At 27.5% G+C, this 62516-nt stretch overlaps 4 protein-coding genes and 1 long non-coding RNA gene across 19 annotated transcripts; 2 read left to right on the top strand and 3 right to left on the bottom strand.

Annotated features, from left to right (window-relative positions):
* Positions 1-2855: 2855 nt before the first annotated feature.
* LOC145186767 (unconventional myosin-IXb-like) lies at positions 2856-21318 on the bottom strand. Of its 6 annotated transcripts, XM_090094909.1 has the most exons (43): positions 20351-21318; positions 19942-20036; positions 19296-19458; positions 18722-18822; positions 18519-18573; positions 18304-18375; positions 18099-18188; positions 17932-18000; positions 17810-17857; positions 17574-17708; positions 17044-17165; positions 16820-16961; positions 16493-16583; positions 15920-16021; positions 15804-15841; positions 15693-15718; positions 15343-15432; positions 15151-15181; positions 12630-12746; positions 12372-12452; positions 12080-12190; positions 11126-11254; positions 10894-11043; positions 10602-10792; positions 10217-10261; positions 9765-9881; positions 8494-8978; positions 8116-8207; positions 7882-8001; positions 7576-7733; positions 7193-7214; positions 6405-6455; positions 6211-6310; positions 6022-6110; positions 5831-5921; positions 5366-5446; positions 5099-5227; positions 4809-4914; positions 4600-4731; positions 4354-4474; positions 4170-4264; positions 3935-4056; positions 2856-3215 (listed from the first exon to the last, which is right to left on the bottom strand). In XM_090094909.1, exons 1-43 carry the CDS (start codon positions 21263-21265, stop codon positions 2908-2910), a joined length of 5628 nt encoding a protein of 1875 aa, XP_089951035.1. In that variant the 5' UTR covers positions 21266-21318; the 3' UTR covers positions 2856-2907. The 6 variants fall into 6 exon arrangements, 5 of the variants coding, with proteins under 5 accessions (XP_089951035.1, XP_089951036.1, XP_089951040.1 ...); XM_090094910.1 differs by lacking the exon at positions 9765-9881; XR_016454714.1 differs by lacking the exons at positions 7193-7214; positions 9765-9881 and having other exon boundaries at positions 6405-6470.
* Positions 21319-25132: 3814 nt separating this feature from the next.
* On the bottom strand, positions 25133-28968 carry LOC145187076 (uncharacterized). 2 transcript variants are annotated; one of them, XM_080063388.2, is made up of 9 exons: positions 28779-28968; positions 28002-28061; positions 27642-27860; positions 27392-27561; positions 27138-27214; positions 26767-26998; positions 26426-26623; positions 25958-26056; positions 25133-25825 (listed from the first exon to the last, which is right to left on the bottom strand). In XM_080063388.2, exons 3-9 carry the CDS (start codon positions 27781-27783, stop codon positions 25559-25561), a joined length of 1185 nt encoding a protein of 394 aa, XP_079919514.2. In that variant the 5' UTR covers positions 27784-27860; positions 28002-28061; positions 28779-28968; the 3' UTR covers positions 25133-25558. The 2 variants fall into 2 exon arrangements, with proteins under 2 accessions (XP_079919514.2, XP_079919513.2); XM_080063387.2 differs by lacking the exon at positions 28779-28968 and adding an exon at positions 28170-28316.
* Positions 28969-29559: 591 nt separating this feature from the next.
* LOC149884548 (uncharacterized) lies at positions 29560-31313 on the top strand. The gene is made up of 2 exons (XR_016454856.1): positions 29560-29640; positions 29814-31313. It is a non-coding gene; the product is annotated as an uncharacterized LOC149884548 (long non-coding RNA).
* Positions 31314-32905: 1592 nt separating this feature from the next.
* Positions 32906-48742, top strand: LOC145186507 (endothelin-converting enzyme homolog). 9 transcript variants are annotated; one of them, XM_090095459.1, is made up of 19 exons: positions 34212-34318; positions 42230-42335; positions 42535-43564; positions 43657-43722; positions 43833-43946; positions 44174-44260; positions 44552-44685; positions 45240-45462; positions 45559-45657; positions 45802-45879; positions 46168-46271; positions 46356-46414; positions 46783-46834; positions 47188-47255; positions 47541-47665; positions 47777-47842; positions 48119-48211; positions 48358-48431; positions 48521-48742. In XM_090095459.1, the coding sequence occupies exons 3-19, from the start codon at positions 42632-42634 to the stop codon at positions 48618-48620; spliced, it is 2475 nt and encodes an 824-aa protein (XP_089951585.1). In that variant the 5' UTR covers positions 34212-34318; positions 42230-42335; positions 42535-42631; the 3' UTR covers positions 48621-48742. The 9 variants fall into 9 exon arrangements, with proteins under 9 accessions (XP_089951587.1, XP_089951589.1, XP_089951586.1 ...); XM_090095461.1 differs by lacking the exons at positions 34212-34318; positions 42230-42335 and adding an exon at positions 32906-33008; XM_090095463.1 differs by lacking the exons at positions 34212-34318; positions 42230-42335 and adding an exon at positions 34122-34180.
* LOC145186508 (pre-mRNA-splicing factor SYF2-like) lies at positions 48686-58193 on the bottom strand. Its single transcript, XM_090095467.1, has 6 exons — positions 57834-58193; positions 57561-57686; positions 55240-55360; positions 52098-52188; positions 51892-51993; positions 48686-49175 (listed from the first exon to the last, which is right to left on the bottom strand). The coding sequence occupies exons 1-6, from the start codon at positions 58125-58127 to the stop codon at positions 49010-49012; spliced, it is 900 nt and encodes a 299-aa protein (XP_089951593.1). The 5' UTR covers positions 58128-58193; the 3' UTR covers positions 48686-49009.
* Positions 58194-62516: the final 4323 nt, after the last annotated feature.

Consider the following 62516-nt stretch of genomic DNA (forward strand, 5'->3'; position numbering starts at 1 on the left):
TGGATAGTGAAAACATATATATCATATGGGTTGTGAAAAAAGAAAAAGAACTCATCATTGTAAAAAGGTAAAAACTCTTTCAATGCCTTTTTAATAATTACACATTTACAAAATGGTATCAGCGTTAAATGATAAGAATTACAATGATGCTTTTATATAACTATTACAATTGTACAAGCATTAAATGATAACTATTTCCTTAACTGTAAGATATAAAAATTCAAATCTTGATTCAGAAGGTACAGCCCATGGTTTGCATACAAAAATAAACACAAACTAGAAATATAATTTTGGTGTTAAGTTTGAAGTATTTTTTAACATTGGTACCTCTAATAGTTATGCTGAACAGCCATTGTAAAACCTGCATCAGTTTCTCTAGATCTCAGAAAAATAAAACATTTTAAACTCGTTCAAAAACAACTTGGTTCCCAGAGAGATTAGAGCTGATTTAACAAAATTGTTGTTCTCCAAAGTGGTGCAATTGTCAAATTATGATTAGAGTGTAGGTTAGCAGTATAGAGTTAAAAATAAAGTGTCCATGATGCTTTGCAAATTTTTAAAAACCCATATTTCTTCGAAAGTTGAGGAAGTCATAATAATTTGAGGTTTATAGTTATTAAAAACATAGTTTAAAAAGTTTTTAAAAATTTTTTAGTAAATTTGTTAAAAAAACTTAATATTCATAAGTTCATAAAAATTATTCTGTAACACTTAAATTTTGTATGATCTATTCAAGGATTTCACTTTATCGCTATTAAAATGACTGGTAATAAAGTGAATCCAGTAAAGTGAGCTTTATCCTACTCAATACCTGCAGAACTGGCTAGAGAATTAAAGTTTATGAAAAGTGTCTATCACAAATTTCTTTTTTAAACTTAATGAATTGTTTAAGTTTTGCTGCCTCATTTCCATAATATTCTTTGAGTTTCTCTTTCTTGCCTCCAAGATCATTTTAAGATCCTTTATTACTGACCATCTCACTTTGCCTTCCAGAATCATCTATCACATAGTGAATCAATATTGGGCGTCGCATGCATGTAAAACTATGTTCTGGCATTTAGTTATAAAATAAAAACAGCACCATTTTCATATGTAACACTAGCACAGAAAATTCCTTCAATTTTCTAAACTATTTTTCTATTTTGTTCCACTAGTCTACAAGTTTATACCTCTTCATCCAGCTAAGTTATTCATTCTTTGTTTAGTAGCACTAAATCTTTAACATCTATGCATCACTGTTAGGACTTACATTGATTGCTTTCCTATACCCTTTACTGGAAGTACTCGGTATCATTGACACTTTCTAGATTTACTGCTAATCCTTTCTCTACGATGAATGCACTACAGGCGAATGTAAAACATACATTCAACTAGACTAGAGATTATTGGAAAAAAAGATAATTGCAGAGTACCACTGTTTTAAAGCGCAATAATCTTTTAGATTGTTGTTAGAGACTTTCTTCATGTAAATATCATGAAATACGATATTTAGAGACAAAAATTCTAGCTATTTTCAAAGATATTGAAAATTAAACTTGCAAAAAGCAGATGTGATGGAGAAAGCCTTTTTCTTAAGAAAAAAATTAAAAAAAAGAAAAAAAGAAAACGGCTTCATCTATATCACGTTATATAACTTTTGCAAATATTTATAATAGTTGTAGATTTGGAGTGGAGTAATTAAGCCATAAAACTCGTTCTTTTTTATTTAATTTCAAAAAATCGAACTTTTAAAAACCCCCTTTCATGAATTCCATCGTGACGGAATCACCGATTTGAGCTTATTTTCCACATTTATGTTATAAAAATAAAAAAACTGTAATGTGCATATTGTTATTCTATATTCATATATTCATATAGAATAACAATACAATAACAATAACAATATTCTATATTCATATATTCATATATGAATATAGAATAACAATATGCACATTACAGTTTTTTTATTTTTATAACATAAATGTGGAAAATAAGCTCAAATCGGTGATTCCGTCACGATGGAATTCATGCTTTGTTGCGTCTTCATTCCCCCCCCCCCCCCCCCGAAAAAAAGGTACTTTTTCACTTCTGGCACAACGAAATGAAATGCGCAACGTATTCTAACTCCCAATAAAAAAAAAGTTCAACTCATCAAGGATAAAAAGTAACTTTTTGATACAGAAAGAAAAAAAAAAAAACGATTTTATTTACAAGTGGATAACAGATCACTTTTTTAATATTCACTTTTTCAAGTGATAAAAATTTGACTGAGAAAAATGAACTTTTGATTGTTTTATAAACAGCAAACAAACAAAGGATATAGAAAAATGTAGAAAATCAGTGACGCTAATTTAAAATATTCCTTTAAAGAAAAATCGCGCGATAAAAGTATCAGCTTTTTTTTATAAAAATATGATACTACATTTGATTAAAAATAACATGTTGGTACATTACGTTAAAATTGTTTCGATCACAACTGTGAGAAGATTTAATTTTTTCTTCGTCTCAAAACGACGCTGCGCAAAAATTTAAAGTAGGCCTATGAAAATGAATAAATTACATTAAAAACTCGCCTTCTGATATTGACGCCTCTAATATAAAAAAATTCGTCATAAAATAACTGTGACGATAAAGATCTCACGCGCGGAAACTTCGAATGAAGCACATGCGAAAAAAAGTGGAAAAAAAAAAAAAGAATGCTGGAAATAAAAAACCGTTCGCTGCAATAAACGATGACGTAAAGAAAAAAGAAAAAAAGAGATGTTCAAAGCATGCTTCATTTCGATTAAAATTAAAATTTTTAAGTTGACTTGATCGCGCTAAACCAAGATGGTAACTACAATAAGATTTGCAGCACTGAAGAATTAAAATACCGGTACATTACCTCTGTGATATTCACACGTGTACGAAAAATTACACAAAAATAACTTAATCATTTTCAAAAACAAAATCCTCTGCGTCTCCCTTACTAAAGTAATCTCTTCTATTTTTCGATTTTGTCTTTATTTTGCTAGACGATCGTTTTAGTTCATTTATCGATGCGGGAAATCCTTTGTTACTGTCGCTTTCACTAGCTCTAGATTCGGTTTCTTTTCTATATTCTTTTTCATTGTATGAGCTACGTTTGCTAACTGAAGATTTCTCCGATGACAAATCATCGAATGATGAATCATAATCTACTCCAGTGATGAATTTTGAACGAAGCAAACTGCTCCTTTTTTTTTGATTTGACGAAGCTTAAAAAAAAAACAAAACAAGAAAAGCAAGATAAAAACTAAACAAACAGAATATCTTAACGCTGGTAACCAAACAAATATATATATATATATATATATATATATATATATATATATATATATATATATATATATATATATATATATATATATATATATATATATATATATATATATATATATATTTTTAAATGACGACATCTTGTATGAGAGTTGAATAAATTTAATATATGAACTTCAATAAATACGAATTCTCTCAATACTAATTTTTTATTTAATTAGTATTGAGAGAATTCGTATTTATTGAAGTTCATATATTAAATATATATATATATATATATATATATATATATATATATATATATATATAAAATACATAATCCATAATGATTATGAAAATCATAATACATAATGATTATGTATTTTGGCTGATGATTGCCAGTATGAAACTTTAAGTAGCAACAAAGTTGTCATCCTTCGCTGTATTTTCAATATGTATATATATTGAATACAATATGTATGTATATGTATATATATTGTTTAGCTAATTTAACAATATAACTATACATTAATATTACTACATATAATATAATTTTATATATTAACATTATAACTATAAAACTGGCAATCATTGACGAATATAAAATAAATAACCTTAATAAAAAAAATTTCAATAAAAATGTTAAATTTCTATATAAATTAAACATCAGCTCTCTTACTTGATGAAATATCCTCTAAACTGTCGCCCAAAACTTCAAAATCAGATTCTAAATCGTCGAGAGAGTTCAGCGATTGGGATTTATTTGGCTCCATATTTGCCAGATTGTTTGTTAACCTTCGTCTAAGATTTTTTTTAAATGGAAAAAAATATATATATATAAATATTTTTTTGAGAACTTTTACATAAAAAAGGTAGAACTGATTTATCTTTGGAATCCAATTTTAGTATTGTACCTTTCAGCATCCATGGAAGAAATTTCGATCTCTAGCATTGTAAGTTCTTCATTGTTTATTTGAAGTCTACCGTCCGTAGCTTCATCATTTAATTGCTGAACCAAAAGAAAAAATGACATAATGCAATATTTTAAAGAGAAAAAAAAATGAACAAAATGTAAAAATCACATTTAATTTCTCTTACATTTTCCTTGATTTCTTCAAGCCTCCTCTCTGCAGAACTTGTGGCTCGATGTAATACACTAATGTCATTCAACATGACACGTCTTGTACTTACCTGAACATCAATCAGTATTTCAATACACCTAAAAACACATGTATTTAATAAGTAGAGTTGTGGTTAAAAATAAAGTTTCTACAAGTGAAAATTACAATAAAACTAGAATTTCTTCTTCTGTGCACAACATGAAACACAATATGTATAAGTTACTTTGTTTGTTTTGGAAGATGCTTCAGTGTTTCAAGGGGATCACAATTTTGAGGAGGACGCATTAAACATGGAGCCCAAATTATAGCTAAAGCATTCGGTGACATCTTGTTAATATCTTCATACATTGCAACTCTAAATTTAAAGTATGTTTATCAACACTATTACTAAAAGATGTGTTAATACAAAATCAATTCATTTATGAACAGCACCTTGATAAGTGAATAATAATTCTTTCAAAAAGCTCTTTATTTGCCTTTGGGAACCTTTGTATCAACTCATACAAAGTTGCTTGAGTTTCTTTAGCTTTTTTCAAATCTATAAAAAAACATTCGTACCATTTAGACTTTTACATTTTTTTAATCAAATCTCCACAACTCTATCCTATAATAGTTTATTCTCAAAATAAATAAACAAATATTCTTTTTAAAAAAATTAAACAGAACTGTTCAATTGCAAAAAAGAAACTGGTAGAAAAAAAAAATCTTTAACTTAATGTTACCTGTTGATCGCAAGAAATCTTCGTAAAATTCTTCACAAACTACTGGTCTTGGTAACTGTCGGAAAAAGAGTTTTAAAAGTGAAGCTAGCGTATGTGGCTTCTCATCTTCAAAGATCAAATCTTCAGCATCTTAAAATAAGAAAAAGTAAAATAAATAAACTTTAATTTTTTCTCTAAAATATGGCAGAAATTATTATAGCTCACATACTTAAAATAATGGACTTAGTAAGTGGATCATTCTGAAAAAAAAATTAAAAACTGATTTACCCTTAGTAGTTAGAACACTTTTTAAACTGTTGATAGCTGCTTGAAGGCCAGGCTTTCTATACAGCCCTTCCACATATAAACCTAAAGAACATAACATATAAAAGAATGCAATGAACCTTAAGAATGATATAAGAAATTAAAGTAAATTATTTAAAAAAAAAAAAAATTTAAATTAGATTTAAAGATTGCTCAGATTTTAAGGAACTTTTTTGACATTGTGGTGATCATTCCTACAAAAAAGACTTTCAATTTTTGAAAAGGAAAAGCTCCATTTACTACTGGTTCAGAAATTTTATCAGATTCACTGATAGAATATGCAAAAACCTGCTTTTTCCTATAATGTCAATCTTTAATATTAATATAAAAATGTTGATTTAACAGTTTACAATCAAAAAAAAAAAAAAAAAAGAAATAAAACTACAAACAAACATTTTATGACATTTTATAATTAAAACAAATAACAACCTTTTTTCTCCACTTCTTGTATGAGTTTTATAATTGCTTCAGGTATTGGATTGTTATTACTAGTAATTTCAGAAAGATCTGTTCCAAAAAGCTAAATACAGAAAAAAAAAAAAAAAATTTTCCTAATAAACTTCAAATAAAAATTTGAACTCACAAAGCTGTTGATTAAACTTGTTGAAAGAAAAACTCACAGAGGATGGTCCACAAACTGAAGGCCGCCTGCCTTTGCATGGTTTTGTATACTTGGTATAACACTTTTTATGGCATGTAAATGAGCATGCTAAACAACAAAAATGCAACAAAAATAAAACTTTGACAACCAGCCTGTGTTAAAAAGTATAAAACAAGCTATAACCTTCACAAAAGAATATAATATTTACCTTGACAGAGTAAACCTCTTTCATAAATAAAAGAATTACAGAATTCACAATAAGTTTGTATATTGAAATTTTGCCATGAATAAAGGTGGCCATTATGATCCTATGTTAAGTATAGAAATATTAACATAATAAAATATTTCTTAAGGTGAAATTTATTTTTAATAAACATGCCAAACAGTTAAAGTTCAACTTACAAAAAATTCAGAAGTTTTTCTCCGTTTCCTTTTTACTGGTTTGCGTTGCTTCTAAAAAACAATTTTCTACATAGTTTTTTACCAACAACTTATTTCTTATAATATATTTTTCAAGATATTTTCAAGAATTTACAAAATATTCTGAAATATATGTAATAAGTATTGTACTACTCCCTAACAGGTAGAAACATTTTTCAATACTCAAATTAAGTTAAAATCTAAAATAATCTTTTCTTTAACTGGTTTAGCCATGATTTAAAATTGATAATAATAATTTTAAAAATCAAATTTCATCAAATTAATAATAGTAATTAATAATGATACTAGTAATAATTACTAATAGTAATAATAACAACAATAATAATAATGATAATAGTAATAATAATAATAATAATAATAATAATAATAATAATAATAATAATAATAATAATAATAATAATAATAATAATAATAATAATAATAATAATAACAATAACAATAATAATAATAATAATAATAATAATAATAATAATAATAATAATAATAATAATATAATAATAATAATAACAATAATAATAATAATAATAATAATAATAATAATAATAATAATAATAATAATAATAATATAATAATAATAATAATAATAACAATAATAATAATAATAATAATAATAATAATAATAATAATAATAATAATAATAATAATAATAATAATAATAATAATAATAATAACATTAATAATAAAAATAGCAGTAATAATAGCAGTAATAATAACAACAACAACAACAACAATAATAAAAATAATAATACCTTTTTTAACAACAACTTTTCTCTAAAAATAAAATTGAATAAAGTACAGCAAAATGTAATAAAAAGCAATAAAGTTTGTACAAAAAATAAATATTTTCTTTAAATTACAATAAGCTATCTTAAAATAAAGTTATAAAACCCAGCAAAAACAACTTATAATAAAGAATAAAGGAAAAAAACAGTTATATAAAGAAATAATAAATAAAAAAGAAAAAAAACAGTTCAACATTTGAAACAAATACTGTTGTGTAACATAAGAGCATGATCAATAAAAGTAGAACAGAAAACTTGAACTTATAAACATAAAGTCAGGATTATTCTTGTAAACATATAAAATATAGAGAGCATTATTTGTATAAAAAACACACACAAAACAAATTTACTTCTGCTTGACAAACTCTTCAATAATTCCCTGGAACAGATTGCGTCCCATGACAGAAAATTCTTTAGAAACTTTCACATCCTGGTTAACGATTTGGTCAAGAACATGTTGAAACTTACTAACCAATTCATGGTCATTCAAAGAAAAATCCTCCTTCGACTACAAAGCAAAAACAATCCAAATGTAAATCAAACAAAAAGATTTCTTTGTACCTTCTTCTTATATATTATTGTTTTGTCTATATTCTAATTGTATATTAAGAAGGTAACAAATAATAATAACAAAAAAAAAATAAATTAAAATGAACCTGTATGGCATGTGCAAAGGTAAACAACAATTGGCCATGGTATTTATGCAAGGCATTTTTGAAAACAGTGTCCACTTCAGAATCACTCTTACCGTTATCAGATCTATTCATAGCAGTTACCTTTGTGTAAAAAATTAACTTTAAAAAAATCTGAATATGGCTACATATAATTAATTGAGAAAACCCCTATCATATTTTTTAACTATGAAATTGATAACAAGAAATCTATTAAACCTTTTTCATCAAGAATTCACTGAAAACCTCTAACTCAGCTTCACCTTTTACCACATACTCATTTTCTAAGTTAACTGAGCGACGGTTTTTTTCTAAATTTATAGTTGTTTACTTTAAACAAAAAATAGCTGATCATAATCCTTTCATGCCAAAATAATTAAAACATTTTTTAAAATGTGCAAAATGTTTTACATCATTAGTACATTAGTTATAAAAGTAACAGTAACAAAATGGCTGAAAATATTTTTGGCTAATGTTCAAAAAGTATATACTACAGAACACTTTTTTGTAAATTGCAATTGCATTAATCCATCACACAGATGGTAAAATAATATCAAAGGCAAATTACTAAAAATGTTGATTATCATTATTAACTACCTTTTGCAGTTGAATCTCGCTTTGATCCTCTCCTCTGAAGTGTATTCAAAAATACACTAAATGTTGTCTTGGAAACAGCAGGAGAATGAACTTTCTTTGTAGGTTCTAACAAATCAAGCACAGGAACTGTTATAATTTCGAAACCATGGTCTCCATCTTCTTTCACTATCTTAGGGGTTACTTTTAATTTTTCCTTTGCTGAGAATGATAAACGACGGAAAATCTTCTGCTTAAAGTTATGATCTAAGTCTCTATTATCATGCCGTAATTTTACAGGGGTCATTTTTGTTTTAGAAGCTGGTAAATTTTGATTATTAATTACTTCTGTTGGCTTGACTACATCAAAATCCTCTTTGTGAAAGGTTTCAACAGGCTTATCATTAAAGTTAAATCTTTCAGGATCATCAGAATCTTTATCAGCAGCTGAATTATCAGTAAATATGGTATCCTTAAAGACTTCTTTCATAAAGTTCTCAGATTTCTCACTTAAAGGGAAAAAATAGAAAAAAAGCTCTAGTTAATCTCATGAAAATAATCCAATTACTAAAGCAAAACTACTAAAGCAAAAAAATAGGTGTGTTAGTAATGAGTGCTTAAAAGAAGTGTGATAAGTTTGTAAGTTTGATGTGTGCATTAATATAAAGAAGCAAAATTTTAAGCCAGTTTATTTTTTAAACTCATTAAACTCTGAACAATTTTTTTATATCTGTACATTCAATAAGAATTACTTAAGAACTTAATTTTTTAAAGGTTTAAACCATTTATTAGCAAATAAATCAAAACACAGAACATATCTAGCAACAAGATCAAACTAGGCTTTATTCACTGATTTTTATTCCAAAGCAACTTATGCACTTTAATTTAAAAATTGATGAAAAAGTGGACTGGGATTGGGACTAAGCTAAGGTTGTTTATGTGAATTTTTTTTCTTTTGAAGTTGAAATATTTAATTTTTAAAATATTTTAAATCTTATTTTGTTAAATCAGTTTTAACACCATAGAATTGATAAAACAAAAAACTCAAATTTTTTTTAGTTTAGCATTGTTTTACATGTATTAAACATTTCTGCATTTGCCGTAAATTTTATAAGATTTTAAGCTTTTAGTTAATTTTTCTTTAATAAAACATGCAAATTAAATTATGTATCTTAAGTTAACTAGATACTCACTAGTTAATTATATAAAACCTCAGAATTTAGCAAATAGGCACAGAAATATAAACTTATCAAAAAATTTGACTTAATATTTGCTTCTTTATGGTTGTTACATACTGCAATTTATTCATCCTATGTGAAGAGTAGGGCAAACCGTCACAGTGTTTAGGTAAAACTGGTTCTTGTATAATCACTTCAGGCGGTGATGGTAGCAATGATGGTGCAAAAACATTGCTGCAAAGGAACAAAATGTCATTAGTATTGTTAATAAGTTAACATGAAATGGGGATGGAGTTGCTGAGATAAAAGTCATCATTCAACTTTTTTAGATTGAACTTACATTGTCATATAGTTAAATTTACAAAATCAGAAACATATTCTGTAAATTCCATAAATTCAGGTACTAAAGGTTAGTCAGTGAAATGCGTTTGAAAAATAAAAAAAAATCATAGTCTTACTGTATAAAAAAAGCTTTATTTTAACATGAAAACTTCAGAACTTTCTTCATCAGTTGTAAAGTTGCTCTTATAATACAAACAGAAAAAAATTTTTTAACAAAAAAAACTTACATAATTTCACGGCGTTCTCTGTCTTCTAACATTAAGATTTTCATTCTATAATAAAACCGTAAAATTCTTAAAAACTGACAAACAAAATAAAAAGTCTAAAAAAAAGTACAGTTGGTGCTGTCACAACAAATATTGCTAGCAGGTCTGTCATTTAAAAGAACATATATGGAGATTTTCATTATTTTAAAATAACAAGTTTTGTTCACAAAGTTTAGTTTCCAGCATAAAATTTAAGTGGTACTTTTGTGATACATTTATTACATCCTTTCTTTTTTTAAAAAAAATTGTTTTTATCCTTCATTGAAACTCATACTTATTTGTTATAATAGCCTGGTAGAAGATAAAAGAAGCTAAAAGTTTAAAAAATATATATATATATCTTTACTTTTTTCTAGCAGAATATCCTCTCCAAGCACTCTGTATAATAACAGTCGCCCTTTTATAATGCATGAAATATCTAGCAGTTCGCTTTTTAATTTTGTGATACCTCCAAAACTCAACAATATGTAGAGCTGCCATGTGCCGTAATTTGTATTGACTGTAACTCTTTCTGCCCTGATATCCTCGCCACATTTTCTGATGAATAACAGAATATTAGTATCTAATCCAATTGTGATTGAATTTTTAATTTCATGAAAATTACTCTATTTTAGAAAAAAAAAAAAAAGTTTTTCAACCTGAATTTCTACAACAGCTTTTACAATTTGTAAAAAGAGTTTGCGCTGATAACATGCCAAATACCACTTTTGAATTTTTGTAGCACTGTCATCACACTTCTTCTGTAGTAGAAATCGCATCAACTGATACTGATTTTCACGCATGAAAACCTTAATCAAATAAATTAAAAGTTAGTGACTTAAAGCCCCACAAAATAAAATATTTTTCAAAAAGTGAAAATACATGTTTTACCTTGGTAGCACCTATTTGAAAATCTCCTGGATTTAAACCAAGCTTAACAAGAAGAAGGGTAAGTTCAGCGCAATTAAATGAGGAACCAGTGCTAGCAGGAAACAGGACTTTGAATTGTTTTACAAACTCCTTAAAACAGAGTAAACTATGTTAAATAGAGTAAATTATGTTAAATTACAACAATGAATGCAGCTTATATAAAACCAAAACCATTCAAAATGGTTTTTCATGAACATATTTATTAAGTAAATTATTTTAAACTGTTTAAAAAATTTTTTATTTGACTTTTGAATTTGGGATGAAACTTTGATGATATGTACATAAATTTTACAGCCTTTTATATTCATTTGTCTAGTAATTACTAAAATTAATCTTTTGAAAGGTCTAGAAACAATATCGGCATTTAGAAAACTAGTTCTACCCAAAATGTGAGTTCAAAGAAACATTGCTTGGTTTTAGAGAGTAAAATGTCTATATCTGATACAAAATTTTAAAAACCCTTGCTTAACTATACTCTTATGTATGAACTATATATACTTATATAATTAACTCATACGTATAGTATACAATAACTGTTTAATAATAACTGTTAACAATAACTAACTGTATATATTAATAACTAACATTATATTATTATATATATTAATATAATATATTAATATATGTATATATTAATGATAACTATATGTATGTATATATTAATGATATATATATATATATATATATATATATATATATATATATATATATATATATATATATATATATATATATATATATATATACACTGTATATATATATGTAAACAGCTAACTGTTTAATAATAACTGTTAACTTAACTAATAATAACTGTTTAATAACTGTTTATATATGAAATATAAAATGCTGTTTTAGCATATCTTAATAGTGTTGTGTGGCTCAGAAAATGAGAAAAAGATTAGTGAATTTGTATACCTCGAAAGGGATTCGTACTGAATAGCCAGCCTGTCTTATCTTCACTGTCTCGAGCATTCCAGTATATCTGAGTTGTCTAAGCACAAGTTCTGCATCAAATTCCAGAGGGGACTAAAAAAGAAATAAACTTTTATTTCCATTTTTATTTAAAATTAACAATAACAATTTTTAGTTTATTTGAATTTTCAGAGCTTAACATTTGAATAGGACAGACAATCTTTGAAAAAACTTTAAAAAGTAAAATTAAATCATAATTATTATTTAACATATTTGGAAAAATTTATTAAATTACCTTTTTTGCATTAGAGCGAACACATCTAACAAAGAGTGGATGAGACTGGTTAAGAGTGTCCATAAGTTCTTGAAGGGATGACTAAACAATTTTTTTAAAATTATAATTATAATGTTTCAAAAGATTAATTGACACTTGAGAGAATATACCATTACAAAAGTTTTTTAAAATTAATGATTTTTTTTACTGCTTGCAGCATATATTATAAAATTGATCATTCACTAATTTGCAAAATATATTTTACACAACTCTGATTACCTGGAATTGTGCTATTACTGTTGGTGGAGCTTTTGAACTACTACGCCTTAAAGTTTCTGTCATTCCTCCAGATATTGTTCGTTTGACTTCAAGACCAGATCGAACTTTTGAAGGACTCTTAAGAAATTCAAAACCATTGAAAAAAAAGTTTAAAATTTCAAAGAAACATATCATTATTTTTTTATATTTTGTTAATCATTAAATTCTTTCTAATAAACCAAAAAAGTAGTTTACACCAATACCCTATATTCAAACAATATACATAAGTTATATTTAATAATAATAAATTGTAAAATTAGTCTTATCATAAAATTCTTTATTTTTTGCTTCAAACTTTTTTATTTTATACTAATTTTCTCTTTAGAGATATACTTTTTTTTATTATGTGAACATATGCAGGATATGTTAACTCTCCAACAGCTAGATATAACTATCTATCTGCAAATTAATTATCAAAAATGTTATTAAACTACTAAATCTGAAAAATTTGATAAGTCAGCTTTATTGCACTTAAATTCAATAGAAGAGTTTCATTAAAAAATTGTCTGCCAAAATGTGACAAAACCTGTCTTGAAAAAATATCTTCAGTTAAATCTTTTTTAAATTTTATGCACAAACTTATATACCAAAATATTGAGTTACTTACATGGAGATATTGGCATTGTCTCTGAGAGATGGATGATTTTACACCATTAAAAATATAGGGATCACAGAAATGATTTGAAGTTTCTTTTCTGTTTGGATGTCCATAAAAAGTTTGATTACCATAAAAAACTGGGGTAATTATACCTCTCATCACTTTTGTAGAATCAGTCACCATTTAACCTGCAAAACTCATCAAGCCCTATTACTCCTCTTTTATTTGCTTTTGGTACCTGATTACAAAACTCATATCATCAACATCAATCATTTTTCAGAGATTTTTTTTTTTTTTTTCATTAATAAGATCAGCTGCTAAGGTCCCCCAATATCTTTATTTTTGGGTAGTTTAAGAATTTAGGAATATTTTTTCTAATATCATTAAGAATTAAAGCGTAAGAAGAACCATTTAAAAACTCCACAGAAACTGCAATTTAATAGCATAAATTAAACAGCCATTTTGCAACTCAATGTTGCAAATTAAAAAACATTTTAAAATTTCTCAAACAAAAAAAGGTATGTTTATTTTTCTCTATTCACATCAAGAATTCAAAACACTATTTAGCACAACAGGGAACATAAAAAGGTAAAGAAAGCCTTCATGAAACATCAAAAGTTCATAAATCTATTAAAAGCCTAGTGTAAATAAATTGATGATGAAGTCATTTTTATTACATAAAAATTACGACATTAAAGAAAAAAAAAAGGTAAAGAATGATAATCTTTTTAAAACATTTTATAAAAAAATACAAAATTGAAGACTCACAACATCATTTAACAAAAACATTTGTATTATTTTTCAAAATATTCCCTTAATATTGACTATTATTCTAATGTAAAATTTTGATTGCAAAAGATTGCAGTATGTTTCACAAAAAATGCTTATCTTGACTTTTACTGTAAAAAAAAAGCATCACTATAGTAAATGACACTAAGTATTGTGTTTTAGGTAATCAATTAATCTTCAAAGAGTTGCAAAAAAACAATCAGTGTCAACTTTTAAAGAGAAACTATTTTAGGATTTTTTTTTTTTTTTTTTTTTTTTTTTTTTGTATTTTAATTGTCAAAACTTATTTAAAAAACTTCATTTAGCAGAAGTTTATCTGCTTCAAGAAAAAAAAAAAAAAAAACCCAAAAATTTTAACTTTATTGAGAAACTTTTCCACTATTTCTAAAAACTACAACTGCACTCCTATTTTTCCACTTTAACCAGCAAATAATTTTTAATTTTCAGTAAGAAAATATGAGCACAGCTATAATCTGAAGGCGGAACAAAAGAATAACAAAGAACATTAAATTGGAATGGAAAAACCAAACTTAAAAGAAGGAAGCAAAACTTATTTACATTGCATATGAAGCAGTAATGCAACGCCAAGAAAATAACAAACAGATTAATGAGTCATGTGAAACAAAATTAAGTCTGTGTCAACATCATATGGAGAAAACCAAAAAATCAACAACAAGATATTTAAAACAACACAACAAGGAAACAACAGAGCAAAAGAAATACAAACATTTTTCTACTAAAACATGTGCACACAACTTTTACTGTTTTGTTTTTGTTTGTTTTTTTTTCATAACCCAAGTAAAATGTTTGTCCTTTTAATTTCCATTTAAGTTAGTTTTAGATAAGCATTGATTACTTTAAATGCAACAATTTTTTATCAAAAGAAATCTGATTACCAATAAAAGTGTGGCTTCAAAAAAAACAAACAACATAATGAATTAAAGAAATTATTAGCTCTGATAAAGCACATAAAATACTTAAAGAGTATTTCTAATGATCATGCTCATTGAGTATATTTAATAAAGCAAACGTCTTTAACATAAATGTAAAAAATATTTAGAACAATATGAAACATTCATGAGCAATAAAGACTACCTGGTAAGACTTGGCCATTGCAAATACTCTCCTATAAAATGAAATGATTGCATCATTTATGTCTGATGTGAATTTATTTTAAAATCCTTGAAAAAAAAAAAGCAATAAGAAAAAAAAAAGACTGTTTGCAATCCTTAATTTTTTTTTAATCATTTTTCTTGTTAATAACTCAAAAACATGTAAATAAAATACCTGTTCATCACTTTGTTGGCCTCTCTCATTATTGCATCAGAATCACTCTCAGGTGCTGCTTCTGAAATTTTTTTCAGCAAAATTTTTCGCCTGATTAATGAAAAATTTAGAGCTGTTAGCTCATTAGTTTGTTATTTAAAAAGATCAAAAATAAGATTGACTGCATTTTTTTTTTTATATATATATCTTTTTTTTTATAGTTCATAAAACTAAAATGTAATAAATTTAAATAATAAAACAAAAATATAAAATATTAAAATATGTTATCTGCAATTTTAATCATTAATTTTTAAAAAAGTAATAATTTTAACTCTTTAAAGTTTATGGTAATAATTATAATAAATGTCTACCTATTAGGAGGTGTCATATCGCTGATCTAAACATAAACAGAGACTAAGCACATTTTACAAAAAGATACATAAGAAAATTCATCATTTGATTTGAAAAAAGATCACACTTACCCAACTTCCCTTCTGTTTAAGTTCACTATATTTGAAACCTGAAAAAAATTCCATATCATTTGTCAGATGCCCTGTATTTAGATTTAATTAAAACCAATTTACTTGATTAATCTTACTTTGTCCTTGAGACTTCAACTGACCACATCTTTTGAAAAAAAAAGCAGCCTTTATTGTATGACGAAGAACAGACCAATAGTAGATAGCAATTGGATCAGAACCTAATGATGAATTAATGCTTAAAATAAAAATTATCTATTTATCAATAATATTTAAGTAAATAACACTTTTTAAATTCAACAGCACTTTACTCATAAAATCAGTTTAACCATTTATTTATATAAAAACAAAATGTGCCTATATATAACTTCACTAAAGTTGTTCAAGCATTATAAACAGTGTTGAGAAAAATAAAAAAAAAAAGACTTAAAATCAAAATCAAATCATTATCATATAATTACAAAATACAGTTATTTTTGAAATTTATTTTTTTAAATTTAACAATTGTAATGAATGAAATCTTTCACAGAAAAAAAATCAAACCTATTGTTTGTTATCATTTGATAAACAAGAAGCTGAAAGGCATAGCTATTAATAATTTAATTTATTAATAACAGATTATAGAAAGGAAGGCAACACGTAATGTAAAGTTTTTTTTCAAGCAATAAAAGACATTAACGCAAATCTCTTACCCATTAGTTCTCTCATAAACAACATTCTGCTGCTCTTAAATGCTATGGTAATGTCACTACGTATTAGATCTTGATTTTTAGCACGGAAATGCTAAATAAAAAACCATTGAGGTTAGAATTTGGAAACCAACTGTTTTGCATTTTTAAATTTTACATACTGAAGGAATTTCAAATTTATCTTTTTCTGTAAGGAAATATAAAAAAATAAATAAATTGTAAACAACTCATAAGTTTAGGCTTCTAGAAATTATTTCTGTCACTTTGATGAATGATCTTTAGTCTTTTCATAAAATAAAAAGTAAATAATAAGTTTGAAAAGGTAGTTACCATAATTTTATATTTTACAGTTCCAGCATAGTGGATGATACTGAATACTGGTTCCCTTGTTGGTGGCATCTCATAAAAAGGATTTGTTGCATGGTGTTTGTTGAATTTTTCAAGCAGACTTTTGTCAGTACCAATTGTTAAACTAGAAACAAATTTAAATTACAGATATATAGCAAAATAAAAAGCACAGTAAACTAGTTTAAAAAAAAAAAATTCTAAAGTACCTGCATTCTTCATCTAAAAGATGTATTAAACCTGTTGGTTTTTTCACCATTAGATTCAGACATGTTAAGTTATCAATGTAATCAACATGATCCCATGATAATCCTTCCATTATATATTCATCCTAAAAAATATTAACAAAAAAATATTTTAACCTAACATTAAAGATGATATGTAATACTTGCTGCCTTATTTACTTGCTTATCTCCAATGAAAGCCAGATTATTATCATTCAGACTGACAGATTATTATCTTAAATTACATTAAGAGATAATTAAGGTCATCATAAAAAAAAACAACTAAAAAGTTAAAAAACTGCAGTAAAACTCATTTTTCAAATTTTTTTCAAAACTTTAGTAATGACAAAATTTCATGATAGAACTTTACTATACTTGTATGTGTCTACAAAACATCATTTATGTATATATGTATATATATATATATATATATATATATATATATATATATATATATATATATATATATATATATATATTTATATATATATTGTTTATCAATTTATAATTCATACCTGTCGCAGTTTAAAAATGTGCTGATTGAGATAGTGTTGCAAATTCTCATTGGCTAAGTTTATACAAAACTGTTCAAAACTGTTGTGTTCAAAGTCTTCAAATCCAAATATGTCCAACACACCAATTGAGAAAGCCTATGGAAAAAAATATTTTAAGTGTAATCAAATTTTTTTTAAAAATATGTAAAAAAAAAAAAAAAAAAAGTAGCAATCTTGATAAAAATTTAACAAATTACCTTATTGTCATTTTTCTTCCCTTGTCTGTTTATGAGTATGTGATTTGTCTAAAAATTTAAAAAAAATCTTTACAAAAAATTCTTCTATAAAAATTAAGAAAAAATTGAAAAGAGCAGTAAACCTGGAGAACTATCCAATCAAATAACGAAGCATAAAGACATTTAGCCATTGCATCCCTTGTAGCAGCAGCCTAGTAAGACAAATCTAATGCTAAAATTATTTATAATTTGTCAGCTTTTCATTTACATTCAAATGAAATAAAATATTGTTAATAAAGAATTTGCTTACCTCGTCTATTTTGTAAAATCTAATATACTCTTCACCTCTTGTAATTGTTTTGCGAAGCGTAAGAGGTTGGATTAAGTCTTGCCTTTCAACCTAAAAAGAATCACAACAAAAAACTACTGACATAATTTATGCATTCTTTCAAAATAAAAATAACAATAACTGCTAAATTATAGCTAAAAAAAAAAAAAATTCAATTAAAACTCACTTGTAAAAGTTTAGATATTGTGTCAATTATACTCTCATCTTCAATGCAAACTGCTTCCTCATGAAGACCAAGCTAAGAAAATAAAATTTAATGTCATTTAATGCACAGTATTTCATTTTTTAAAAAAAGTTATCAGAAAGAGAAACGTAAACACATGTATCAAAATTTATCAGAATATGTAAAATAAAATGTAGTAAGTTAAATAGAGTAAAAACCTTTTTAAATCTAATGTTGCCTATATGGAGAACTGCAGATAGTACAGAAAACATTCTAAAGAAATTTAAAAAATTACACCTTATTTAGACCTTTAATTTTTATTATACCTAAAATATTTTTATATTGTTACAACTGAATAATTTGATGAAAAAAAAGTTCAGTTTAATGAAAACTCAATGCAGAAATTTTTGCATAGACTAACCTGAGTTGTGTTGTATTGCTAATTCCAAGATTTTTTATGGCATGCTTCAAACGTGCAAACTCATACTTTTCATCAACATTGTCTATTTGATAGCATGATGTCTGGAAGGTGTAAAATAACAAATAATAAATGTATTATGTAATGAATACTTATTTATCTTATTTTTGTGATTATAAATGTTTTCAGATGGTGAAAAGTTTCATGGATAAAACAGGCCAGGTCTAAAAGAGTCGTAAATTGCGCTCACCAATACAATGGTAAAATGCAAGGCCAATTTTAAACACTCCTTGACATCCAGAGAGAGTCATTTTAGTTGCTAAATATTTAGTAGATTAATTTACATTGAAAATAATGTTCAAAAGTATGTTCAGTTTACAAAAAAAAAAAAAGAAATGAAAAAAGTTTAAAAAAGTTAAACAAATGGACTTCAGGTGGAAAATTTTGAACACAAACAGGATATTTTTAGGGAAGGTTGATTTTTTTACTAAATAACTTTTTCTTTTAGAAAACATTCTGTCAATTGATAAAGCGCTGTAAATAATTTAGCCTCCTAACAAGACATGAAAAATTTTACCTGATTTAAATAGTGATAATTCTGTGCACTTTGCAAATACAACATCTCCTTCTCTTGCTCTGATGCACCAGCAAGTAAATAGTAAAAGACATGGTAGTTGCGTTCATTCACTGCTTGGGAAACAATTCGTGATTTTTCTAACAAGTATTTCTTTTGCACTGCACTATACAGAAAAGAAACATTTTGCAGTCAGAAAATATAGTGTCTTGGTTTTATCTTCAAGTTGCTGAGATAAAATTAAATATCTTAAACTTCAACTCAGTAAGATTAAACTTAATGTACAATCTTATTCTTCAACAGAGTTGTACAATTAGTTTATTTGTAATAGTCTTGATAACTTGGCTACTGATATACATTAAATTACAAATGCCTAATCAAGCTGGATAATCTATCTAATAAAATAGTTATTCTTTATAAACTGAACAGTGACAATTTTTTATATAGAGAAAAGAATTTTGGAAAAACTTCATTATTTTTTCGCTTCTTTTTTAAGGGGGTCTTCAGGTGCACCATTGCAACTGACTGATAAGATAAATTTCATAAGCTTTGTTTATTTAAAAATAACAGTAAAGAAATAATAAATTAAAAGGAAAAAACTTTTTATGTTATTTCATTTTATGTTATTACAAAAGTAAACCTTACTTACCCACACACAACACCATCAGCTCTGTAATTTATCTGAGTAAATTTACCAAAACGGCTGGAGTTGTTGTTATGACAGGTTTTTGCATTGCCAAAGGCCTTGAATTTGAAAAATACATTAAACAAGTTACATCCAGCCATAGGCTGTCTTTTAAAAAATATAAAAACATCCACTTAAAAAGATGATCAAAAGAAAATTTATGCAATCAAAACTGAAAACAAAAAAGTATAAAAAAAACTCAGGCTAAATTCATTTCAACATAAATTTATTATCATGAAAAAAATGTGTATACATCTAGATTTACAATACAATAGATTTTGTTTGCCTTAATTTATGTATTCAAAAATACATATCTTATATTTTTATCAATTTAAGTAGTTTGAAACCCCAACCCACAAAAACAACATCAAACCTCTAATACTGGTCCAGCAGCTAAAATAGTTCTCTCCAAAAGTGTTGCTTTTGTTTTATGACTTAATGCTGTCAAATGGTGAAGAATAAGTTTTGTGCTTTCAGTCTTACCACTTCCACTTTCTCCTGATATAACGATACACTGATCTTGTTTATCCCGAAGCATATCATCATATGCAGAGTCAGCAATTGCAAATACATGAGGAGGTAGTTCACCAAGTTTCTTATGCTGATAAGCCTTGACATACTTTGGATTATAAATTGGAAAGTACTTAAATGGATTGATAGCAATCAGTATTCCACCAATATATGTGTAAATACGACCAGAGCAAAATCTTTTACAAAGTTCTTCTAAAATTACATTCTCATTTAAAATAGGTAAATTTACTAAATCATCAATTTCATTAACACCTCGAAAATAAGGATCAAAATGCCATTCTTCAGATTGTGGATTAGAGTTCAGGCCATCTAACCATTTAACTTTAACATCAGTGATTTCCAAACTAGTATCTATTTTTTTAGGAACAAGATATATTCTATAACTTTCTAATGCTTCTTTAGGAGTTCGAACTTCGGAGGAAAGTTCCTTATTCAGTAGAGTATTTCTACCCCAATTGCGAACAGTTTTTACTGGATATTCAGAGTAAAGAAGAATCCTTCCTTTTTCTATAATAAGGTCAAAATCATCAGGAAATACTCCAACTTCACTGAAGATTTCACACAACTGAAAATCCTCAGTGGATAGTGGAATTGAAAAATTATCTAAAGCAGCCTCTAAGACATCAGCAACAGTTGCATCATCTTTAACATTGACAATGGTTGATTCACTTGAACCATCCTCTGCTTTTAAAAAGTAAATCTTTATAGGAAACAATTGGACATCCGCTTCATTTTTCTGTATTTTTTCTGTAGGCATTATTAATTAAAACTAACATCAGCCAGACAAATTTTTTGTGACTTCATCTGAAAATAAATAAAATATCTTTGAATTATTTATACATACATACATACATACATACATACATACATACATACATACATACATACATACATACATACATACATACATACATACATACTGTTATTGCTGTTGTTGTTATTTTTATTAAGATATTAGGAGTAATAGTATTATTATTAATAATAATAATAATAACAATTATAATTATTATTATTATTATTATTATTATTATTATTATTATTATTATTATTATTATTATTATTATTATTATTATTATTATTATTATTATTATTATTATTTATTATTATTACTATTATTATTATTATTAAATGTGCATACATATGGTGCAATACTTTTATTTAGTTTGACTAGTCAAATGGTTTTTAAGAACAGATTTTTTCATCTATATTTCATAAGCTTTTTATAATCAACTCAATATATATTTGATAAGATTTCCTGATGTTATAAATAACAAATGCTTCAGGAGAATAAACTACTCACTACATTTTGAATTCTTTTTTTTTTAATTCCCTTATTTTTCCAGAATTATTTTTAATATAATAACTAAATATTAATAATAAATAAATAAATATGAAAAAAACACTCTAAAAATAGTCAAGCTAGATATGAGTGTGTATGTGTGTGTTTATATATATTATATATATATATATATATATATATATATATATATATATATATATATATATATATATATATATATATATATATACATATACATATACATATATATATATATATATATACATATATATATATACTATATATATATATATATATATATATATATATATATATATATATATATATATATATATATGTATGTATATATACATGTATAAATATACATACATATGCATATACATAAGTATTCATACATAAATAAACATACATAAACATTCATACATATATATACATACATAAATATATATATACATACATATTTCTACATTCATAAACATACAATCATATATAACTTGAAATAAAATATTACCAATAAATATTTATAGCATACAATATAAGTATTTCAAAGAATCTTTGAAATATAAGTATTTCAAATCTTTGAACGAAATTTTAGAAATGAACTTCAATTATTGGTCAATATATTTAATATAAATACTATATAATATTTTAGGTCCAAGTACCCTCGTAGTATATATTAAGTTGAAAACAAGTGATATGCAAATTTTAAAATTAATTTCTAAAAATTTTTAAAAATCCTTGTCATTTTTTAGTTTTATATAACTTTATATAACTTTATTTTAAACTTATATATTAATACTTGAAACTTCTTTCAATTTTATTCTTTTCACTGGAGATGTAATTACTGAACTTGGATAAGTTTAAAAGAAGACCTAGTTACATTTTTTTTTAAATTTATTTTAATAGATAATAAAGATATGAATTAAATTTTATTTGTGATTTAATGATCAACTTTCAAAAAACTGAAAGCTCTACCAGTAGTTAATTTAATGTTTTTTTTAAAGTAACTTTGCTTTCATAGCTACAACTCACTTTATCACAAAATTGCTGTCTTACTAGATAAAACCTTAATCTTCATTAAATCACAAATTATAAATAGAAAGTAGTTATAACATTTATCAATAACGTTTTTAAATGTTAAGAATACTGTTAATAATATAATAAAATTAACACAAAATATGGCTTAATTTATATTTAGCAACAACCTTATCAGAAGATACCTATTATTCATATTATCTTTATTTTAAATGCAAGTATGCATATATATATATATATATATATATATATATATATATATGCATACTTGCATTTAAATTAAATTATCCCAACATAGGTATATATATATATATATATATATATATATATATATATATATATATATATATATATATATATATATATATATATATATATATATATATATATATATAATATAGCATGTATATGTATATAATATAGCACACATAAGTTGGTAACAGCTTATTGCTGTACAGCTATTGGTGGACTTCAAAGTTACCTCCTTTAAAAGATCTGGGAACCTTTTCATATAACCATTTTTTTACAGCTTATTTGTAAACAACTACTTTCTGACTTTACTTGTTGAAGCCTGAAACAGTTTTATTAAAGAACACTGAACCAAAAATATTCTTTTTAATCATACTTCATTTATTCAGCCTCATCAAAATCCATTAATTGCAACGTACTAATACTAAAATAAGCGAAAATGTAAGAAACGTTTTTGGAAAACATACTGCCATTTTTACTTCAAAGTGGGTTTGATTTTTATTTTTTATTTTTGTGTGATTGGTCATTTCATTGTTATTATTTCTACTTCACTTTTTTTAGTTAAGTGTACTTTTGAACCAACCCAAGGTAAACTTACTATTTTGAACAGCGGCTTAACGTTCTTAGTCAATTTTACACCGAAAAATTATAACCTTACTCTCAGCAATAAAACCACGACTTACCTGTCTAGTCCCTAGATTGTCTTATTAAATTAATTTAAATTATACCAGCTAAAAGGTTCAAAAAAAAAATTACACAAATTTTTTAATTCGAAAATAAAAGTCGCCTGAAAGAGTTATGAATGAAAACAAAAAAATGTTTCAAAACATTGGGATTTTTCATAAATAAAATTTATTTTCCGGTCTCTTGCACGCAAATCTTATTTCATTACTTGCAACTTGTTAAAAAATGTGCTAGGTTTCACAAGAGAGAACAATTGCAATAATATATAAAAAATTTTCTAAAATTTTAACAAGTTTTTTTTAAAAATGCTAACCAAGTCCTTTAACTATAGTACTCTATAGTTAAAGGACTTGGTTAGCATTTTTGTGGGGGACACAATAAAACATTTATACAACCCTTGGACGGGTTCATACAATACATATGCAGCCGTAAAAGTTGTATTTTTGTTTGTCTTTCTTTTTGTATCTCACCCACCATTAGTCATTATAATTGTACCCCTCCACTCTAAAAATAGTTTCGATGATTTTGATTTTTGCATATTTAACTAAAAATTTTTTTTTTTCTTAATTTCTTGATTCTTTGTTACGGTCTGCTTAACTTATGATTGACTGACATTATTTGCGAAAAAAAAATACTTTTTATCATTTTTTTTCTTAAATAATGTCATTTGAATAGAAAATGCCTACTAAAAACACTACATATTTTTTAGTTTAAAAACTTTAAATAAATGTAGTCTTTGAGAAAAATTATTTGCAACTTAACATTTGTAAAAGGAACTCCATTATTTTTTATAGCTCTGCACAACTCTCCTTGACTAATAAATGTTCTCAGTCCTTGGTTCCATAGTCTAAAAAAACCATTTAAGACTTTCAATTGAGTAGAAAAAAATGTCATAAGGATATTAGTAACAAATAATCTAATTTTATGTAGTAATTTATTCTCATCCGTTTTTTTTATATAACTCAATGTATAAAAAGATCTGTCCTGGTTTTCTAAGTCTTGCAATTATGTTACAGCTTTCATTTAAGGTATTTAAAGACCAAACACTGTTGCAGAGATCCTTGACTTTGGCATGCACTGGCCAGCTAGCCTGGTACTTCTTGGTCTGCATGCAGCCCAATAACGTATGCCAAAAAACCAATATTACGACTGATAACTTTAGTCAAATATCTGAGCATTGAAAAAAAAAATTACTCAGAATGGTTAATGAATTGTAACTTAAGAGATTGTTTTGGAGTCATGCATTATAAGTTGCCGAGTGTGTTACTCAACATCTAATGATGAATATTGACAGAGCGTTTTCTACTTACCTGTTGGGGAGACACAAATACAAAAACGAGAAATATCACTAAAATGTTAACTAATACAAGATAGTATATTAACTTATAAGTTCATGTACAGAAAAAATACTAAATATTTTTAATAATATTAGAGTGAGTTGTGTTCATAAATAAAAAGCATAAGGAAGAAAATTACTGATCGTAAAAATTTTTAAAAAAAAATTAGAAAAAAGAGACATGCACTTGGATATACAGATATAAGATAAGAAAAAAAAGATAATAGAGCAATAAACAGATAAAAGTTAGGATATAAATAAATAATAGATAGGAATAAATAGATAGTGGGTAGGAATAAATAGATTGAGGTAAAAAGATAATTGGTTGGAATTTAAATATAGTTCAGCAGGGAAACCTTATTGAAAATAATGATGCGTATGCACATATTTCCATATGTGCAACAACTACCCTAATTAGGCAGCAAACAGTTCAGAAATGGAGGAACTTAAACAAGAATTTTTTTAACATGGTTGATACAGTTATTTGCTATCTTTAATGATTTTTCCATTAAATTTATGGTATCTTTAATACGTGTAATGTCCTCTTCAATGCAAGACCAAGCATACTTGATTTCATTTTTACTCATTCCCATCTGTGAACCTTTTAGGCTACTAAAATCAGTCTTTTGCAAAACTAATTGATTTAGCAACTCATTGAGAGATATTTGCTGGTTTGGAAATTCAATTATAATGCGATGCATACATTTGCAAACCTAAAAATTGAAAATCATTTAGAATTTTGAAAATTTATCAATTTACATCAGCTGGCAAAAGACGAACTGCAGTTTTAACCACACATTTAATTATTCATTTGATGACTGTGTTTATTATATAAAAAATCTCACCTCATCATTGTAAATATCGATAATTCTTCTCAAAGCACCAGACATATCACCAGTATTCAGGCTTACTTGAAGTTTCACACAATCAGCTTCCTCAACAACCTTAAATAATTAAGCTTAACAGTGGTTATCTAATTTTTTTGACAATCTGTGTACTTTTCTTATCTAAAGAATGATTCTTAATTATAATTTTGGAAAAAAATTTTTTTAAAACTTATAATTTTAGAACAAATAAATCTTATTAAAACTAGGTAAAAAATGGGAAAAAATGATGAAGACAAACAAGTTGAAAGAAAAAATGATAATAAGCTCAAAATTTATAGGTTAAACTTGGTTGAGAGATAAAAGGGTAGAATGAAGAAAATTCATATTGTTAAAAAAAAATTAATCAACCAACAAGAAGAAATATACTCACTTAAAAGTACTAAAAATACTTTTAATTGTGAATCAAATAATTTTTAAGTAACTTACTTTTAAATAATCATTTTCTTCATTTTTAATTGTATCATTTAAATTTGTTATGCATTCTTCTATAGTGCACATATTTGAATCAATAATTCCAGAAACGCAACAAGATTTCTTAAAATTCTTCACAGCTATAAGAAAAGAAACCAAATTGGTTTCAACTTCGTGCACTTTATGCTCACAAGTGCGAATAATATTGTCAATCTGCAAGTAAATAAAAAAACGTCTGATCCAATACACTTTTGTTCATTCTTTGTTTCTGTAAAAACACTTTGAACTTCACTAAATTAAACCACTGAATAATTTTATAAGCACAATTAAAAACAACTGGCTTGTAAAACATTTACCTCATTTACATTACAAAGCTTCAGTTTTTGGAAAGTATGATCATCTACACTTCCTAAAGCTTGCACAAACTTATTGTGCAAGTTTGAATCATTGAAAATATCATTTAAATTTGATTGTTTGATGCTGAACTTTTTGACTTTTTTTGGATTATTTTTTTGTAACAAGTAGCGTATCAGTGAGCGAATAGCTGCATGCACTCCACCATCACTTTCACGTGCTGAAACTGCAACACTGAAGTTAAGAACAGAAATTATCTTTTATCTAGTTAGCTGACAGCAACTAATTTTCTTCATATAAATGGTGTAAAGTTTTTTCAAAATAGTTTCAAAAATGTTAAAATAAGATAACACAGATAAATGTATATACTAACCAACCAACAAACCCATGTCTGAAAGCAATGTCTTCAAGTAACTTTATCTCAGATGCAATTCCATTCTCATTTCTGACCTGATTCAAAGGTAATTTGATTTTAAACTTTTACAATAAAAAATATTTATAAAAAATTAGCTATCAACACTAAATATGTGCACCATATCTAAAATAAAGATTTTTAAATAAATAGCTTTTCAGTAAATAGCTGAAATAGAATATTCAATGATTTTCAACAGACTTAAAAAATGATACCTGATCTAACTTATTTCCAAGCAGAAGTATGGGAACTTGCAATTGTGACTTCATACTTTTTTTGCGTTCTCTGATTCCCTCTTCTTCTGTCATAAAGTTATTGTTGTAAATATCTTGCTTCCATGAACCAGCCATCTCAATGCTGTCTTTGTCAGATAGATCTACAACAACTGAAAAAAAATATCTATATTGGATAAAGGATATATATACAAATTTAAATAAAGCATATAAGAAATTTTTGAAATTTTACCTATAGCTGCATCAACATCTTTAAAGTAACATCTCCTCAAGTCAATATCTTCACGTCCTGGAATGTCCCAAAGAGAAATTGAAACAAGTGTCTCAAAGGGTACTTGTATTTTTTTTGTTACATTTCCAATATTCACTGCCATTGTAGGTTGATAACTGTAATCAAACTGTTCTCTAACATAGCGCAAGAATATTGCAGACTTTCCAACATTAGGATCACCTTAATTCATATTGTGTATCATACATATAAAACAATCAATAAAATGGGAATTAAAGTACATGCAAATGTCTATAAATTTGGTTTTGAAAAATGATTAGCTGATCACAATCAAAAGAGTAGTGAAGAGAATAATTTTCTTACCAACAAGTACAATTTTAAAAGATGGGACATCTTTTTCATCAGATTGTAGTTTACTTGGATCTATTTAAAAATATGTTATGGCATATAAACACAAATGATGCACTTACATGGTTTACAATGAAAAATTTCTTGAATAAACTTGAATTTTAAATAAGGAAAATGGCATACTTTGTGTAAATAAATTTGAAGCAGCTGAACCCATTATTTACCATATATTTAACAACACATACTGGTACCAGAAGGTTAAAATAAAGGGCACTTTGTTTGTCATTGTTATAAACTAGTATTTTGTTAATAGCTCTATAAGTATACAGTTTTATATTTTTCAAATATTTTTGTATTTAATAATAATTAACATACTTTAAACAATTAACAATAAATTTATATATTTCAAGAAAGCTGTGTATATACCTTTTCTTTGTACATGAATTTAAACTAACTTATCAGATGTCAAAAAAGAAAGGTGTAAAAAAATAATTTCTGGACTTATAAATAAAACTAATGTATACATGACTAGCTGATGAAAAGTACATAAACCTTGTGGACTTAAAAAAAGCTGTAATCAATCCACAATATAACAACAAGGTCATAAACGTTATGTAATGTGCTGTTATATAATGCGATTTTATACTACTTTAAGTTCAACAACAGTTTATATGCTGCAATAACACTTATAATTTATATAGTACTTTGTCATATTTTGTTGATGACGTATACCACAAACCCTACTTAACTGGCATTTCAAACAAATGCAATAGAAAAAAAATTTTTTTTTACCGTGCTACCATCTTTGTTTGTATTGTTGTCAATGTAAAAATTTTAAGCAAAATTCTTTCAGGCTGAACTAACTCCTCGCGGTCAATATATATGGAGGGTACAGAATGTTAGCATTTAATTTTTATTCAAAGAATGCTCTACCATTACTTGTAAGTAAACGGTTGAGCATTCTTTGAACAATGTTTATTCTATGTTAATATTATATGAACAGCTGTTTGAGCAAAAACTTTATTAAATATTAAAATTAAATGAATAATTGGCGAGTATAAAGGGAAATAAAAAAACAGGATATTTTCAGTTCGGGAGCAAAACATCGTTTGACAGAACTTTCTTTTTCGGGCTAAATACTATAAAATTTAAACAGAATGATTAAAAGTATATATTTGCGTTGGCGTCAGAGTAAAAGGTTTTAAATGTCAGGGCCTTTTTCAGAGCCCTAATTTGAATTAGCTCCTCGTATAACGCTAACAATAGTCTATAGATAGCTTTACAAGTAGTTAAAATCAAATAGGGGCTTTGAAATTAGGCTATATTTATAAATGAATATTCTAGGTGTTCACAATGTTGTGGTTCTTCTAGAAAGATGATTTAACCTTTTTTATAAATTATTCATGAGCTGTGCACTTTTAAAGAAGTGCTGCGTCATGGACGGTGAAAATGTAAAAATTGTAATCCAATTATTTTGTCCGCCAGAAAAAATTCTTTCAAAAAGACTTTTAAAGAAGTGCTGCGTCATGGACTTCAAAAATGTAAAAAATGAAATCCAATCACTTCGTCCGTTAAGGAAAATTTATTTCAAACTTTATTATCTTCTGCGCATGATAAAAAAAATGAGAGCTTTTCAAAATTTAGTCATTTTACGGTAAAAAATTTCTTTAAATAAAAGTGCTTCTATACAGGGTGCGTAAAAAGTTTGGGGCCATTTTTCTATAACGTTTTAAACAAAGTAGACGAACTTTTTACGCACTCTATTCAGTTTTTCAGATTTTACATAATGTAACCCCATTTGTAAACAATGTTTGTATTGTTTTTTAGGATAAATGTCTGAAATCAGACCCGCTATTATTCGTCTATTTGAGCAAGGAAGAAGAGTGAAAGAAATTGTCCAACTTCTAAACATCAAACATCGCTAAACTGTATCCAAAGTCATTAAGCGATACCAAGAAACTGGGAGCTATGAAGACAGACGGAGAAGTGACATCCTCGGACTGCCAATACTAAAGCTAACCGGAATAAGATCTTAGGTCGAATTAAAAGAAACCCACGAACACAGAAGAACTCAACAAGAAGAATGGCCAAAACTGTTGGAAATTCTGAAGGATCAGTCTGAAATATTCTGAAACATATTACAGCTCAATTACTTACAGAAGAGATGAAACGAAACATTTGAACCAATGCAGGAAGCTTCTAAAACGTTTTGGTGCTGGGCGACACCGAAAAATTCTGTTTTCCGATGAGAAATGGTTTGATGTTAAGCAAGCTCATAACAATCAAAATGACAGAAGTTGGTCTAAGGAACCCCTGCCACTCGAAAAAACAATCATTTTCCATCAACAAAAGCCACAGCAAGTGATGGTCTGGGCAGGAATCACCCACATTGGTAAAACTCCTCTCTTCTTTGTTCCAGAAGGAGTCAAAGTTTGTGGTGCTGAATATCGAGCGATACTTGAAGAAAATCTTTTGCCTTGGACCCAGCAGCATTTTGGAGATGAAGAATGGACGCTTCAACATGACGGTGCACCCTCTCACAAAGCTATACAGGCTCAAACTTGGCTGGAAGACAACTTTCCCGATTTTATCGGGAGTGGTTAGGTATATTAGTTACTTAGAAGTGTTTAGGTATATTAGTTACTTATAGAATTTAGCCCAAGTAGAAGAACAAAGCAGTCTCAGTTGCTAGAAAAATACTGTAAAAAATTGTCTCGATTAAAAGTGATGTTGGTTTCCAGAGTAAACAAATTTTTTTCTTTTAAATGAGATTTTAAAATTTCAAAAGCTTTTTTCGGTAAGTTCATATCTCTTACTAAGTCATTTAGTTTTTTCGGTAAGTTCATATCTCTTACTAAGTCATTTAGTTTTTTCTGATTAAATGGTTGAGGTTCTGAAAGGCTGCATTTGTAGTCTTAATTAGAGTCTTTACTTAACAGATTTTATTCAGGTTCACAGATATTTGGATCATTAGAGGATTTAGATGAGTTAAGTTGTACCTCTCGTGATTTTAATTGAGTTCGTTAAGCAGAAGATAAGTTAGGATATAAGTTAGGATATGTACACTTACTTCGTACACTTACTTTGATTTACAGGGTTATGTACACTTACTTCGATTTACAGGGTTAATTCCGTTTATTTTCCCAACCAAGAAGTAGCAGTCGTCATGGTGGTTTCGAGGTTTTTGCCTAATCATGGGTGTTACAAACTATATTACATCTCTTTTTTTACTTGACCAAAACCATCTGGATTAAGCACACAACACCCTTATGACGAAGTCATACCTAAAACAACAAGTAAATATTTTTTAGTGTCCGATAAAAAAAAGGAATATCTAAGTAAAAATAGTAATTGAGGAGGGTAGCTAACTTTAACTCAAAAATAAAAGTTATTAGGGAAAATACTTGTCAAATTGAAAAAGAAACCAAAAATCACAGGAAACAAACAACTGTTTTCCTTTTGTTGACCAATCTTATCGTATACCTAATTCTTCAAATTAAATAACGTCAACGATGTTTGCTACGATATGAAAGTAAACTCATGAAGAGAATCACATAAAGAAAAGTTAAGTACCCACAAAAACTGAGAAAATTTTGATTTATTTAAATTATTTCTTCTGTATAAATATTACACTTATGAATTTACTTAATCTCGTCTTACAAAAAAAAGCTCGGAAATTCACGGCATTTTTAAAAATTTATGGATTCCGTGACTTCTTAAATTTCTATTGGCTTAGCCATTATACTAAATCAAGTTTCTGTATCAGCTTTTGAGTGCTTAAATCAACTTTTAAGTTACAAACTCTTTAACTCTACTTTTTTTTTTTCCTCGACTTTAAATGTAAACTCGTGTTTTTTATGTTTATATGTTTTTTATTTTTGTATATAGTTATAAATATGATTTCTGAACAAGTGTTGATCACGAAGTACCCCTTGCATCAACATTTGTTCAGAGATCATATTAAATTATAAATAATTTGTTTAAAAAAAGTTATGAAGAGCCATCATTATTAAGATAGTGGTGATTCAAATTAAATATTCAGCTCTCAAGATTTCCAGAAATCGAACTTCTTGTAAGGATCGGTGATCAAGTTATTACAATTTTTTATACGCAAATTCAGACCAATGGTTGTTTCAATTTATGACCAATAGTTTTTTTTTAAGAATCATCAAACAAGTAAATATTTTACATTTAAAAGTTTTGGTAAAAAGCTACAGACTTTATTGTCATGAATTTTAGCAGGTAAATACGTCTACTAAGTTACCTTCACTTTGAATTTAACTTAACTATTGTTAAAGAAATTACTATGTAAGAAACCCATGCAAACGCCACATAAAAGGTAATATATGTATAAGAAAAAGCTTAACCTAATAGGGCTTCATTTTTATAAAATGCCGTTTAATTGGAAGAAGTCAAGACTGTCTTCTACTTAATGTCGTTGTTTATAAGTCAACCTTAAAAACAACGAGATTAAATAAACGGCATCAATGATGATGATAAAAAGATGAAAAAAAATAAATGAAGGATGAACTTCAAGTAAATGATATTTAATTGGGTATAATATTGAATTTTCCGTTATAATACTGAGACGATAATTAGGCGATGTTAAAAATATAAGGCGATAAGGCGATATTAAAAATATTTAGAAAAAACAATTTTTGTGCCAGGTAAAAAGTGAGTGTTTTTTACAAAATAGTCACGTGGTGCATGGAAGCCAACTGGGCTCATTGCAAAAAAAAAAGAAAAAAAAAAAAAGAAAATAAACAAAAACCAAACTTTAAGTTGTGTGCAATCACGCACAAAACATTTTTAAGATAACAGTCAATTAAACTTAGCATGACTATTCGTTATCTCAACATGCAAATTACTGAATATTTTTTTATCCTTTGAATCTATTTTTCGGTTTTATGCGTTGTTACGTAAATGAAGAATTACTTTTTTAAAATGTTTTTGTTGCAAAGATTGCTTACGAGAATACGAGACTACAAAGTTTTACAGAAAAGCTGACCATTAAAACCTGCGGTAAGTTTTTTCCATTCTTTTTTTTATTTTCTTTTTCAATTTTTTTTTTTTTACGTTTGACTTTGATCCAGATACAATATCAGGACTTTAAAACCTTTTTATGATTTTAAAGACTTTTTTTTCTCTTTTTAAGCTATGGTCTTCTTATAACTTGCATTATCAAAATTAAATGGGGTAAAAACTTGATCGCTAATTGCACTTTGAGACTTAAAAAAATATCTTATTAATTTTTGTGAAATGTTTTTGCATTTTGTTTTAACAACTGTTAACATTTTTGAAAAGTGTTAACAGCATTTAGAAAAAAAATGCAAAACATTTTCCTTCGAAAATTATTTTATCTTGAGCTCATTCAAGTTTGTTCTTCAGCTCTCATTATATATATTAAATTTAACATTGTTACATTATTGCATTAAATAAATAATAAATTGCAGCTACTCTATTTATTATCGGAAAACATAATATGAAATAACAAACATAACAAACAAAATAATAAATTTTGATTTGTTAACCAATATAAAGTTAATTTTGTTTTTCGATTATTTTCTTAAACTTGGCCATTAAGGTATCGCACTGTACGCGTGATATCTGTCACGCGTACATAGCGATACCTTAGTGGCCAAGTTTAAGAAAATAAGAGAAAAATTTTAATAAAATAAAGATCATCAAAGATACATTTATGTAGGCAATTTTCTAAAATAATTATTCTCATTTTTAATGTGGATTTTTCATAACTTTTGAAACAAGTTATTTTTTATCATCTGTAATATATATAACAAATAATATACATAATAAATAATATATATAACAAACAATATAGAGATATCAAAAAGTTATTTTAATGTTCAAGTTTTGGGAAGTGTTTTAATTTGAACTTTGCAAGAAAAAATTGAATAAATTAACTTTAAAAGTTGTTTTAGAAGAAAATTCTTTCAATTTCAGACAAGTGTAATTATTGTATTGGATATCTTGTTCGTTCTACTCTTTTATCTCATTTATTGGGTTTTTCAATCTTTTGTTGTTGATATTTTATTTTCTCTAGTGTAGCCATTGTCTTCGAAAATTTCATTAATTTTCGCAGATGATTTCTCTGTTTTGTTTGTTTATTTCTAAGTAATTTGCTACGGAACGTTAAATGGCGACATTTTTAAGGGAAAAATTTTGAAAGAAATTTCGTAAGTTTTTTCGAAAACTTTTGTTTCAAACTTAATAAGCTTTATAAAGAAAATGCATCTTTGCCTTCAACATGATTTTTCGTTTGCAAAACGTTTTGAATCGAGCTTCGGTTTTTGTAGTCAGAGAGACTCATCTTGGTGAGTATTTATCCAACTCAATCTATTAGAATTTACTCCGTTTTGTTTGATTTTTTTCGTTTATTTTAAAAAAAGGAGATGTTTAATAGACAATATGCGAATGCAATAAACTGCCGACTGCAGTTCATGGGCCAAAATAATAATAATGGAAAAAGAAAAAAATATCAAATATTTGACTAAGTACATTCATAAAGTTATTACACTTTAAGTTATTTATCATAAATTCGGATAAATTGCTTTTTGCAAACTAGAATTACGTCATTTTAGTACTCCAGTTGAACTTTTTTGTAAGTTTCCTATAATGACGTTAGATTACGTCTGTTCTAAAATGACTACGACGAAAGTGACACATTGCCACGCTTCGTTGTATGCTGACTAATTTATTAACTTTCATTCATTTACGAGCAAATGAATAAAAACTCCAGTTGTATGAGAACTACTGGAATTTTTATTCATTTACACAATCTCCTCAAATGTCAATGTTACTCCATATGCATGGTACCATTGACACATGCATTGTAGCATTTGTAGAAGTCACAATTAAGTGGTTATATCAAATCTGCATGCATGGAAGCAAATTAATAGCAGAGATTGGCATTTTCTATATAAAGTATTATTATATATTATATTTATTATATATACAGTTTGTTACGTTTGGAAAACAGTGCACGTAAAAAACTCTTCAACTTTTTCCTCCATTTACCACAATTTGTATTCAGATGGAACTAAATTTGGGTTTCCAAAATGCTGATCTTCAGCTCTAATGAACTTCGGCGTCAGTTCATCTTCATACGAGACATACCTCCAAAATATCACAGATACTGAATGATGACTCTCTAAACACAGTGAATGACTTAAGCCGCCTCTCGAGAAATTTATGCATACATCCAATCAGTTTATTTATTAAAATTATCTTCATTATTGGAAAAGTTTTAATTAGAAAAAAGATTTTTGCGATACATGTTATCTGCCGGTGAATCAATTTTTTTTTTTTGCCCCTTACAAATGAAATAAGCAAATGTCAAATACTTCTTCGGTAAGCCGCCATCTTTTAGTCTGATTTCAAAACGCGGAACGTAATTCGCGTTGAGATAACAACTTGCTGGAGTTCATACAGTTTGCAATCGACTACTTCTTTGCTGATCCTTGAGTAACTTTGAACCAATTAATTTTGCCATACACAAACTTACGACTGATAGATTTTAAATTTTTAAGAACATCTCTTAAGGTCTTCCCAACTTTATATAATGCAATTACACCGATACACTTTTCTTTATCACCCAACTCAGGGCCTGTTTATATGGACAGCGGGCTGGCTCGATAGCGAGATCTCACTGTTTTTTGCCGAGATCTCGGCAAACGGGCTGGTTAATTTCTTATATAAAATTGTTCGCATGCGTACAAATTCTTACATTTTTTGAATTTGAAAGCTTCCGTGTAAAATAATAAATTTAATAATAAAACTGGCAACTTCCGTGTACTTAAAATTTTAGTTGTTTTGCTTTTATAATTTACCAAAGATCCAGTATCTTTTAAGTAATACCATAAATCAGTTCTGCCAGTTTTAAACCAGCAACTACGATTTTTTCTTTAAGGCGCCTCTCTTTTACTTGTTTCATCTTTTGAAGTGATTGTGATCGTTTTCGTAAAAGAATAATATTTAAAAAAGTATCAAATTTAAATTTGTAAAGCTATATAATACAATTAGGCTTTAAGAAGCAGTATTTGTGTTATAATACCAGTTAAACATATTGTTAAAATGCAATGTACTTTTTTTGTCGCTAGCCGCCATCATTAAAGTTATTATTTTACCGATAAAGAGGCCAGCCCTGCTAGAAAAAGCCAGGCTGACCTCGATATCATTTTTTATTTTTTTTGGCAAAAACTCACTTAAACGCAATTTTAAAACTGGCTCGTTTTCCGGGCTAGCTCGGCAAATGGACTAGCCCTTGTCCATATAAACAGGCCCTAACTTGGATATGTGACCATTGAAAATCAGTAGTTTTCCTCCATCCTAGTGCTTCGTTTCTTCTAACAAAGTCTTTTCAGACAATTCAAAAAACTGTATTCAGCATTAACATGACGCGTGTCTATCAAGTACTATCAAAATTACAGCTCCATCAAGAACTGCACAGATGTAAACCTTTGTAGACAACATGAGGAGCTAAATAAACACTGCTGCTGAGAAGTAGACCTGAACTGTACGTTTTTATGGATAAAGCCATTGTTATAAGCAGATTTTTAAGACATGCATGTAAAAGGGTTTTTGCTTTCCAATATCATTTTGAAATTCGGTTTCGTCTAGATTGCATTTCTTTAAATAGCTTGTCAGTTTTGTACGTCAGTTTTGTACGTCAGTTTTGTACATCAGTTTTGTGCGTCAGTTTTGTACGTCAGCTTTTTACTAACATACAATAATATCCATAATTTCCTCGAGTTTTCATTTCTTTTTGAATTTTGTGGTAACTTCAAAGGCTTGCTAGTTTTCACTTCTTTTACTTTACCATCTAGTTTGATATACAGTAAACTAAATAAATTCAAGATCAGCAGAGAAACAAGAAAAAACATACAGCAGAGAATTTATCCAATACGGAAGTATAATGTAAAAGTGTTAATTACTTCCACATATTTTAACTTTTATGTCAACTTCAATGTCTTAATCCCTAATGAAATCAATTCTCAGATAATATTTTTCCTTTTAATTCTGCAAATCGAATGTACTGTGATAAAGAATGTACTTCTACATTGATTTTTGGGAGATTCAAAGTCATGATAAATTTCTAATACATAGGACACTGTTTGCGGTGCTTTGACAATTTCCAGCTGGCCATGTAACGTTTTCTTTGGTTTTTATTAAATATGCGTAAGATTTTATTAATTCTTATAATGCTAATTATTCATAGAAATTTCAAATTGCAGTAAAAATATTGTTTAGAAAAGAACAGAGGTAAAATGCTACGCAAATTTTGAGCCTTAGTACTTACATAAACAAATAACATCCCATTACATCCATGTTACAGGAATTTTCTAGTTTAGTTTATTGATGTTAACATGGAAGCATGTTCACACTCTGTTACGATTAGTAACTGCTTAACTGTTGATAGAAAATTTAAAAGGAAGTAGTGCCAAAGTTAACCCAGTGTCAAAGTTACCTCGCGTTTCAAAGTAGTTTTTATTAGCACGGTTGCCGTCCCCATGTGACTCTCTACTACATAGTAGTGTTGTTACGACTTTGAAGTTATTTGACTGTCGACTAAATCGATTAATGTATTTTTTAAAGTCGACCAAAATCGACGACTACATTTTTAAAATCGACTAAGTCGACTAAAAGTCGATTTAGTCGAAATATTTGAATAAAAAAATTTATTATGATCATATGCCTTAATGTTGCTTGACAATTTATTTTTTAGATAAACAAAAAAACTAGGTGGTATGTAATACTGTTATAATAACACATTCTGTTGTTGTATTAAGAACATTTTCTTTGTTCATTTTTTAATTCATCTAATCTATTAGATGAGTTAAAATCGAATAAACAAACGAAAATTACAATCGCAAAGTAAAGAAGAAAAAAAAAACAAAAATGAGCATTTTACATCATTTTTCACAAAAATTAAAAACAAAAGTTACTAAAAATTTAACTTATAAAAAACAGTGGCGTAGATAGGTGGGGGCAGATCGAGTGGCTAAACCTTTTTTGGGTTGGCAGATTTATAAAACTTTTTCGCATCCTTAACTGAGTACCATAACTCATTACTTAACATTTTGTTTTAAAAAGTATCAATTGGTTATTATAATCAGAAAAAGGAAACATATTAATGAAGTGGTGGTACATACAGTAAGTTGAAAGTTAAGTTTATGTGATACAGCAAATTAGGTTCAACGGTCAGATATTTTGGTTGAATTAAAAAAACCGCTACGAATGATATTCTTACGCATGGCTCAATCTTTATAAATAATTTATCTTTACAAGATAAACTACTAATAAAGATATCTCTTTACTAATTGGTCAGTTTCATAACAATATTAAAGATTGCTAAAATTAAATCAAGTGAAAAAATAGAAATAAGGATGTTTGAATGATTACCTGACTAAATCGATTTTTAGTCGATTATTAGGAAAATAGTCGATTAAATTGACTATTCGATTTTTCAAAGTCGACTAATTTCGACTTAAACTAGTCAACTTTTAGTCGATTTTGTCGAAGTCAATAACAACACTACTACATAGTCAAACAAAAATTAACGAAAACTGTTTTATACTAATATGATTAATGCTTAGGTTAGTTCTTAAAACTTTTATAAAAAATGGGGAAAAAATAGCAAAAACATTACAGTAGTAAACATATTGCCATTCCATACTTAAAGGTGACTTTAAAATAATCTAACGCCCCCTCCCCCCATTACTATAAAAAAAAACTTAAAATCATTTTACAATGTTACACAAGAATAAAAAATCTTCTTACGTTAATTCGTCACTAAACCAGTGACGAATTAAAGTACAAAGATTTTTTATTCTTATGTAAAATTGCGAAAGATGCTGGTTTAAAAAAACTTGATAAGAAGCCACTCGGGAATAAAAAGAATCTTAAAAAATGTTTAAGTGGTTTCAATTCCCATTTTGAGGAGAAATTGGAAGTTTATCTAATTAGTAAATCTAATAATTAACGATGATCAAAATAATAGCTCGCTGTAATTTATATCGATAGGATTTTTTGCAAAATTAGCTTCCGTTGTATTTAAACGAATAAGGGTACATGTCTTTTTAACGCTTGATGCCAACTTGATTTTTAACCACCTAATGAACAAATGTGGTACTGATTTCAAAAAGACAATCAATTGAACATAAGAAAGAACTAAAAACTTTTATATAGAGTTATTGAACGGATCATTTAAGTGCGTCACTAAAAGAAAATGGCATCGTTGTTGCGCTCAGAATCCTAACTAAGTTTCCTCTTACAAAACAGGAAGAAAATCTTTAGCTTAAAAATTCTATCGTATAGCGCTTTTATCAACCAGAAAATACAAATTTAGATCAACAACTTAAAAAAAAATAACTGACGAACTTAGATAACTTGAAAAGGGAAATGTTTCCGTCTCAAAAAAATATCTGTAAGTTTTGACAAAAAAAAAAAATTAATCTGCCTAAAAGATGTTAGATCAAATAATGCCGATGGACCATAGCTTAAGCTTAATCAGTTATTTTCTTGACTTTTGCTTGTCTTGAGTCTGATAAATGTTAAGCTCTGTATCAACAACAAAAACATGGCAAAAAATCATAAAAAGTGTAAACATCATCAAGCTTTTGAGTTTCGGTTTTTAAATATTATTATTTTTCATAAATGTTGTATTTCTTTTCATGTGGTATGATAACCATTATTATATTATAACCATCATCTATCGCTATTATAATACACTGGGACAGCAACAAGTTCCTCTACATGTTTGTTACTTTTAAAAAACTGCGTTTTTCGCAATGTGCTTTTAACAAGATTATTCTCTATTTTTATTATATATGTAATACAATTAGATTAGTTAAATTATTGACTTAAAATGTCGTAAAGTTTTCTTTTGATGAAGGTCTAATGCAGTTTTAGAGTTACGAGTAATAAGTGGAGAATATTAGAAAAGCGAGAGAAGTATTTCTTTACTCAATTTTTACTCAATTAAATTGGTTAACACCATTTTGATTCTGCTTGTTTTGTACTTTGTTATGGACCTGAATGATTGGGTTCAAAATATTCTGATGGAGTTTTTCTTTTCAAGTTGTAATGTAACTTATTGTTTTGGTCGTCAATTATGGTAAACAGTATTTAAATAACACTGCAAGTTTTAAAAATGTTATTGGAAATATGCCTAACGATGATTTTCTATTGAACAAAAGCCATTCTAAATTCTCACTCTCGATTTAAGTTTTATTTTATAAAAAGAGTTCATCGAACGTTAAAAATGTTTTGACGCTTTTTTGATTTCATGCACATGGGGTTTTTGATTTAAGTGTTTACAGTGAATTACGGATTTTTTACCCGGATGTTTCCGCTTCTGTCACGTGACAATTAGACAAGTAATTTAAGTTAAACAAATTTTGTTTAATAAAAAAGTGATTTTCAGGTTAGCAGATTTTTTTTTTTTTTTTTAATCCTCTTTTACCTTAATTTCTTGACAAAACAAAAAATAGCGATTGAGGATGAGTTGATCTCGGAACCCACTGGTTACTCTTTTTTTTCTTTTTTTTTTTGGAAAAAAATTAAACAATAAAGAGAACAAATGATCTGGCGAATGGTAAAATGGAAGCAAAGTTTAAACAAAACATTTTTCTTTTGACTATTCAATAAACACGCGCGAGCAGGCACACATACACACACACACACGCACATATGTATGCCACCAAAAATGCCTATTTACTAAATACAAAATGTGTATCTTTTATGCACTTTTCTTTAAAAAAAGAGATTATTTAAAAAAATTTAAAACCAAGACATTTTTTTTTTTTTTTGCCTTTTTGAATTAAAGTTATTACGCTTTGACAATCAAAGCCCAATGCCTACTGGCATAACAGCGAGAAAGATTAGCACAAAAGCGTTAAGTCTGAAATTAATCGAAAGAATAAGAGTATTAATAATTTTGTGAGTTTCATAAATCGTAAAAATCATATTGCTTTGATCTTCCGCATTGGCAAAAACAACTCTTTTAAAAAAACACATGTCTTAGTTAGTAAATGCAGACTGGTTTTATTTAAACAACTTGTATAGTGCGCTCGCTTCCAAAATTTAATTTAGCTGGATCTTATATTTATACGGTTTCATTGTGAAAATTGCACATTTTCATAAAGAGAAGCCGTCGCTACTAACAATTTTATTATGTTTTTATTGTATTTTTATTAAATTGTATTTATTTTTTTCTACTTTTTATCTTAAGTAAACAAATAAAAAAAACCCAAAAGTTTTCCATTTAAACATTAATAAATAAACAAACAGATTAAAACCAAAACTCCCTTCTTATTGTCGATTATGGTTTGGTAAACACCATTTAGAAAAACTTGATTATAATTTAATTCATTTTACTTTCGCGCAATTGGAAAAAAAATCTGCTTTTAATCGTTTAGAAATCTTTGTCTATGCTTTTATGCTTTTAGATCGAGACCGATTCTTTTTCTTAGGTAACACTTTTAATGGGGCGTGTACATCATTTGAAAACTCTGCATGATTTATTAAGCTTGACTGTGGTTCTCTAGCTACCTACAATGTTTTCTCGAAAACATTAAGAAAGACAATTGAGGCCATAGATTAACATTATCTTGAGGTGGCTGCACGCTGCGAATCATTTAGTTAACATTTTAGGATTATCATCTTCTTAACAAAAATTTTACCTGATAATTGTTTATGATTTGTATCGACTTCTTCAGCTTTTCGAATTTTATTGTTGACGCGACCAACAAAAGAAATGGTGGGTAATTTAAGGTAATTAAAATTGAGCGTGCAAGCGCGCAAATGTATTTGTTGTTTAATCTAAATAGTTATTTGGAATTTTTAAAAAACGGTTGCTATAAATACTCTTTAATCGATAATAAAAGCTCAAATGAACATAAAATTAAATGATTCTTTGATAACACTTATAAGCTTATAAGTTTATCAAGTACGAACGCGAAAATAAATATTTCTAAAAAGAACGACAACAGCAACAACTATCTTTAAACTTACACTAACAGTACTGCAAGATTCAACAACCAAAAAGAAAAAAAATAGTTTTATAGCGATTATATTTCTAGTAATAAACATTCAACAATACGAAAACCAATGTTAATGCCTTAATTTTCATTACAACGTCCATCTGTACGATAGTCTCTAAGAATGACCCAAAGATATGGGTTGCAGCGATGAATAATTTTGTTGTTCATATTTATCTTTGTTAGCTTTTAGCATTTATAATATTCTCAAATACTCAACATTAAAGGCAGGGAAGCTAAAGTTATGTAAGCCATAACTTTTTGACTTTGGAAATAAACAAGTAATAGTCAGGTAATATAGTTTATATATATATATATATATATATATATATATATATATATATATATATATATATATATATATATATATATATATATATATATATATATATATATATATATATATATGTATGTATATATATATGTATAAATCCATGTATGATCCATGTAAGAAAGTAAAATTTAAAAATAAAATATTTTTAACTTTGCAGAGTAACAGCGCTTGTAGATGTAAAAGTTTGCAACATTCGAAGGAGTTAATCCATTCAAGTAAAAAGTTTATATCTAAACTTTTGCGAACTTAAGAAAATGCGTGTTTATTTTAACCCGTGCTTCAATAAAAGCATTTCCTTTGAAAAGACAGAGAGAAAAAAAACGGCGAAGAAAGAAAATAACTTCAGCCACTCCACTGAGTCGAGCACTTCGAGTAGCGAAGCGCAAACAGCAACAAGATATAACGGTACATGCGTGGCCCACCATACTGATAATGACGATGAAGATGATGATGTTATTTACAGTGGCACCAATGACGTTCAAAGAGCCAAACGCAGAAGACTTTTATGCTTTGTGTTATGGGCTACGTTTGTTGTTGCAACAGCAGTCATTTTAACTGCAATCGCGCTGAGGTTTATTAAAAGCAGCAAAACCAAATTTTCAAAAGTAAGAATAGATGCATCAGACAATTGTTCGAGACAAGAAGAAGGAACTAACCAATCCGGTACTTGCATATGCAAAACCCCCATATGCTTAAAAGTAGCTGAAAGTATCAAAAATGCAATGAATCTTTCCGCGGATCCGTGTCACGATTTTAATGAATACGTTTGCGGACGTTGGCACGAAACTCACCCCTTGCCAGCATCCGAAGACAGTATATATCCTTTGAAAATTATCAATCTTGAGAAAAATAAACAGCTTCGTATTTTAGTTGAAGACTTGATAAAAAAACCGTCGGAGCATGACGGGTTTAAAGCTAAGATAAAGAAGTATTATCAGTCATGCATTGACGTCTTAACAATAGAAAAAAAGGGCAAACAACCTTTACTTGAATTTCTTTCGACATTTGGAGTTTGGTCTCCCATTAAAATGTGGTCTGAAGCAGGTCAACGAAACGACCTTACTTCTCTTATCATTCGAACACACAAGTACTTCACGTTTTCTATCGAGAATGATAAACATTATTCGCCGCTATTCAAAGCGTACGTCACTTCAAATAGACATAATCCAACAAAGCACATAACGGAGGTACAAATTGACTATTTTCTTTAAATTTTTTTAAAGATTTTTAAATAAAAAAGTTAAAAAACTGGACTTTTAAATAATTTTGTGTTTAAAAGATTTCTCCTCCTGATCTTCCAAATGAACGCAATGTGTACACATCAGACGATGAGCGTAACAAGAAGGTTTGGATATTTATGCTAACATTATTTTATAAGTATTAAATGCAACTGTTTTTTTTTTAACCTTGTATCAAAAACATATTGATAAAATTATCTGAATTATTCAATTTAAGATATTGTCAAAATACAAATTGCTTCTAATTAACTACGTGGCTCTACTCGGACCAGATGAAGACGCAGAGAAAAATTTGGAAGATGTGCTAAATTTTGAAAAAAAGCTCGCACAAGTAATTTGAACTACAAATAATATTCAATTTTTTTACGTACTTTAAATTACAACATATAATTATTTATGTGTATATGTGTGTGTGTTTGTGTGTGTATGTGTGTGTGTGTGTGTGTGTGTGTGTGTGTATGTGTGTGTGTGTGCGTGTGTGTGTGTGTGTGTGCATAAATGCATCGTTTGATGAGCAGAACTCATCTCAGTAATTCTTTATTTGGCGTTTCTTTTTAGATAATAGAAATTACTAGCAAGGATTCCGATATGCGAGATACCAATAACACTTCGATTCGGAATCTTGTGGATTTGATCGGAAACCAAGTATTATTTTGTTTTTAGAGTTCACGTAATAACTATTATTATCGAAATATTTGCACGAGAACGGGGTACTAAATTGTACAGTGGCATACTTTTGCTCAACAACAAACTTTACTAGACGTTTAAGTTGAATTAAGTTAACATATATAAATTCTAAAATATAAAAAAGTAGGTAAGAGAAAAAAGTCGAAATTAGGTCACTTAAAAATCTGCTGATTGATAAAAGTCTATTATTGCATTATGATAAAATTGTTTATCATTATGTTTGTAATTTACATTATATTCATTATTTAGATTGATTGGTTGCGTGTTATATCAAGCCTGTACCGACCATTTCATGTTGAAGTGAGCTACGATACGATTATTTCAGTCAGCACATTTGATTACTTTATAAAGCTGAACGAACTTTTAACAGACACGCATATTCAGTAAGTTATTGTTCGCCATCTCTTGAGAGGTTGGTTCGACCTCTCCATTACCAAAAATCTTTTAGAGGTTTTCTATTGTTTAATTGTTGCGTTTTAAGTTAAAATTTTGTGAATTATGTTGTTGCGAATTTTTTGAGAGTACAAAAAATCTTTTTTTGCTTCTATTAAAACCGCTACGTTTGAGTTTTCATCGTGTACATGTATTGAAATCTGAAGGAACAAGATTTCTAAGAAACCTACTTAAATGTAGAATCGCCTATTCTTTAATGTTAAGTGATTTTGGATTATAAAATTATAAATGGTTTAGTTTCGTATTCTTCAAACAAAAAGTGAAGTCCAAACTTAAAGTTTTAAGTAAAACCCTTACAACATTTGGGTAAAACCCTTGTTTCAACATGTTTACGGATCAGGAGAACATAATTATGGACTTAAAGAACTGTGATAAGCAGCTAAATTAAAAAACGATTTTAGGAAAATCTGAACTTATCTGAAGAATATCAACAATTTCTAAACAATTGTCTTTTTGTAAAAACTCTTTGAAATTTTTTCTTAAGGATTGTTAAAGATTACATCATATGGATATGTGTATGGAGATTTGGATCTTATGCATCCTCGCCCTTTTTGGAAGCTGATCATAGTTTTCAGAAAGCTGTAACAGGAGTTGAGAACCAACCTGAACGGTGGCGAAAATGCATCATGGATCTTGAACAAACAATGGGATTCGCTCTTTCATCTTTATATGTTGAAAAATCGTTAAAAGAAGAGGATAAAATACAAGTTTGCCCACTTTTTGAAATTTTCGCTTAAATTTTAAACTTAAAGCATTTTTTTTTTCTTCTGGATTTTAAGCTCATTTTTTGCGTTTGTTTTCAGGCTTCTGAAATTATTGAAAACGTTCGAAAAGAGTTTAAAAATAATTTGGTAAATGCTGATTGGATGGATGTTGCCACGAAGGCAGCAGCATTTAAAAAGGTTAAAAGCATCAAAGTAACAATCAAAGTGTTTATTTTACAAATTCAGAAAAGTTGTTTAAAAATGATTTTAAAATGTTCAAGTAAAAAAAAGATAAGTTTATATTTTGTGAACGAGGGAAGATTTTCGCAATTCTTTTTGTAGGTTGATTGCATGCTTAGTAATGTTGGTTTTCCGGAATTCATCAAAAATGAGCAAGCTGTTGATAAATTATACGAAAAGGTAATTTTGTTTTTTAACTTTATTTTTAACTTAATTCTATTTAGGACATACTTTACATAATTTACATAATTTACATAATTTACGTTTGTTTTTTTTTGCATACTAAATTTTAGCTTTAGTAATTTGCTTTAAAAACAGCCTAGTTTAACTATTTGTAAACTAGTTTGCTTAACCAACTATTTAGTAAGCTATTGAAAAATAATATTACATGGTGAGAATTTCAGGAAACTTTTACGACTTAAGGTTTTTGAAATACAAAACACTATCCGTAAAAATTATTTCTTATAGATTGTTGTAGATGAAAGCAATTACTTTCAGAATATATTAGAAATGTATAAAGACAAACGATTATCTAATCTAATGCTCATAAACCAGCCAGTGGACAGATCATCGTAAGTACTTTGTGTTGTAATGAACGAACATTTTAATATTGTAAGAGGTGTTATATACAAAAACGTCTCATTTTCGTTTTTTAGCTATGATCTGCCGCCAACTTTAGCAGAAGCCCTGTATAATAAACAAAAAAATAAAATGGGTAAGTTTCCTAGTTTCCATGTGCTTTTTATGCTCAAACCCTTGAGAGGAAGTCAAAGTGTTTTCATTTGTCTTTTATAACATCCAGTTGTCAAGAAAAATTGAAAGGAGAACTTTAAATCTCGAATAAAGAGAAAATAAAGAGAATAAAGAGTTTTGTTTACAAAAAAAGAAATTGAAATGTTGCTTGAAAATCGTCAGCTTAAAGAATTTGCTGCTATGTTGAGTCCGAATCTTTATTTAGGCAACAATTCGTTCGAGTTTTGTCTAGACAAAGAATTGAATTTCTTCAATTTTCATAAATAGAAGAAGAAAATCTGCTTCTTTTATCTTTTGTTAAGAAATGATGTAAGACAATTTCCTTTATAGCGTTTATGGCTGGTTTGCTGCATCCACCATTTTTCAGTTCAGAGGTTCCTATGTAGGTTTAATTTTAAAGTTTGCATTTTGAAACTCTTTGTTAAGTCTTAATTTCCTTTTCTGTTTTAATTCATTGGTTTTATTAAAAGTGGTTTTTTGGGTTTTTAACTTGAATAAGTTGTTTATAATAATTTGCTACTTTATGAAGATGGTAACTTTTAGGCTAAGATTTTAGGCTAAAAATGTAGTCAAACAAATTTAGTGTTCAAATCTGAAAATATTCGTGGAACTATAATTTTGCTGATTGATATAAAACGAAATCCGATTTTTATAGAGATTAGTGGTGGAAGTACCAAAAGCTAAGATTCCTTCGGTTCTTTCTTTTCTAAAATATTTTCGTTTTACTATACTTAGGGCCTTAAATTACGGAGCGATGGGTCTTGTAGCAGGACACGAAATAACACATGCCTTTGACGATAGAGGTAATCCAAATTCTTTTTTTTTTATTTAATTGACATTTTCTATTAAAAAGATAAACAAGATGAAATTGGAACTGTGCAGATCATTATTAAAGTAGAAGCTGAGCCATTTCTTTAAAAGGATCACAAAAAATACAGCAAAAGGTCAAGAATGTTTAAGAAAAGTCAAAAAAGACTTAAGAAAAGCTGAAATGTAGATGCAACGTTATATTCTCAATTTCATATATAAATTCTTTTTTTTTTTTTTTTTTTTTTAAAAAAAGAAATTTATTTCCTTAACCATTTCAGGAAGATTCTATGATGAATCGGGAGAGAATAGAAACTGGTGGAGCGAGTCCAGTCAAAACGCATTTTTGAAAAGATCTGAGTGCGTTAGTCAACAATATTCTAATTACTCAATATTTGGCATGCCGGTAAGTTTTTTATATTACTTTTTTTTTTTTCTTTTTTACTTTGAAATTGGTATTTAAAATAAAATGAAATTTTTCTAGAATAAAATATAAATTCTTTTTTTTTCGCGTAAGGTAAATGGAAGGCTAACTTTAAGTGAAAACATCGCTGATAACGGTGGCATCAAAGTCTCTTATATGGTAACCTTTTATCTAACATTCATTCCTCTCGCAATTAGGTTGCTGATTGAAGAAAGTTATAAAAACAGCAAATTAACAAATACAAATGCATAGAAAATCATGTTTTTTATTTTCCTCAAGTTTTCAACAAACATTTTTTATACTTTAATGCTGATTAGAAAGAGTAAGTCAAGGGGAGGGTGCTTTATTTTTACAGCCAGTAAAAATTTTTTCCTGATGTATACTTTCTCTTTTACATATGTGATTGAAGCCAATTAAAAGATGCATTATTTTTAGGCATACAGAGAATGGACTAACCGTCAAAAAGACCAAATGCTTCCAGGTTTATCATTCACAGCTGAACAGCTATTCTTTATATATCAAGGCCAGGTGAGTGTATAAAGCTTCTGTGTAAGAAGAATATTTATAAATAATCTTAAGCAAATGTAACCATTTTCGTACGTTACAGGTCTGATATAACCTTCGTAGTATACTAGCAAATATTTAGCTCGGCGTATTTTTTTTTCTGAGTTTAGATTTGGTGTGGCACCTACAGAGAAGAATCCATGAGTACGTTTTTGAATGGCTATCATAGTCCCAATAAATTCAGGTAAAAAAATATTGCAAGAGGTGAAACTTATCAATAGAATTCATATTGCAAGAGGTGAAACTTATCAATACAATTCATATCTTTTTTAGAACCATTGGTTCATATTCGAACTTGGATGAGTTTGCGAGTGCATTTAAATGCCCTCTGGGTTCTACCATGAATCCTTTAAAAAAATGCAGGGTTTGGTAGATAAAAATCCGATAAAACGAAACAAAAAAAATTCGCTCTTTCGTTCTGCATTCAAAGAAGATAAATTATTCATTTAAAGATATTTATTAAACTAAATAATAATAAATAAAAGTAAACTGGAATCTGTTGTTCTCCCTAGACTTGCCCACAACATACATAGAACTGCCCATAACATACGTGTCAGTAAAAAACACAGAAAGTTAGAAATCCTTTGCAATTAGCGTAGTCCAAAATATTTCAGTTTAAAACTCGTACACTTTGATTGATTGAAAAGAACAGTTGAACAAGGCTGTCCAATGTCTGTTATAACTTTTGGCGCTTCGTAAACGTTACTGCGTCACGCCTATTCTATATTTTTCCACAACATTCCAAAGAGAAAGTATATGCAATCATATAGCAGTTCCACGCTCAAGATTATCCTTGATTTCTCGGGTGTATTGTCCATAGTAACGTTCTGCTTTCTGGTTAAACTTCATGTTTCTTTCATTTATGTAATCTACATCAGCGTCCTCATGATGTTGACGTCTGCGGTGATACTTTGAACGTTTCATAATTCTAAAGCAGACGAGAAAAACCCACTTAAGATAAGCAGAGTAAAATAATGATGAAACGACATTGCGCACAGTAATGAATTTTTTTTTTTTTTTTTTTTAGATTTAAAATAGCAAAAAAATTTAAGTGACACTTATGATTTAAAAACAACTCAATAAAATTACTTAAGAAAGGATGTTTTTTGTGGTCTGAAATAATCAGACAATTGACCTTTTGCAAGTTTTTGTTAGCACCCGTAATTTTTAATTGCTATTATTGAAGTCTTAAGGTTAAGTCGTAATATTCTTTTAGTATAAACAAAAAGGATTATTGTTCTTCGGCTTTCTGTGTGAATTTCATTGAAAAAGCAGGACTTTTGACGAAAGCATGCTATATTTTTTAACTTATCACCAGCTGTTATTATTTTGTTAAAGTAACAATAACAGTTGCATATAAACAAGAAATGTGAATTTTTAACTAAAAGAGAAATAAAAAGAGAGGAAAAAATTCTAAGTATAGAAGATCAGTCATCGCGTCAAGTGAATGTTGAAAGCTGCAAGAGATTGACAGCTTCAAATTTTTACATAGCACTAGTTACAAAAGGTAAACCAAGTAAAAAATTGAAGGCGATTGTATGACCACGGATTTGACATTAAGAAAAAGTGCTTTGAAAAAGCATCACACTTTGAAAATGAATGAATGGTTGCTTGCTGTTTTTGTGTAAAATGCGTTTATTTTATTTGAAATACAAACATAATTTGATCTTTATTAAGATGCAGTCATAAGAAATATCCACACTAATGACATATGAGCAAAAAAAAAACTTTGAGAAATTAGCATAACTAAAATAGCAAAATTATTTTTGCTATTTTAGTTATGCTAATTTTGTCCAATTTGAAACATGTTGTTTTGTTAATAAGTGTTAAAAAAAACTTAAAAAAATTTGAAGTGCAAGAAGAGAGTGAGAAATGTTGTCAATGTGCTAGACTTCCTCAAAACGTTTCAAAAACTTTTTCATTCATATAACAGAAAGTAATTTCAAAAACTCTAAAGTCCTTTTCGAAATTTATGATCAACTTTAACATGAAGGTTAAGAATTTTGTTTCAATGCACAAGGTTTTTAATTTAAAAATGTATGGGCATAAAATCTTTTCAAATTTGTGATAAGATTCTTATAGTTTCTTTATTATTACAGAACTTCTCAGACATTTTTCTCAAAATGTTGAGCAGATTGAAAGACGTTTTTAAAACTTTTTTTATGATTTTTTTAAATTTTAGAACATACATAATTTTTTTTTATGTTCATGAAAAAAAGTCGATTAAATTTTTTAAGAATAAAATAACAGATTTCTCCAAAACCTATTTACTTTTTGAAAAGCATCAACTTTAAAAAAGCTCGACTTTCCGAATTCTAAATTTGGAATTTTTGAAAAAGTTGACTTTAATTAAACTCATTTTTACAATAAGTTTTAAATAAAAAATTAAATTTAAGAAAGTAAATTTGTCTCACCAAAAGTATTTAGTGTTTTAAATGCATGAAGAGTTCCATTTTAACAGACTTCAAAAAATTTAACACATCTTAAAAGACACCTATAGAAATTGGTTATTACTTGTTATTATTTGTTAAAAACCGAAAAAACAAATTGCCAATACTTGTTATATACAATTGAAAACCTTTTTTTGTTTTTCTAATTAGCAGATAATAAAATAGTAAAAATTACAAATGATAGACTATAAGATTTTTGAAAGAAAAAAATTAAAACTCTTTAAATTTTTTTAATGAATCTTTTTTCAAAAGATGAAAATTATATTTTTTTGAAAAATGAAGTTATAAAAGAGCTAATTTTTTTTTCAAAAGACAAAATACAAGCTTTTAAAGAAAGTTCAACTTTTTGGAAAGCAGAACTTCAAAAAAGTTTGGTGTTTTTAAAAAAGCTTTTGACTTAATGAAAAAGTTGGACTTTTTGAAAGACAGAGCTTCAAAGAAAAAAGCTTGACTTCTTTTAAAAAACAACATTTAGACTTTTGCAAAAGTTTGACTTTTTGAAAGTCAAAACTATAAAAATGTTTGAACTTTTCCAAAAATACAAAGTTGAAATTTAGAAAAAGTTGACCTTTTTCAAAGGTTAAAAAATTCATAGAAAGTTGTCTAAACTACAAATTAGTTTCTCAATCAAGAATATCTGTTAAAAGTAAACAATGATTGACACAAAGCATTGTTGACATAGTTGAGGGTATATACTAAGCCTACTTTAAAAACTTTTTGTAGAAAAGATAAAACATACAAAACTATTTCAGGAAATAAAACATTTGACAAACACAAAAAAAATTTTTACATGATAAACAAGCTAAAGGTTTTAAGCTGGCGTTTGCTAAAAATATGATCTTGAAAGGTCTTCCGCAAGTGATACAATAAAAGAAAAATATAGAAAAGAGGGATAGTTAGAAAAATGAGAGATGAGAGCAATTATCTGAGATGCAGTTTATGTAGTTTTTACTCTGATGTTTGCTCATAATTAGCTGTACCACTAGAAAAGACCATGAATTTATAAAGGAAGAATGCACACTAATTGAGCAAATACTACCACAAGTATTTGACTCAGTAAGTTCAAACTTGCTTGTTTTTAAATAGGTCAATGGTACAATAAGCTACAATGAGTGTGTGTAGACAAAAACGTTTTTCAAAGTCTGGAAATGAAAATTTATTTTTCTTCTCTAAATCTTATGACTTAAGACTTACTGTTGTTCAAGGTCGCCCACCATTCGATCAATTGCAACTTCTGATGGTCGTTCCTTACCACCATACATTAAGTTGTGTGCTCCAGGAAATATAGACTTGCCCCTAAAAATGTTTGAAAAAATGCATTCAATTTAGTTGCATATAATTAAAATACATTTTAAATTATTTCTAGAATCAAAGAAAATATAAAATTTAAAAATTTGTACATTTTTTCTTTGGCTTGTTGATATTTTTCCAAATCTGGTTTCATTTGTTTAGTTAATCGATCATACTGGCGCAGTTGTGATGTAGCATAATCTAAACGGAAAAGAGTAATAGAAACTATTCTTAAATAAAAAATCCAACCCACAAAACTTTTAAAAGGAGAAAAACATATTTATAGATATAACAAATCATAATTGTTAAAATAAAACCAAAGCTCAAAAAAAAAAAAGACTAAAAGAAATTTTTTTAAAAAAAAGTTCAAAATCTGAGGAAAAAGTGGAAAGGGAAAAAATGTCAAAATTAAAGAGTACCGTTAAAGTGTTAGCGTTAAATTAAAGAGTAAATTTTTTAAAAAGTTTTTTTAAAAATTGACAACTTCATTTTTTGACTTTTCCAAAGGTTTTTGAAATTAAACAAACATTAAAATAATTGTAAAACATAGTGAATCATTAGGCAATAAAGAAAAGTTTAAGACAACTACATTTTTTGACTTTTCCAAAGGTTTTTGAAATTAACAAACATTAAAATAATTGTAAAACATAGTGAATCATTAGACAATAAAGAAAAGTTTAAGACTTGATTCAGCTTCTAAACTTTTACCCTAATAAGGATCAAGGACAGTACTTTAAAGGCTGCTAAGTGAAACCTTTTGGTTTATGTCCACAACATGTGTCCATGACAACTATTGACTGGCTTTTTACAATCAGTAGAATAAGAAATAAAATTTCAAAATCTAGAAAAGTGACAGTTTAAAAAAAACAAAAAAGTTAGAGAGTAAGAATCTTTCACTAGGAAGGGAAAATATAAATGATTTTGTTGCCTAAGTTGCATCATTTTTCTTTAAGTGAATGACACTGTAGATACCCTTGATTAAAAATTTATTGAGTAAAGGATGAACATCAAAATCAAATAAAAATTCTCAAAAAGCAACACAGACAATCAGATATGAATTGTATAAAATCTTCTTATAAGTTAATCAAAAATAAAATCAGGTTTTAGTTCACAAAATAAATTTATTTTTAGTTTATTTTTGGTTTCTTAAGTACTAAAACTGTACAACTTCTAAAAGTCAACTAATCTTTGCCATTAATAGCACACATTGTTTATGTATCGACAAGACGTTTTTTGTGTAAGCTGTAAAATCAAGTAAAAACCAAACAAATTCAGTTTCAAATATCAAATTAAATAGCAACAACGAAAAAGCATAAGCAGAAGTGTCAATTATTCAAGTTTCTTCTTTTTTTTTTACTTTGTGAAAGGTAACACAAGGTAACTTTGACACTACTTTTAAACATTTTATTATCATACTTAAGCACATAAAGTTAAAGTTAATTACTGTAACAAAGTTCCATGAACATGTTTCCATGTTAAAATACACAAACCAAATTAGAAAATAATTGTAATAGATTGTTCAATGTTTATGTAATAACAATTTCATCAAGTATGGAGACTCAAAATTTGCATAAAAAGGTTAAACTCAGAAAAAAAAAAGACTTTTCAAATTTTGCAGGCTAAGTATATCATATTCTTGATTTTTTTTATTTTGATATGTTGGTACATATGTTCCCAACATGTTAACATTGTTAAACATTTTACATTTTTAGGATGTTTTTGACAGATATCTATGAAAGGTTAGAGAATATTAACTTCAAGTTATGCGCCTTTTGTACAAAACAAAGAGAATGCAGAGATGTGACAAAACAATTCATAACTTTTGCATCATGACACCTGCTCTCACATAACTGCTTGCTCATGATTTTTGCTCATGATGCTTGCTCGTGGTTTTTTAGACAAAAGTAATATCATAATCATGCCTCAGCTGCTGCCCTATTCAGTCTTGGCCCCCTGCATTATTTTCCTATTCCCAAAACTAAAAAAAACCATGAATGGAAGGCATTTTGCCACAATTAGGAAGATCAAGACTATATTGCTGGATGAACTGATAGCTATACCAAAAAGCTCACACCAGAAGTGTTTTGAGGATTGGAAAAAGCAACCACACAAGTGCATTATATCTGAGGGGGATTAATTTAAAGAGGACAAAATAGATATTGATAAATAGAAAAATATTTTCCAAGAAAAATGAAAAAGTCACTTTTTTTTTTTAATGCATCTCATATTTTACCTCTGTTCTTTTCTAAAAATTATTTTATAGTAATTTGAAAACTCTAGGTGTAATTAGCATAACAAAAATTAACAATTTCTTAAGTATATTTGAGAAAAGCCAGAGAAAGCATTATGGGGTTAGTTGGACACTGTTAAAGCAACCCCTTAACCATGTTAAATGCATTAGAAAATTTTTTAGAGTATAAAAGTACATTCTATTAGCAGAATGGAAAGGAAGAATATTATGGCTGAAAAATGATTCCATAAAAAGTAAATTATGTGGGAATAACTTATGTGACTTAAGTACTTCCATTACATGACATCTTTGTTGTATAACATATCAAAATAAGTATATCAAACCATTTATATCACAACAGACTTTGTTTAGGATCTAATTTTTTCCTACACTCCTACCTTAAAACCAAAGTAGAAACCATCAAAATTTTAGTGATATCTGTTCTACAACAATGTTTAGTGACAACTGTTCTACAACAACTTAAATATGTAATACAACTAAAAATTACTAATATAATATAACTGAATAAATGAACTAGATAAATGAACTATAAATTTAAGGGAATAAAAAAAGGTGAATAAAATAATTTCTGAACAATTGACAGTTAAAAAATATTATGTATAATTTAAACCGAACACCAGGACAACAAAGTTTGAAGAGAATAAATTTAGGAACAGAATTGTTGTTATAAAAGGAATGTTTTTTGCATAATGCATGTCTGCTACACTGGTTAAGGTTATTTAAAAACTACACTTTGAAAAAGAGAATAAAATTCTTGTAAAAAATTGGGCTGTTTATTCTTATGTTCATAATATATATAATTGTTTTATAATCTGTTTATAATTGGGCTTTTATTCAGATAGAAAAAACTAATCTGAGTGATGGCAAACTTATATTCAGACAAATTTTATTTCATTTGATCATATCATTAAAAATTATAAAATTAAAAGAAAACTAAGAAAACATTGAGAAATATTACTTTTAAAAAAAGCTTCAAAGTGATGAAGTGACGTAGTGATTACCTGAAAATCCAGGATCTTGGTTGTTTTTTTTTCTCTTCCTCCTTTCAAACTTCTCAACATCATCAGCAGTCTCTTCCAAAAGTTTTATTTCGTCATAATTTTCACCATTCTCTTGTGCAAGCTGATGATTAAAGAAGGCCATTAGAATATGCACAAGCATGTATGGCATATGTATGTATGTATGTATGTATGTATGTATGTATGTATGTATGTATGTATGTATGTATGTATGTATGTATGTATGTATGTATGTATGTATGTATGTATACACATATTCTTTCTTTCTTTCCTTTCTTTCTTTCATCTTTTTTTTTATTATTTAGCTAACAAGCAGCATTCACTTTAAACAAAAAAATTTCAAGCCCACTATTTTTCAATTTGTTTTTAATTAGTAAATAGCTAATATATAAAATTCTAAATGATAGCAGTTTGAAAATACATCCTCAAATAATATGCCAACCTTGTACAGCAGAAAACTGAGTGGAGATTTTTTGAAAGAAAAAAAAAAAGGTCATAAACTATCAAAAACATAATTCTTACAATTTCGGACACAGATTACATCACATTTGACAAAGATTAAACTTAATGCTTCACATATTCATGATATTTATAGTCCCAAAACCCTGAATATGAAAACAATCCCACAATTCTGAGGCATTAGGTACACAAAAATTGTGTAAAAATTATTCATACCACAGATTATAATCACTGGGATATCTTAGTGGTTATGTAATTTACACTATGAAATATGTGCTCATTGGTAAAAAAAAAAAAAAGAAAAAAAAAGAACTGAAATTATGTATAAAGATTGTCTGGGACTCCCCTTCAATTTTGAAAGTTGTTGATTTTCTCCTATAATTCATTTTGAGTTTTATGCTTTTGTTAAGTAACCTATCATTGTTTATTTATTCTTAATTCAATAAATGTTTCTATTTTCATTAAAATGTTTTTTTTACTTTATTTTCTGTTTGCATATGGGCAATATCTCTATTATTCTTAAGTGCCCAGAGCTACCCACCTCTCCCCCACTGGAAAATTTTTTTGTGGAAAACTTCTAAAGTTAAAATAAGATTCTTTAAAAAAAATGAACATGATCAAAAAGTGTGAACCTATTTGTAATTGAAACACTTATTCTGACTCTTAATTGCATTTATATGAATGAATGCCTTCTTAGGCTACAAGTTAGTTTCCTATCTTGAATCAGGTATTTATAACTATGTTTTTATTTGAATCAGGCATTTATAACTATGTGTTTATTCAATCATAAATGTTTTGAATACCTAACCATTAGCTATTATGTTTGGCTTTGGAGAATATCTTTATCAGAACATAAATATCAAGAAAGAGAAACTGTTAAACTTATGCTCAAGTTAAATTTTATATAGCAAAATAGTAACATGGCAAATTTTAGGTCCAAAAAAAAACAAATACCAAGAGAACTTTTCTAATTCATTTTTTGTTTTTTTGTTTTAAAGAGTTAAGAACAACGCTTTTTCTAGCTTATTAGCTAATTAGAGAAAGTTAATCTGAATCTAATTTAAATCTAAGTACTTTCTCTGGATATAACAGATGATGACTAGAGATGTAACAGATGATGACTAGAGATGTAACTAAAGAAAGTTCTTAGATTTAAATTAGATTTAGATTAACTACTTAGATCTAAAAAAAATATATATGTACACACACAATAATAATAATAACAATAATAACAATAATAATAATAATAATAATAATAATAACAATAATAACAATAATAATAATAATAATAATAATAATAATAATAATAATAATAATAATAATAATAATAATAATAATAATAATAATAATAATAATAACAATAATAATAACAATAATAATAACAATAATAATAATAATAATAATAATAATAATAATAATAATAATAATAATAATAATAATAATAATAATAATAATAATAGTAATAATAATAATAATAATAATAATAATAATAATAATAATAATAATAATAATAATAATAATAATAATAATAATAATAATAATAATAATAATAATAATAATAATAGTAATAATAATAATAATAATAATAATAATAATAATAATAATAATAATAATAATAATAATAATAATGATGATGATGATGATGATGATGATGATGATGATGATGATGATGATGATGATGATGATGATGATGATGATGATGATGATGATGATGATGATGATGATGATGATGATGATGATGATATGGCAAAATAAAACAACTTCTAAAATTAATAGAGTTCCAATTTGAAAATTAAAATTGTATACGCAAAAATATAAAATATGTAAGGTTAAGAGTAAATTACTTGACGTGCAGCTTTATCATTTAATTCCCATTCTGCCCTCCTGCGTCGTGCTTCAAAATTTTTGGGCAGTTTTTTTTGCTGATCTTCAATTGCAACTTCTTGATGATTTAACTTCCTTGCTTCATTCTACCGAACAAAATTTAAATTTATTGTTATGAAGTTAGTTGGATTTAGTTTAAAATTTAACAGGACTTACTCAGGTTGCTTGAATTTTAGGTCTTACATGTTTAGTTTTAGGCAGTTTTTAAACAATTCAGCTAAATATAAATATACTCTTTTTAAATGAAGTTCCCGAAGTTTATTTTCATATTTTTTTGATCCTGACATATGAGCCAGATAAGGATTCTTTTTCTTTAAGTCAGACCCTTTATCAAAGTTCTGAATTTCTTCATCACTACCACTACTTTCTCCTTGTCGAAAACCTGTCAACTGAGGAAAATCACCATTGATTTCTTCTTCTGTGATACTACATAAATTGCATTCAACTGTCTCTTTTATAGGTTCACACTCATTCTCAGAGCTGTCTGAATCACATGGCCATATTGAATCCTCTTGAACACTGGTCATTTAACTGTTTTTTTTAACTAATTATTTTGTTGTGAAGTATATAAATAATCAAATATATATATGTGTGTGTGTGTGTGTGTGTGTGTGTGTGTGTGTGTGTGTGTGTGTGTGTGTGTGTGTGTGTGTGTGTGTGTGTGTGTGTATAATATATAATACACACACACACACACACACACACACACACACACACACACACACACACACACACACACACACACACACACACACACACACACACACACACACACACACAAATGAATGACACACACCAAATCAATTGCAACATTCATTTGCGAAAATCAAAAATTATAATTTATAATTTGGAAAGCAAATAAAAAAATTAATTTATTCAGTATTTTTATTTAAAACTTTCTTATTTTAAGCTTACTGGCCTAAAATTTTTAAAAAAATGAAGACACATTAGATTTTTTTTACAACATATTTTGAGGACTTACGAATTAAAATTGATGGGGTTATCAAAGTTTTACCTAGATTATCTCTTCCCCGTTCAGAATATTTAAAAAAAAATCGTGAAATTAGATGCGGACCGCTGCACTATGCATCGCAAAGCGGTAATAGGTTTTTGTACTTATTTTTTGGTGATTTTTAATATTTAAACTTTTTACAGTTGTTTTTTTTTTGTATTCAGTTTTTAATTCACTTCAAAAAAAAGAATTATTAGTTTTTATGCAAATTTAAAATAATCTTTCATTTAATTGAATGTAAAACTAGAAATAGAAAAAAAAGGTTTTTGCATAGATTTTTTTGTTGCTTTTTTGATTCCTTAAATATGGATTGATTTGAGCCTTGTGGTCACAGAGGTCGCCTCGTTTTTTTTGAATAAAATATAGCTATTGCGAATTGACTATATTGCCATGCAAAAATGTTCAGCCTACCTCTGTGACCACCTGCTTTTAAATCATTTTTACAACTGAGTTTTATTAAAAAATCGGCTAAATTCTGCGTAGTATGTGGAAACTACGTAGTACAATAAAATAGGCAAGGTTTAATAAACCGGAGGCTTAATAAACCGGAGACGGCATCACGTGACTTTTAAGAAGCCAGTTGTGAAATTTGGCCGCCATCTTGGTTAATCCAAACTAAAACTAAATCAAAAGATTGAAATGATTGAATAATTGGTTAGTTTATGTTTGGTAACTTCATGTAAAGACTTATTTGCTAACTGATAGTCTTCTTCAGTAATCTTCAGTACATTCCAATAACATTCGGAATATTGAAATAGACATTCAGATTTCAACATGCTACTTACAGATACTGTATTTCAAAAAGTATGAAAGATTCTTGTGAAAATAAGACCAAATGTTTGAGTTCAAACATATTTATATGTATATAAAATAATAAGCTATAACTTAAGTGCATGTATGTAAATGCATATATATGCGTATCACTATTATAACATATATATATATATATATATATATATATATATATATATATATATATATATATATATATATATATATATATATATATATATACACACACACAATTAACCACAAAATTAACGCACCACTTATATATTTTGATTTAATTTTCGTCAATATTATATATTTTGACAAACATATCAAGAATGGAACACATGAACACAATTATTTCGATGATAACAATGTGATAAGGATGGTGAAAAAAAAGTAAACAAAGTAAAGTAAAATGATTATTGTTATGCACACTAATACAGCTTAAATTGAAACATTTTTCACTTATAACTAGTGTTACAACCTCTTGATGTTATTACGGCTTGACAGCGCCGTGGCATACTTTCAATTAGAGATCTAATCGTTTCTTGAAGGATATCTTCTCACATGCGGATAAGATTTTGTAGCAGCTCGTTTAGGCTGTTTGGTGGTGGATGTTCAAACATGGCGTCCATTATTTCCCAAAGATGCTCTATTGGGCTCATATCTAGACTGCAAGCTGGCCACTCCAAACTTGAACATTAACATTATTTAAATATTCAGTAACAATGTGCCGTATGTGGTCTGGCATTACCCTGCATAAGAAGGAATCCATCAACAATGTACGGTACAAAAGGTACCACAAAAAATTCTAAAATGTCTGCTATGTATCGTTGAGAAATCAGACGTCAACCATCAACAATAAAAAGCTCTGTGCGAGCTATTATAGATATTCCGTCTCATACCATCAATGAGCCGTCTCTATATAAAGTGGTTTTTCGAATGTTACAAGCGAAATATCTTTCGTTTGGTCTTCTGTACACTCTTGGGCCGCGATCAGAACTTGCAAGACAAAACCTTGACTCATCTGTAAATAAGATCTGTCCTCAATAATGTATTTCCCAACTCATATGCATCCTTGCAAAAACCAGTCTGTTTTTCGGTGGTCTACAGACAATCTGAGACCAGTAGCTGCTGCAAGAGGTCGTAAATTTAAAGCACAAAGCCTTCATCTTATGGTATCTTGACCAACAGCAATTCCATGAACCTCAGCAAGTTGTATTTGGAGACTTCAGCAAGTTGTATTTGGTGCAGTAGTGAACCGTTCTCTCAGTGTTCAAAGGAATAAAAATTGGTAGCTCGTGGTCTGCCTTGGCCAAGTCGTCCAGCGTGATCATTAGTCTCTACAAACTTTTGTAGAACCCTACTGACTGTTGTATGAGACACTCCAATTCTTCTACGAACTTTGCGATTTGTTAATACTTAATTGTAACAGTTGCAACACATTCATCACGACTTAAGGAGGTCCTATACTAATAAAACCAAAATTTTAAAAATACACTCATATTTTATGATTTTCATATAAGAAATAGTGTTTTATATTAAAAGCACAGTAAAGGAAAAAAAAATAAAAAAATTTTTTTTTGGTCAAAATTTTGGGTCCATGAACCTTAAAAATGGACTAAGCGCTGCGATAAACAGCCTGTAAACTAATAATGGTATGATCATGAAATTTTCACAGCTTTTTAATATCAGATGATTACACTCACCCTGCCAAAATCAAATAATTTAACAAACTATTGAAGCTTTTGTAAGAAAACAGGCTTAAGGCCTAAAAAAAAGCCCTGAAAAGGCTTAGAACCTAGACCTTATTTTTAGAACCAGTTAACTAACATGAATTCTTTTGGTAAGGTGAATGTGCATATATATAATAAACAACTCCTGAAAATTTCAACACAATCAGACAAACCAATCTCAAGATATTTATCGCAGCGTGCTTAAAACTCACATATTGAGAAAAACAATTATAAAGATTTTTAATGAAAAAAAAATTTTTCAATATATAAAAAGGTCAAAAAATTATTGAAAAACAAAACGACTTGAGCATTATTGAAAACACAGAAAAAAAAAAAGTGAAAACTCTGATATTTGAAAAACAGTTAACCAAAATAAAAAACTTTTCGTTGGGCACAAAGCAGCTTTCTTCTTTATTTTATTGAGTCAACTACATCAGCTAATACATTAATATCAAAATCATTTGGTTGGATATTGTTGTTAAGATATCGAAATTCATTTGCTGCATTTTTCATTTTCACATCATCTACACTTTGGTATATCATATGAATTTTATCTTGAATATCATTAAATGCTTTTATGTTCATTGGAGGAGGTAAGTTCATTAGACCACAAAATTTTTCCAAACCAGAATGACATTTTCCTATCTCTCTTATGGCAACAACAGATCTATAATTTATTTCAAATGGTGACATTCTTGGACCTTGCTTTTCAATCTCTTTGCTAGAATAAAAAGACTGTTTCCAATCGCACGAAGATGTTGTACAAGAAATGTTTAAAAACACAGCCAAGCCTTTCTTTTTTGATAAATCAGTTGAGATTTCAATTGAATTATTATGACATTGAGGACAATGTCCAATCAAAGTAACAATTGATTTTAAAATGTTTGTGTCAATAAGTATAAAGCATGAAGGCAATTTATTTGAATCATTATTTTTTGCATTACTATTTTTACTGCTATGTGATAACTTTTTTGAATATGTTGATGTCAAGATATTTGATTGAGTTGAGTTAGTGATTTCCAATTTAGAAGTTAAATTGATGCTGACTGTTGATGCTGAGGAAAATTGATTTCCTCTAAAGTACTTTTTTTTGAAAATCCTGTTACCACCTGCTTTCCTTCTTAAATTTGAATCACATTTATTTTTTCCCATAATAAAAACAAGCACGAGGCACAAAGTATAACTAAAGCTGATTTTTCTATAAGTAATATATGTAAACATAGTAATTGTACTTAAAAATCATGGCTTATTTAGGAAAATAAACATGAAACAGTTACTGGCACCAGTGTCAAAAACTAAAAGTAAATGGCGCAATATTCTAAAACGCCTATTTTCTAATATAAACAACCCGTTGCTAAGGCCGTTGCTAAGAAAATTATCTAACTTCACTGTGAAAC

This window comes from Hydra viridissima, unplaced genomic scaffold (assembly GCF_058129835.1).
Source record: "Hydra viridissima isolate aposymbiotic clone 2 unplaced genomic scaffold, HvirCarnegie_v1 scaffold_8, whole genome shotgun sequence".
Taxonomy (NCBI): domain Eukaryota; kingdom Metazoa; phylum Cnidaria; class Hydrozoa; order Anthoathecata; family Hydridae; genus Hydra; species Hydra viridissima.

What these genes read in the sequence shown, in the direction of transcription:
- LOC145186767 (XM_090094909.1), bottom strand. Translation starts at nt 21,265, where the DNA reads ATGCCTACAGAAAAAATACAGAAAAATGAAGCGGATGTCCAATTGTTT. An exon ending in CAATGGCCAAGTCTTACCAG is followed by an intron (nt 12,747 to 15,150) that starts GTAGTCTTTATT and finishes GAATTTCTTAAG; the next exon opens with AGTCCTTCAAAAGTTCGATC. An exon ending in AAGCTGTTGTAGAAATTCAG is followed by an intron (nt 10,793 to 10,893) that starts GTTGAAAAACTT and finishes GTTATTCATCAG; the next exon opens with AAAATGTGGCGAGGATATCA.
- LOC145187076 (XM_080063387.2), bottom strand. Translation starts at nt 28,203, where the DNA reads ATGGGTTCAGCTGCTTCAAATTTATTTACACAAA. An exon ending in TTCAAATTTATTTACACAAA is followed by an intron (nt 28,062 to 28,169) that starts GTATGCCATTTT and finishes ATTTTTAAATAG; the next exon opens with ATCCAAGTAAACTACAATCT. An exon ending in AGACATGGGTTTGTTGGTTG is followed by an intron (nt 26,999 to 27,137) that starts GTTAGTATATAC and finishes TCTTAACTTCAG; the next exon opens with TGTTGCAGTTTCAGCACGTG.
- LOC145186507 (XM_090095461.1), top strand. Translation starts at nt 42,632, where the DNA reads ATGCGTGTTTATTTTAACCCGTGCTTCAATAAAAGCATTTCCTTTGAA. An exon ending in TTAACAGACACGCATATTCA is followed by an intron (nt 44,686 to 45,239) that starts GTAAGTTATTGT and finishes TTTTTTCTTAAG; the next exon opens with GATTGTTAAAGATTACATCA. An exon ending in GCATCAAAGTCTCTTATATG is followed by an intron (nt 47,843 to 48,118) that starts GTAACCTTTTAT and finishes CATTATTTTTAG; the next exon opens with GCATACAGAGAATGGACTAA.
- LOC145186508 (XM_090095467.1), bottom strand. Translation starts at nt 58,127, where the DNA reads ATGACCAGTGTTCAAGAGGATTCAATATGGCCATGTGATTCAGACAGC. An exon ending in ATGATAAAGCTGCACGTCAA is followed by an intron (nt 55,361 to 57,560) that starts GTAATTTACTCT and finishes TTTAATCATCAG; the next exon opens with CTTGCACAAGAGAATGGTGA. An exon ending in CAACAAGCCAAAGAAAAAAT is followed by an intron (nt 51,994 to 52,097) that starts GTACAAATTTTT and finishes AAACATTTTTAG; the next exon opens with GGGCAAGTCTATATTTCCTG.